At 43.1% G+C, this 68,434-nt stretch overlaps 2 protein-coding genes and 2 long non-coding RNA genes across 4 annotated transcripts; 2 read left to right on the top strand and 2 right to left on the bottom strand.

The window, feature by feature from the left end:
• Nucleotides 1–7,525: 7,525 nt before the first annotated feature.
• Nucleotides 7,526–11,449, bottom strand: LOC118972331 (uncharacterized). The gene is made up of 3 exons (XR_005061238.2): nucleotides 11,259–11,449; nucleotides 10,521–10,637; nucleotides 7,526–7,796 (listed from the first exon to the last, which is right to left on the bottom strand). It is a non-coding gene; the product is annotated as an uncharacterized lncRNA (long non-coding RNA).
• Nucleotides 11,450–27,451: 16,002 nt separating this feature from the next.
• CNR2 (cannabinoid receptor 2) lies at nucleotides 27,452–49,227 on the top strand. The gene is made up of 2 exons (XM_037017970.2): nucleotides 27,452–27,648; nucleotides 45,062–49,227. The coding sequence occupies exon 2, from the start codon at nucleotides 45,109–45,111 to the stop codon at nucleotides 46,150–46,152; it is 1,044 nt and encodes a 347-aa protein (XP_036873865.1). The 5' UTR covers nucleotides 27,452–27,648; nucleotides 45,062–45,108; the 3' UTR covers nucleotides 46,153–49,227.
• Nucleotides 49,228–50,493: 1,266 nt separating this feature from the next.
• LOC118972353 (uncharacterized) lies at nucleotides 50,494–52,822 on the bottom strand. The gene is made up of 2 exons (XR_005061272.2): nucleotides 52,588–52,822; nucleotides 50,494–51,275 (listed from the first exon to the last, which is right to left on the bottom strand). It is a non-coding gene; the product is annotated as an uncharacterized lncRNA (long non-coding RNA).
• A 42-nt stretch (nucleotides 52,823–52,864) lies between these two features.
• FUCA1 (alpha-L-fucosidase 1) lies at nucleotides 52,865–65,551 on the top strand. Its single transcript, XM_017672322.3, has 8 exons — nucleotides 52,865–53,276; nucleotides 55,801–55,935; nucleotides 57,654–57,791; nucleotides 59,583–59,688; nucleotides 61,851–62,051; nucleotides 63,124–63,314; nucleotides 64,426–64,525; nucleotides 64,743–65,551. The coding sequence occupies exons 1-8, from the start codon at nucleotides 52,909–52,911 to the stop codon at nucleotides 64,881–64,883; spliced, it is 1,380 nt and encodes a 459-aa protein (XP_017527811.1). The 5' UTR covers nucleotides 52,865–52,908; the 3' UTR covers nucleotides 64,884–65,551.
• Nucleotides 65,552–68,434: the final 2,883 nt, after the last annotated feature.

The following is a 68,434-nucleotide window of genomic DNA, read 5'->3' as shown; positions in this document are numbered from 1 at the left end:
CAATAGTAAGGGACTGAAAAATTTTCCTCCAAGATCAGGAACAAAGCAAGGATGCCCACTTTTGCCAGTTTATTTATTCAACATAATACCAGGAGTCCTAGTCAGAGCAATTGGGCAAGAAAAAGAAGTAAAAGACATCCAAATTGGAAAGGAAAAAGTAAAATCATCTCTGTTCTCATATTATATGATCTCATATGTAGAAAATCCTAAAGATTCCATTTAAAACTTATTTGAACTAATAAATGAATAAGGCAAAGTAGCCAGATACACAGTCAACACCAAAAATCAGTTGCATTTCTGTACACTCACCACAACAATCTGAAATGGAAATTAAGGAAGCAATTCCATTTGCAATCACATCAAAAGAATAAAATACTTAGCAATTAACTTAATCAAGGATGTGAAAGACTTGCACAATGAAAATTTTAAAACATTGCTAGATGAAATTAAAGGAGATATAAGTAAGTGAAAGACATCAATGTTCACTGATTGGAAGACTTAATATGGATAAGGGATTCAAAGTGATCTACAGATTCAATGAAATCCCTATTAAATTTGCAATGACATTTTTTTGCAGAAATAGAAAAATCCCCCATGAAATTTATATGGACTCTCAGGGGACCCTGAATAGCCAAAAACAATCTTCAGAACAGAACAAGTTAGAGGTCTCACATTTCCTGATTTCAAAACTTACTACACAGATACAGTAACTAAAACAATGTGTTGCTGGAATAAAGATAGACATACAGATACATCACAGAGAATAGAGAGCCCAGAAATAAACCCGTACATACATAGTCAAATGATATTCAGCAAAAGTGCCAAGAGGGAAAAAACAGTTTTTTCAACAGCTAACTCTGGGGAAACTGCACATATCCACATGCAAAAGAATGAAGTTGGACCCTTGCTTAACACCATTTACAAAAATTAACTCAGAATAGATCAGAAACAAGCATAAGAGCTAAAGCTACAAAACTCTTAGAAGAAAAGCCTCACTATGTTAGAGTTAGCAGTGATTTATTGGATTATGACACCAAAGGCACAAACAAAAGAGAAAATAGACTTTAACAAAATTGTATTTCATGAAACTGAAAACTCTTGTGCATCAAAGGACACTATTAACAGACTGAAAAGGCAACCTATGGGATTGGAGAAAAATTTGCAAATCGTGTATCTGATAAGTGATTAAAGTCCATAATAAAGCACTCCTAAAACTCAATAACAGCAATGAAAACGATCCAATTCAAAAATGGGCAAAGGGCTGAAGAAGACATTTCTCCAAGATGATCTACAAATGGCCAATGAGCGCACGTGAAGATGCCCGACATCAATAATTATTAGGAACATGCAACTCAAACCACAATGAGACACCTACTGCCACATACCAAGTAGAATGGCTACTATAAAAAAATATAGAAAATAACTATTGTTGGCAATAGATGGATACATTGGAACCATGCACTGTTGGTGGGAATATAAATTGGTATAGCCACTCTGGAAAACAGTAGGGTGATTCCTGAAAATTAAAAATAGAATTGCTGTATGACTCAGCAATTCCACTGCTGGATATGTAACAAAAGAATCAAAAGTGAAGTCTTGACCAGACGTTTGTTACACCCACATTCACAGCAGCGTTATTCATAATAGCTAACACAGGGAAGCAACCCAAGTGTCCATCAGTGAATGAAGGGATAAGCAAATGTAGTATATATGTACAATGGAATATTATTCAGCCTTAGAAAAGATGGAATTTTTGACACATGCTACAACATGATGAACCTTGAGGACATTATGCTAAGTAAAATAAGCCAATCACTAAAAGAATAATACTGTGTGATTCCACTTATAGGAAGTTCCTTGAGTGGTCAAAATAGAATGGTGGTTACCAGGGGCCAGGGAAGAGGGGACCATTATTAAACAACCATATTGTTTAATGGGTATAGAGTTTCAGTTTTGCAAGGTGAAGAGAGATCTGGAGATGGAGAGAGTGGTGATGGTTGCACAGTGGTATAAATGAACTTAGTCACTGAACTGTACAGTTAAAAATGGTTAAGTTGGGCACTAAACTATGTTTTCTACCTTTATCTTGCATCTACCTACCACTTCAGCATTTTATTAAAAATAATAATAATAATAATAATAAGGGAGAAATGTGGGATTCACATATGTATCAAGTATAAAAATCAAACAAATAATCATATTTGACCTGATTGTTTATAGTTCATGATGCGTGATCAAAACCAAAAGTTTCTGTGATGAATGCCCTTGCACTGTTCACCATGTAAAAACTTATTCACTATGTAAGAACTTGTTCACCATGTAAGAACTTGTTCTTTATGCTTCAGAAGATTGGAGACTGTTGAGAATTAGGCTTGGGGTTGATTAATGATCGTGCATTGAGTCCCCTATACAGAATTTTATTGTTGTTAACAACCATATGATCAATAAATATGAGAGATACCCTCTCAAAAAAAATAAATGGTTAAGTTGGTAAATTTTATGTTATACATATTTTACCACAATTAAAAACATTGAAAAAAAAAGTAAAGATACCATGGATCTTCTTTATCAACACACCATCACACTGGCTCAGGCCTGTGCCTGACATTGGTGGAATCTGAGTCAAGGGTACAAATGGAGACCCACATATCATTTGTCTAAATATTCAAATGGTACAGACTAACAAATATTTAAATAAAAGATGTTTTATCTTCCTACCTTAACAAATTTACATTTACAATGACAAAATTAACCACAAACCTCCATATCATTTGGATGCAGGCCTTTCATTTCAGGGTCATCAGGCAAGAGATGTGGAGAAGCATTTTCCAGGCACCTGGACAGTGGGAGTCATAGAGTAGATGTTGAGGGTTGTGTTGTGCCAGCACTGAAGGCAAGAAGTGTGTTCTTGTCATACAGAGCAACGCATGTGGCCACAGCCACAGTCATTCAACTCCCGGCTGGCAGAATTAGGTTTATTCAGACATTCTGGTTTCCATTCCTGTGTTCATTCATTTCAAGATAGGATGATAATCACCTGGTTGTGTATTTCATTCTTAATAATTTATCATGTAATTTGATTTGGTATTTCATTTTTATTTCTCTTTTAGTAAATTTATTTTATGTGTGGTTGTGATAAGGAGTCCTCTAAATTGTGAGCCGCAGGGCAAGGGCCTTTCTTGCCTGATCTAGGAGGTCATATATGGGCTCATATGTCCCTAGAATCTAGTAGAAATGAAGTAGAGATCAACTGGGGTATCTAATAGTCCTGTGGCAACTCTCTCCATTAAAAGGACTGTGGAGCAGGCACTGGGTACATGAGGAGACCACAAGTGCCATCAAACATTGTGGTTCGTGGTCTTCTCTTTGGCAGCCCTTTTCTAGAAAGATCCTGGAAAAACTAATACCTCAGCCCTCCCTCTCTTCCTTCCTTTTTAAGAATCAGACACACATGAGTTATACAAAGGACTTTCCTTCCTGGGATCCCAGTGGAAAATCCTGTTATGGCTGCCCATATACCTTTGACTGAATTATGCAGCTTATTCAAACATCTTTATAAGTTTGTTGAATAAATGCATGTATAGAAGAGAGGTGTCCCCACATAACTAAATTAGACACCTAACTTAAAAAAATCAAACTGTAGAGAAGTATGTTGTGTAACAGGTAAGTGTCAAAATATACTGGCAAGTGAAACAAATAGATTATAAGATAGTATAAATAATATGAAGTCATTTTTATAAAAATAGCAAAAGCTATATTAGTTATTTTTGCTGCATAACAAATTACCCCAAAACTTAGCAGCTTAAAGCAACAAGTATTTATTTATTTCACAGTTTTTGTAGGTCAAGAATCTGGGTGCCGCTTAACTGAATTCTCTGGCTCATGGTCCCTCACAAAATTGGAATGAGGTGTCAGCTAGTCGTTTGAAAGCTCTGCTTGGGGAGAATCCACTTCCAAACTCATTCACACAGTCTCAGGCTCACAGGCCTCAGGCTCTCACTGGCCATTGGCTAGAGAAATCATCACCTCCTTGCCACGTGGGCCTCCTCAGGGAAGCTCACAATATGACAGCTGTTTTTCCTCAGGATAAAAGCAAGAAAGACAGCAGTCTTTTTTTTGACCTAATCTCAGAAGTAATATCCCACCACTGTTTCTCTATTGTGGTTAAATATGCAAAACACAACACTTAAACAACCTCACCATTTTTAGGCATGCAGTTCAGTGGCATTAAGTACATTCACACTGTCGTACAAACATCACCACCAGTCATGTCCAGAACATTCCATCTTTCCAAACTGAAACTCTCTACTCACTGAATAAAGCTTCATTTCCCCTTCCTCCCAGCCCCTGGCCATGGCCACTCTATTTTCTGTCTCTCTGATTTTAGACTTCTCTAGGTACCTCATGTAAGTGGAGTCCTACAATATTTTTCCTTTGTGTCCAGCTTATTTCACTTAGCATAACATTGTCAAGGCTCAGCTGTGTTGTAACATACGTCAGAATCTCCTTCCTTTTTAAGGCTGAGTAATATTCCACTCTATGGATAGATGACATTTTGTTTATCCATTCATTCGTTGATGGACATTTCAATTGTTTCCACCTTTTGGCTATTCTGAATAATGCTGATATGAAGGTGGGTGTAGCAAACATCTGTTCAAGTCCCACCTTTCAATCTATTCGTTGGTAAGCAGAAGTGGAATTGCTGGACCATATGGTAATGCTATATTGAATTTTTTCAGGGATTTCATACTGTTCTTCACAATAGCTGAACCATTTCATATTTCCACCAGCAATATACAAGGCTCCAATTTTCCACACCCTTGCCAACATTTGTTATTTTATGGTTTTCTGTTTTTGTTTTCATAATAGCCATCCTAATGGTTGTGAAGTGGTATTTCATTATATTTTTTATTTGTATTTCCTTAATGGTCAGTAATGTTGAGCATCTTTTCATGTATTTACTGGCCAACTGTATATTTTCTTTGGAGAAACATCTATTTAAGTCCTTTGCCCATTTGTGAATTGGGTCATTTTATTGTTGATTTTCTTTATATAGTCTGGACATTAATCTTTCATTAGATATACAATTTGCAAATATTTTCTATCTTTCCATAGGTTGCCTTTTCACGCTGTTAATAGTGGCCTTTGGTGCATAAAAGTTTTCTTTAGTTTTCATGAAGTCCAATTTGTTCAATTTTTCTTCTGTGTTCTGTGTTTTTGGTGTCAAATCCAACCAATCACTGCCAAGTCTAATGTGGTGCAGCTTTTGTTCCAGGTTAGGTCTTTGATCTATTTGGCGTTATTTTTTGTATATAGAATAAGATGAGTCCAGCTTCATTCTTTTGTTCATGAATATCCAATTTTCCCAGGCCCATTTGTTGAAAAGACTATCCTTTCCCCATTGAAAAGTCTTGGCACCCTTGTTGAAAATCATTTGACCATATATGTGAGAGTTTATTTCTGGGTTTTCTGTTCTCTTCCATGGATCTGTATGTCTATCTTTATTCCAGCAACACATTGCTTTGAGTACTAACTGCAGCTTTGTAGTAAGTTTCGAAATCAGGAAGTATGAGACCTCCAACTTTGTTCTGTTTTCAAGATTGTTTTGGCTATTCAGGGTCCCTAACAGGCCATCACTTTTGCTATGTTCATGTTGTCAGAAGCTAGTTGCTGAGTCCAGCCCATAATCAAGAGGGAATTACTCAAACAGTGTGACTAACAAGAGGCAGGGATGGCTGGGAACCATTTGAGGGGCTACCTACCACAATAGCTAATGTTTATTAAGGACTTAATATACTAAGCCATATACTGACTTAATCCTGAAAAATAACCTTGGGAATCTGGAACTATTATTATATGTAGTTTTTGCTAAAGGGAATTGAATTTTAGAGAGATTAAACTATTACCTGTGGCCGCACAGCTACAAAATGATGGACTCAGGATTTAAACCCAGCCTGTCCAATTCTAAAGCTGTATTTTTAAGCATTGTACTATCCATGCATGCTTGACTGCTTCAATATTTCAGATGCATGTGGAATTTAGTTGGTTATAATTTAGATTGGTTTATGACTGGCAAATTCTCAGACTTCTGCTTATGAGTAGAAGAATAAGCTCTTTCAGCTGTATTTAGCACTAGTCAAATGAATTTGAGAAATCCTATTTTGGTTCAATGTCAAGTTGTTATGGAAGTTAGCTATCCACTGTGGGAAAAGGACAAAGCTATTAACACAAACACGTTGAAGAATCTCCCTTCTTGCTGTACTAGAAATTATTTATGTTCTCCAGGGTTCTGTAAGAAGAACCTCAGAATGAAGGAAGCTTCTGGATGTAACTTCATAGGTAGCTACCTCATACCATCAACTCTCTCGCAAACTTCCCCAGAGTTTCTGGGTCAGATCACACTCAAGAGAACTTTGTGAAAACAAGTTTCCACAGAACGAACCTCTTGGCCTGAGAGCGCGTTTGGCTTCAAGCAGCCCCACCCCCATTTCTTCCCCAGCCAGATTCTGCCACTGTGATGAGGCCTCCTTCCCACCCCAGGGAATGTGTCAGGGGGTGTCTGAAGACTCTGCTTCTCTTTTTCCCTTCATTTTGTCGATCACATATGCAAACTCTCTGGAAGAAAATGTTAGGCTGTGTTTTCAAGCCCAGGATAAAAAGCTTGGGTTAGAAGTGTTTCAGGAATGTTGAGAGTGCTTTTAAATGTGTTTTTTAAAGGTGCTCTTGTTTGCATTATGTTTTTATGAGCAGATATAATTGCCTTAGTGCTTCAGCTGAACAAGGAAATCCACTCAATCTCCCTTTTCCTTCTCAGAGCCCAGGGCAGTCCCTGGAGCTGGGCTGGGAACTGTGAAAGTGCCGAGAGGAATTAAGACACGGGTCTTGACTTTTAGGAGCTTTGATGGAAGGATCCAGAGATAGGAGCAACTGTGTATACTATAATGCAGAGCACGTCAAGTGCAAATAACTATAAAAAGGTTTCCTCACCTTTGCATATGGCACTGCTTTCATTTACACGCTTACTTTCACAAGTTCTCCTTGAGTTTCCCCCATCCCGGCTGGGTCAGCCTCACGCTGAGAGCACCCACTCTGAAGCTAGACAGCCTGGTTTGGGAGCCCAGACCTCCCACCCAGACGATGCATAATCCTGGGCAAATTACTCGACGCCCCTGGCTCATTTTCCTCATCGGTAAAGCAGAGATAATAATATTCTCTACCTCACTGGGTGGTAATAAGGATTAATTGAGGGGGTCCATTTACAGCGCTTAGCGCCCAGGACGTACAGAGCATTCTGTGTTAGCAGTTGTGATGTTTCTGCTTTATAAATGAGGAGGCTTAGGTTTACCTAGTTAAAATGACTTGCCCAGAATCACTCAGCTCTTAAGTGGTTGGGTAGAACTTGAATCCAAGACTTCTAACTCTAGCTTCTAGTGTTACAGAAAATGCTGGAAAACCTGTACCGGATCGCTGACGGAAGAACCAAGCAGCACTCGGAGGCCCGAGTGTTGAGGTTTTATTTTACACGGGCGGGCCCAGAGGGGAGTCATCTTCCAAGGTCAGAGCCCTGCACACAAGCAGGGGGAGCAATTTATATTATTTTGATATGTGGCTTTTTGACATGCGCAGAGCAAAAGAGGAGCCCGGAGGAGGGGAGGTGGGAGCTGGGAGGGCTTTGCCAACCGGAGGGAAAAAGTGGTTTGCTGACCTTGACGGCTGTGCTGAATATTTTCCTGATCTAGCTCTTTCTGTTGCTCAGCAGTCTGAAGGATATGGGAGTCCAGAACCTGCCCTAGGGTCTGGGGAAAAGGGGTGGCAGGAAGTGGGGGGTAAGGAAAATGCAGGGAGGTTTCCTAAGACAACATGACCTAGAGAGTTTTCTTGAGCTCCAGAATCTGAAAGCCTTTATCTGAAGATGACTCCCAACAGCAAGTCAATTTGGTGGTGTATCCTTAGATATGTTAGTGTAATTTCTTTCTTCCTGTAGAATATTCAACTACTTTTACTGGCTCCCCACTCTGTGTTCTCAAACTCTAGTGTAGCAGTCCTCTACGGCATTTGAGTTACCTGCTGTCCCAGTTACTGTCCTGCAGAATAAACCACCCAAAGCTTAATGGTTCAAAGCAACAGCAGTCATTTTATCATGTCCCAAGGTTTCTGAGTGTGAGGAACCCGGGAAGAGATGGGCAGGTCTCTCAGGGTCTGCCACAGGGCTGCTGATGGTGGGTGGTGGGCAGAGCTGGAACAGCTGGGAGCTCGCTGGGCATCTGTCTTCACGGACTCTCCATGTAGGCAAGCCCGGGCTTCCTCACAGCATGGCAACCCCAGGGCCATCAGATTGCTTACATGGTAACAGAAGGCTTCAAGAGCCAGTATTCCCAGGCTTAAAGTCACTTAGTGTCACCTCTGGTGTGCCCTGTTGGCTGAAATAGTATGAAAGTCTTCCTAATTTCAAGGGGAGGGAACATAGACCTCGCCTCTCAAAGGGAGAGTAATATGGACCGGTGACTTAGTTGAGGTCATCATTTGAAAATACAGTCTGGCAGGGTAGCTTCTGTGTCGGCTTCCCTGCTAGAACACTCATCTGTTCAATCATCTGTGTATTAATTTGTTCACCTATCAAAAGCTTGTTGAGTGCCTACCATGTGCCTAGCCCTAAGCTAGGCCCTTTATATAGAATATTTCACCTAATCTTCTTGTCAACTCTAAAGTGAATGCATTATCCCAATTTAACAAGTGAGAAAACTAAGGCTTATAATGATGTGGTGATTTGCCCAAGTCACACAATTGAATAGAAAAGTCATGGTTTGAACCCAGAACTGCCCATTCCAGAGCCTATGCTCATTCCTTACACCAGACTGCACTTCCAGTGCCAGCATTAGCCTGCTTGCCTCTTGGGCCTTTTGGTCTGTACTTTGGCAAATCTCCTTGTCCCCCATCCTCCTAGGGTAGGTCAGTAGCTGAAGAAAGGAATGAGGGAGACGCTGCTTATGGCCAGTGGGAAGGAACCCTAAGTCCTGTGCCAGCCATGGGACTACCATTTGCATGCGGTCTCAGAGGTTCTGGCCGGACAGTGCAGGGTTGGGATTCGATTTGCCTATTCACACCTAGCAATTAGAGTTTATTTTGATGCCAACCCCAGCGGACAGTAGCAGCCTGAGAGCTGCACGGAGGAAGATCATGAGCAGCGTCTGAGCTTAACAGCGATGAGGGCCGTGATTGACTAGTCATGCCTGTCATGGGCATATATGTAGGAGGGTCAGCACTTGGCCTTTGCATCCACCTTCCCAGTCTTGTAATGTTCTGCCTCCTTTTATATGTAAGGACACTAGGATGGAAGCACCATGACAGTGAGGATTTTGTCCGTTTTGTTCACTGCTGTATCCCCAGCACCTAGAATAGGATCTCAACAACATTTGTTAAATGAACGAGACCGTTATGGCATAGAGGTTAAATGGATTGACTCCAAGGGTGTCACAGTCCTGTATTGAATTTCAGCTCCTCCCCATGCTGGCTGGATAACATTGGGTAAGTTATTGTATTGAACCTCTCTGGAACTCAGCTACTTCATTCATTCATTTATTCATTCAACAAATATTAGTTGAACACCTATTACGTACCAAACACTATTCTAGGCACTGAGGATGTAGAAGTGACCAAAACAGACATAGATCCCCGCCCTCACGGAGTTTTTATTTTAGGGAAGAGAAACAAACGAACATGTAAATGAAATATATAGTGTATGTTGGCTGATGATAAGTACTTTGGAGAAACATAAAGTGAGGCCAGGGGACAGGGCACTCGGGGGTGAGGTGCGAGGAATTTGCCTCCTGGCCTGTAGAACCGTGTGAAGATTAGAGTCCCGGGCACAAAGGCTGGTGGGCCTGGTCTTACCCAAAGCACCCCCTACTTCCTTCCTGGGGAATTGTTTCCATATGTAATATGTATGGATAAAAAGTCCTTACTGCCAAGTGTTGTGAGAATTAAATGAGGTAATTTTTGTAAGAAGTTGAGTTCTATGCCTGGCACACAGTGAGGGCTCGATACGTAGGGGCTGTTACTACTTTCATTCATTTAGTTGGTACTCACTAGGCACCAACAGAAAGTCAGAGCTGGTGGTCCATCCCATCCCCTCATTTTACAGAAGAATCTCAGGCTCCAGCTTGCTTAAGATCCCACGGCCAGAGGGAGGCGGAGCCAGAAGCAGAACCTGGGCCTTCATCCAGTCCTCCCTCCGCCGCTGCTGCCTCCCCCGTCCACGTATTCCCCACAACTCCTCGTTTGTTGTCTGTTTCCTAGGCCCTCTCAGGGGTCCTGCCAGCTCTTGTTCAAGAAAAAATTATTCATGACACTTGTTAAACATGTCTAAGGAAGCCTATTGAAGGAGGGTCGCTAAGATAGGACATGGTTTGTCATGGGGTTTCACAGTGGGGGAGAGATTAGGCTCAGCAGGAAATACAGCACGAGGGGCAAGAGGGGATTCACAGCCAAGGAGCAGGGGCGGGTGGTGAGTGGACACTTACTCGAAAGGCACATCAGGAGGAAGGAGGGATCCTGGGTAAAGTGAACTAACAGGATTCCTGCTGAAGTCAGGCCAGAGCGATCAGGCATCTCCTGGGGGGTGATGGAGGGTGAGGAACCTGTTGAAATATAGAGGGAGATCAGATGTGGAGGATGGGGGATTCTAGTTAAACCAACTTCATAACATCCTTGCTAAAATTGGACAATGCAGATGAACACAGACATCCAAACACTGAGGCCTAATTGGAAAGTTCAGGGAAGCCTGAATAGAGTTTGGTCAAGTAGAGAATCTTTGTCTCTATTCAGTCAGTGATTTAAAACCATGGAATAATTCAGCCAGCTTTCCTCCCCTGGGAGGTTCAAGATAAATCTATCCACAGCTTCTCCAGCCAGCTCTGGGGTCAGGAGTATCCAGCCAGTTGGACATTTTGGCATCAGTCCAGAGTGGAAACTACAGCCGCTGACCTCAGGGTGGCTTAATCACCAGGGACCCAGCCAGTCAGGTGGCAGGAAGCACCTCTCTCTGACCCAGTTCCCTTGACCCCTGCACGGGGGCCTTGGACTGGGGCTTCTCTTGCATTGGGGCTCACTTTGTCCCCAGTACAAACTCTCTTTGCACCCCCCACCCACCCACTGCTTCGAAATCTTTCCAGCAGGGGTGGGGTTGGGGAGTGAAAAAAGGGTTCTCCTTCCCTCCTCCTCCAGAGCTGCCACCCCTCAGAGGCACCTTCTCCTGTTACCTTTCTCCACAACTTGCTGATCTCTCCAACTCAGCCCCTGCATCTGGAAGGGTCTTAAGGCTTTTTGACTCCTCCATAGTCCCAAGCATAGGTCCAGGCACATAAGTAGACAAAAAACACTATTTGATAGATAGGCCATTTAAGAAAAATCAAAACAGATTGAGAAGCGGGACTTGTGATTAGGAGGAAAGACTTCCTGCAGGAGAAGGGATTTGGGTGTGGCCTGGACGAAGGAGTCAGGGTCACCTAGAGAAGCAGGAAGGAGAGGGCTGCTGGGGGAACAGCGTGGAGGCAGAAATACGCAGGCAGATTCGAATTCCAGACCAGAGGGGAGGCCCTACAGCAAGTGTTTTTTCAGACTTCAGTTTGTGACCCATTGGTGGGTGATGAAAATGATTTCTTTGGCTACAAAGAGTGTTTCTTAAATGAAAGAGAGTAGCTTAGATGAGAATAAAACAGGAAGGAAAATATCAGAGTGTGTCCCACATAGTAGGATTATTACTGTTTCATGAAGTGGATGTGGCAATTTTATGTACAGTATGCATTATAAGTGTACTGGGTCATAATGTAAAATGAATTTGTCATGGTTACAGTTTCAAACAATTTTTTTGACTCTCTTAACAAACCCAGCCTGTTGTTTCACAGATGAGGGAAGTGGAGCTCAGAGAGAGGGCCAGGGCAGAGCTGGGGCCTCTAACTCCAGGACCCCTCTGCACACCACCCCACCATCTTGAGCTCGGGGAACAGGGGGAACTCTGCTCTGCACACCATGGCTCCTGGTATTTTTATCCTCCCAAGGACACCCCACGTTTACTCATTCAACAAATACTTGTTTGTTGAGGGCTTCCTCCGGGTTGGCCGTTTATGCCAGGTGCTGGGGATAGAATGGAGTTCACGATGTGAGTGTAGGGTTGCTGCCTGATACTGGTTTCCTGTTGCATTAACTTCTTAAATTTTTTGTTCAGATTGGGGATGTTAAAGAAAAAGTATTGTGACACCTGTTAAAACACTAAGGAAGACTTTATTAAGAATATTACAATAGATGCATTGCAATAAGGGAGGGGGGACCCACCCCAGCTCCAGCGCAGGCAGCTGGGGATTTATAGCCAGGGAGCAGGGTGAGGGGGTCAGGTGATGGAAAGTTACTAAAAAGAGACATAAGGGTACAGGGATTCTCGCTAAACTGACCTAACAGGATTCTTGTAAAGTCAGGCCAAGGGCTCAGACATTAAGGTGGGGAATGAGGAATTTGATCAGATATCGAAGGATGAATGCAGGGTTCTTTGCTAAGACTGGGCTGGACAGCCTAAGACAGGACAGGGGCCAGCGTCAAGGCTTAGTTGAAAAAAGGACTCACAGGAGCAAACTAGAGTTTGCCCAGGGAGGGAGTCCTTGTCAGTGACAGCATGTCAACCTGCCATATTTATCTTGTGTTTACACTTGTCCCTGATATTTATATGATGCCTTCCAATTTTTGCATTTAATCGCTAGATATTATTAGTAGATAGGAAAACTGGGGCTCAAGGAAATCAAGTAACTTGCCCAAGGTCACACAGCTGTTCAGTGGCAGAACTGAGAATAGGGACCCAGGTCCATCTGCCTTTAGAGCCCAGATGCTTAACCACTGTGCTGTGTTGCTTCTCATGGCGAGAACCCAGCTTAAAAATCCAAATCCCATCTTGTGTTACTGGAGGTGCCTGCCACAGTCCTGTTTTGGAGACGGGATGTCACCTGCCTGAACTTGCACTGCTGTCTGAACCCAATGGTGAGTGAGAGTCAAGGCTATTATTAAACACTCTCAGCCACCAACAGAACAAAAAGGCAGCCTACGGTATGGGAGCATATATTAGTAAATGATTTATCTGATATAGGGTTAACATCCAAAATATATAAAGAACTCATACGTCTCAACACCAAAAAAGCAAATAACCTGATTAAAAAATGGGCTGAGGACCTGAACAGACATTTTTCCAAAGAAGAAATACATGCACATGAAAAGCATGCTCCACATGGCTAATCATCAGGGAAATGCAAATCAAAACCATAATGATATATCACCTCACACCAGTCAGAATGCCTAATATCAACAAAACAAGAAATAACAAGTACTGGTCAGAATGGAGGAAGGGGAACCTCATACACCTTTGGTGAGGATGTAAATTGGTGCAGCCACTGTGGAAAGCAATATGGAGGTTCCTCAAAAAAATAAAATAGAAATACCATATGACACAACAATTCTACTTCTAGGAATTTACCTGAAGAAAACAAAATCCTTGATTTGAGAAGATATATGCTCCCCTATGTTTATTGCTGCATTATTTACATTAACCAAGGTATATGAAGTAGCCAAAGTATCCATCAATAGATGAATGGATGAAGAAAATGTGGTATATATACACAAGGGAATATTATTCAGCTATAAAAAAGAAAGAGATCCTGCCATTTGCGCCAACAGGGACAGACCTAGACGGTATTATGCTAAATTAAATAAGCCAGGAAGAGACAGACAAATACCATATGATTTCACCTATTTGTGGAATCTAAAAACAGAATAAAACAAAATGAATAAAATCGCAGTAGACTCTTAGACACTGAGAAATGACTGGTGGTTGCCATGGGGGAGGGGTTGGAAGGGGCAGGAGGATAAAGGGGCACAAAAATTCTCAGTCATAATGTAAGTTGATCATTGGGATAGTAGTACAGCTGGAGAATACAACCAATGACTCTGTAACATTTTTCTATGTTAATAGATAGTAACTGCACTAGTTGGGGTGAGGAATCAATAATGTGGGTAACTGGTGAACCAATGTGTTATATACTTGAAACTAATATAAGATTGTATATATCAACTATACATCAAGTAAAAAAAAAATGTTTTTGGTACCCTAAGCCTGGCAGGCTCAGATCTGCCCTTGGCCCCTGTCCACACCTATTTATAGAGTTGGTTGTTTACCACTGGGGCCGGGCCATGACACAAGGGCAAAGAACAGGTCAAAGTACCCATGTGCTTGGCCTAGAAACACATCTACAAGTTAGCAGCGGTCACCTCTCTCCCTGTGGTGGGATCAAGGGGCATTCTTGTCTTCTTCCTTAAATTTCCAAAATGTCTGCAATTAGAATTATTACTAATTTAGAGGGACCCTAGGGTGGGTTTACTGTCTCAAGTCTATGGCTCACCATCACTGAAGTCTGTGCAAGGTCCTCTTGTGCAACCAATTCATTGATTCATTGATGTATTAAGTTTCTTTTATCCCCTGCCCTTCCCCACTCCACACCACAGGTAACTTCTCTGGGGTACCTCTTTGGTCGCTAAGTAGCCTTGACTTTAAACGTGTCCTTGTAAAATATACTGTACTGTTTATATGTGTAGGTGTTTCCCAATCTACTAAAGCAATAGCGTGCCACATGTCTTATTCTGCTTTTTTTTACTTGGGACCTGTGTCAACATTGTTACTTCTACTTACTTTCATGATCAGAAAAAAAGGCCATACAAAAAGCAAAGGTTGATTCTGATGGATTTTGGAGGTAGCAGGAATGGTATGTTCCCTTCTTTTAAAATACAAAGGCAATGCCTCCAAAAGGGAAAGAACAGGTACCCATGGAGAGGGGATGTGTGTGTGTTCATCTAGGAAATGTTCCCAGCTGTCCTCACTGGGAGGGAGAGGCCAGGGCAACAGGGCGTGCCAGAGCCACAGCCGGAAGGGTCCTTAGGCAGGTTGCAAGCTGGAGTCCCACAGCCTGCAGATGTGTGTGGCTTGTTCTTCACAGCGTTTGATTTTTTAAAAATCAAAGAATTTCACATGCAAATCCAGATTTTTGGCTTCTGTTAAAAAATCACAAGGAATGGCCCCTTGAGCCTGTTCCCACAGGAGCAATCAGCAGAGCTGCAAGGCACTGCCTCCCTTGGACAGGGCCAGGGCTCTCTCTCGGCCACAGGCCTCCGCTCTCTAATGCTGCTCCCAGCTCTCTCCCTGCCCCTACACAGTCGCATTGTAATACTTGCCTGACATTTCATCAGATTCTTTAAAAACAAGTTGGGGGCCATGACTTAAAAACCTTAAGCAGGGCAGAGCCAGGATGGCGGCATGAGTAGAGCAGAGGAACTCTCCTCCCAAAACCACATAGAATTATGAAAATATAACAACGACAACTTCCTAAAATAGAGATCAGAGGACACAGGACAACATCCAGACCACATCCACACCTGCGAGAACCCAGCGCCTCGCGAAGGGGGTAAGATACAAGCCCCAGCCCGGCGGGACCCGAGCGCCCCTCCCCCTGGCTCCCGGCGGGTGGAAAGAAACTGGAGCGGTTTTTTTCTTTTTTTTGGTGAGTGCTTTTTGAAAGCCTTAAAGGGACAGGGACCCCAATACTAGGGCAGCAAGACCGGTGAGCGGGTGCCTGAGACCGGCGCCTGAGGACAAAGAAAATCGCGCATTTCTTCCTTTTTTTCCCCTCTTTCATTGTTGCTGTTGTTGTTTTGGTTTGGAGAGTGCTTTTTGGAAGTCTTAAAGGGGCAGGATAGTACACTTAGCCCAGAGGCAGGGAATCTGGGGATCTCTGGGCACTCTAACCCCCTGGCCAACAGGGAGCACAGAGGCCCATTACGGAGATAAATAGCCTCCCGGCCGCTCCCCCTCCAATGGGGCTCCACCATTTTGGAGGAGCAGCCCCTGCCAGGCCACGCCCACAGCAACAGCAGAGATAAACTTCATAGCAACCGGGCAGGTAGCAGTAGCCCTGTCTGCACACAGCTGCCAAGCATAAGCCACTAGAGGTCGCTATTCTCCCAGGAGAGGAAGGCCACAAACCAACAAGAAGGAAAGCTCTCCCAGCTGTCACTCGTACCAGATCTGCAAACTATCTCTATCACCATGAAAAGGCAAAAATACAGGCAGACAAAGATCACAGAAACAACACCTGAGAAGGAGACAGACCTAACCAGTCCTCCTGAAAAAGAATTCAAAATAAAAATCATGAACATGCTGACAGAGATGCAGAGAAAAATGCAAGAGCAATGGATGAAGTCCGGAGGGAGATCACAGATGTCAGGAAGGAGATCACAGAAGTGAAACAATCCCTGGAAGGATTTATAAGCAGAATGGATAAGATGCAAGAGGCCATTGAAGGAATAGAAACCAGAGAACAGGAACGTATAGAAGCTGACATAGAGAGAGATAAAACGATCTCCAGGAACGAAACAACACTAAGAGAACTATGTGACCAATCCAAAAGGAATAATATTCGTATTATAGGGGTACCAGAAGAAGAAGAAAGAGGAAAAGGGATAAAAAGTCTCTTTGAAGAAATAATTGCTGAAAACTTCCCCAAACTGGGGGAGGAAATAATCGAACAGACCATGGAAATACACAGAACCCCCAACAGAAAGGATCCAAGGAGGACAACACCAAGACACATAGTAATTAAAATGGCAAGGATCAAGGACAAGGAAAGAGTTTTAAAGGCAGCTAGAGAGAAAAAGGTCACCTATAAAGGAAAACCCATCAGGCTAACGTCAGACTTCTCAACAGAAACCCTACAGGCCAGAAGAGAATGGCATGATATATTTAATGCAATGAAACAGAAGGGCCTTGAACCAAGGATACTGTATCCAGCACGACTGTCATTTAAATCTAATGGTGGGATTAAACAATTCCCAGACACGCAAAAGCTGAGGGAATTTGCTTCCCACAAACCACCTCTACAGGGCATCCTACAGGGACTGCTCTAGATGGGAGCACTCCTAAAAAGAGCACAGAACAAAACACACAACATATGAAGAATGGAGGAGGAGAAATAAGAAGGGAGAGAAGAAAAGAATCTCCAGACAGTGTATATAACAGCTCAATAAGCGAGCTAAGTTAGGCAGTAAGATACTAAAGAAGCTAACCTTGAACCTTTGGTAACCACGAATCTAAAGCCTGCAATGGCAATAAGTACATATCTCTCAATAGTCACCCTAAATGTAAATGGACTTAATACACCAATCAAAAGACACAGAGTAATAGAATGGATAAAAAAGCAAGACCCATCTATATGCTGCCTACAAGAAACTCACCTCAAACCCAAAGACAAGCACAGACTAAAAGTCAAAGGATGGAAAAACATATTTCAGGCAAACAACAGTGAGAAGAAAGCAGAGGTTGCAGTACTAATATCAGACAAAATAGACTTCAAAACAATGAAAGTAAAAAGAGATAAAGAAGGACACCACATAATGATAAAGGGCTCAGTACAACAAGAGGATATAACCATTCTAAATATATATGCACCCAACACAGGAGCACCAGCATATGTGAAACAAATACTAACAGAACTAAAGAGGGAAATAGACTGCAATGCATTCATCTTAGGAGACTTCAACACACCACTCACCCCAAAGGATAGATCCACTGGGCAGAAAATAAGTAAGGACACACAGGCATTGAACAACACACTAGAACAGATGGACCTAAGAGACATCTATAGAACTCTACATCCAAAAGCAACAGGATATACATTCTTCTCAAGTGCACATGGAACATTCTCCAGAATAGACCACATTCTAGCTCACAAAAAGAGCCTCAGTAAATTCCAAAATATTGAAATTCTACCAACCAATTTTTCAGACCACAAATGTGTAAAACTAGAAATAAATTCTACAAAGAAAACAAAAAGGCTCACAAACACATAGAGGCTTAACAACATACTTCTAAATAATCAATGGATCAATGAACAATCAAAATAGAGATCAAGGAATATATAGAAACAAATGACAACAACAACACTAAGCCCCAACTTCTGTGGGATGCAGCGAAAGCAGTCTTAAGAGGAAAGTATATAGAGATCCAGGCACACCTGAAGAAGGAAGAACAATCCCAAATGAATAGTCTAACATCACAACTATCGAAACTGGAAAAAGAAGAACAAATGAGGCCTAAAGTCAGCAGAAGGAGGGACATAATAAAGATCAGAGAAGAAATAAACAAAATTGAGAAGAATAAAACAATAGCAAAAATCAACGAAACCAAGAGCTGGTTCTTTGAGAAAATAAACAAAATAGATAAGCCTCTAGCCAAACTTATTAAGAGAAAAAGAGAATCAACACAAATCAACATAATCAGAAATGAGAATGGAAAAATCACGACAGACCCCACAGAAATACAAAGAATTATTAAAGACTACTATGAAAACCCATATGCCAACAAGCTGGAAAACCTAGAAGAAATGGACAACTTCCTAGAAAAATACAACCTCCCAAGACTGACCAAGGAAGAAACAGAAAAGTTAAACAAACCAATTATGAGCAAAGAAATTGAAATGGTAATCAAAAAACTACCCAAGAACAAAACCCCGGGGCTGGACGGATTTACCTCGGAATTTTATCAGACACACAGAGAAGACATAATACCCATTCTCCTTAAAGTGTTCCAAAAAATAGAAGAGGAGGGAATACTCCCAAACTCATTCTATGAAGCCAACATCACCCTAATACCAAAACCAGGCAAAGACCTCACCAAAAAAGAAAATTACAGACCAATATCCCTGATGAATGTAGATGCAAAAATACTCAATAAAAATATTAGCAAACAGAATTCAACAGTATATCAAAAGGATCATACACCATGACCAAGTGGGATTCATCCCAGGGATGCAAGGATGGTACAACATTCGAAAATCCATCAACATCATCCACCACATCAACAAAAAGAAAGACAAAAACCACATGATCATCTCCATAGATGCTGAAAAAGCATTTGACAAAATTCAACATCCATTCATGACAAAAACCCTCAGCAAAATGGGAATAGAGGGCAAGTACCTCAACATAATAAAGGCCATATATGATAAACCCACAGCCAACATTATACTGAACAGCGAGAAGCTGAAAGCATTTCCTCTGAGATCGGGAACCAGACAGGGATCCCCACTCTCCCCACTGTTATTTAACATAGTACTGGAGGTCCTAGCCACGGCAATCAGACAAAACAAAGAAATACAAGGAATCCAGATTGGTAAAGAAGAAGTTAAACTGTCACTATTTGCAGATGATATGATACTGTACATAAAAAACCCTAAAGACTCCACTCCAAAACTACTGGAACTGATATTGGAATACAGCAGAGTTGCAGGATACAAAATTAACACACAGAAGTCTGTAGCTTTCCTATACACTAACAATGAACCAATAGAAAGAGAAATCAGGAAAACAATTCCATTCACAATTGCATCAAAAAGAATAAAATACCTAGGAATAAACCTAACCTAGGAATAAAGACTTATACTCTGAAAACTACAAGTCACTCTTAAGAGAAATTAAAGGGGACACTAACAAATGGAAACTCATCCCATGCTCATGGCTAGGAAGAATTAATATCGTCAAAATGGCCATCTTGCCTAAAGCAATATACAGATTTGATGCAATCCCTATCAAATTACCAGCAACATTCTTCAATGAATTGGAACAAATAATTCAAAAATTCATATGGAAACACCAAATGGAAACACCGAATAGCCAAAGCAATCCTGAGAAAGAAGAATAAAGTAGGGGGGATCTCACTCCCCAACTTCAAGCTCTACTACAAAGCCATAGTAATCAAGACAATTTGGTACTGGCACAAGAACAGAGCCACAGACCAGTGGAACAGATTAGAGACTCCAGAAATTAACCCAAACATATATGGTCAATTAATATTTGATAAAGGAGCCATGGACATACAATGGCAAAATGACAGTCTCTTCAACAGATGGTGCTGGCAAAACTGGACAGCTACATGTAGGAGAATGAAACTGGACCTTTGTCTAACCCCATATACAAAGGTAAACTCAAAATGGATCAAAGACCTGAATGTAAGTCATGAAACCATTAAACTCTTGGAAAAAAACATAGGCAAAAACCTCTTAGACATAAACATGAGTGACCTCTTCTTGAACATATCTCCCCGGGCAAGGAAAACAACAGCAAAAATGAGCAAGTGGGACTACATTAAGCTGAAAAGTTTCTGTACAGTGAAAGACACCATCAATAGAACAAAAAGGAACCCTACAGTATGGAAGAATATATTTGAAAATGACAGATCAGATAAAGGCTTGACTCCAGAATATATAAAGAGCTCACACACCTCAACAAACTAAAAACATATAACCCAATTAAAAAATGGGCAGAGGAACTGAACAGACAGTTCTCTAAAAAAGAAATACAGATGGCCAACAGACACATGAAAAGATGCTCCACATCACTAATTATCAGAGAAATGCAAATTAAAACTACAATGAGGTATCACCTCATACCAGTAAGGATGGCTGCCATCCAAAAGACAAACAACAACAAATGTTGGCGAGGCTGTGGAGAAAGGGGAACCCTCCTACACTGCTGGTGGGAATGTAAATTAGTTCAACCATTGTGGAAAGCAGTATGGAGGTTCATCAAAATGCTCAAAACAGACCTACCTTTTGACCCAGGAATTCCACTCCTAGGAATTTACCCTAAGAACGCAGCAATCAAGTTTGAGAAAGACAGATGCACCCCTATGTTTATCGCAGCACTATTTACAATAGCCAAGAATTGGAAGCAACCTAAATGTCCATCGGTAGATGAATGGATAAAGAAGATGTGGTACATATACACAATGGAATACTACTCAGCCATAAGAAGTGGAAAAATCCAACCACTTGCAGCAACATGGATGGAGCTGGAGAGTATTATGCTCAGTGAAATAAGCCAAGCGGAGAAAGAGAAATACCAAATGATTTCACTCATCTGAGGAGTATAGGAACAAAGGAAAAACTGAAGGAACAAAACAGCAGCGGAATTACAGAACCCAAAAATGGACTAACAGGTACCAAAGGGAAAGGAACTGGGGAGGATGGGTGGGCAGGGGGGGATAAGGGGAGGAAGAAGAAGGGGGGTATTGAGATTAGCATGCATGGGGGGGAGGGAGTAAGGGGAGGGAGGGCTGCACAACACAGAGAGGACAAGTAGTGATTGTGAATTTTGCTATGCTGATGGACAGTGACCGTAATGTGGTTTTTAGGGGGGACCTGATATAGGGGAGAGCATAGTAAACATAGTAATCTTCATGTAAGTGTAGATTAAAGATTAAAAAAAAAAAAGAAAGTAAGAAAAGGGGGATTACTCCTTGATAGGATAAAACAATTGGTAAATCAAAGATTAACGCATGCTTTAAATATCCTTAATGTTGATCACTTAAAGGGTGTCAGATGATCGGCTATGGAGGTACTCTTTTCTGATAATATTCCTTTCTCTTAATATAAAAAAAAAAATCAGTTTCTGTGTGCTGACCTCCAATGAGTTCTGCACAGTGGTATAGAGGGCATGTCAAAGTGTGGGCAAAGGGTCTGTTTGTTTCTATGCAGAAGATCAAGGCCTAGCTTGGCTACCCAGAAAATGAACTAAGATATGATATGAGGAGGAGCTTCCGGCATCAGCACTCTCTGGAGGACTCGTGCCGGGGGATGATCATCAAAAAGCCTAGACAGGGATCCGGGCAATGCTGCGGTTGTGGCTGGGTCCATCCCACCGTTTCCTGGACTTGCCATTGGAATGAGGAGGGAGATGTCTAGGCTGGCATGTGCATACAGTGAGACAACGAATTTGACCGGATCTGTACTGTTGGAACTCAGTCAGGAGTTGGGAGGGGTGCAAGTTGTAGCGCTTCAAAATCTTATGACTATAGACTATCTACGGTTAAAAGAACATATGGGATGTGAACAGATCCCAGAAATGGGTTGCTTTAATTTGTCTGACTTCTCTCAGACTGTTCAAGTACAGTTGGACAATATCCATCATATCATAGACTAATTTTCACAAATGCCTAGGGTGCCTAAATGGTTTTCTTGGCTTCACTGGAGATGTCTGGTAATTATAGATTTGCTTTGTTTATGTCACCTTATTCCTATTATGTTAATATGTGTGCGCAAGTTAGTTAGTAGTTTAAAACCTATACATGCTTAAGGTACTCTACAAGAAGATATGTCAAAGAAATAATCAATCCTCCCATGTTTTCTTCCATATGCTACCTCTATAGCTTTTCTTCTTCCTTCCTAATTACAACCCTTAAATAGAATTCATGCCTCATATCGAATTTACCGAGTATCATAATTCCTCCAGGTGGTAAAGATACCTCGAGACAAGTGCTGGGCATAGAGGCCACAGGGCATAAATCTGCAAAGAAGTAAAAAGCTAACCTTTTCAAACAATATGGCTTCTCTCTCACTTACCAACTTTACATTTCCCTGTATGGCCCCGGAAGATGACTGGTTAGCCAGAGACGGGTAAGATTCCTCAAGGGAGGAACAACCTAAGACAGGCACAGTCACAGGGGGAACATCAGGTGAGAAATTGGGGAACAACAGTGGTGAAGCTTAGAACCTCACCGCCCACCCCCCTGTGTTGAGAGAAAGCTTCAGCATCCATGGATGTTTTATTGCTCTTGTCTAGTTCAGATTAGCACATAGTCTACAGGCACACACCTGATCATCTACAATTGCTCTCTTACAACACTGAACTATGTTTTCTACCTTTATCTTGCATCTACCTACCACTTCAGCAGTTTATTAAAAATAAAAATAATAATAATAATAAAGGGAGAAATGTGGGATCCACATATAAATCAAGTATAAAAATGAAACGAATATTCATATTTGACCTGATTGTTTATAGTTCATAATGCGTGATCAAAACCAAAAGTTTCTGTGATGAATGCCCTTGTACTGTTCACCATGTAAGACATTATTCACTATGTAAGAATTCGTTCACCATGTAAGAACTTGTTCGTTATACTTCAGAAGATTGGAGACTGAAGAGAACTAGGCTTGAGATGGACTAATGACTGTGCATTGAGCATTGACCCTCCTATACAGAATTTTATTGTTGTTAACAACCATTTGATCAATAAATATGAGAGATGCTCTCTCAAAAAAAAAAAAAACCTTAAGCACTATATTTCAAGGGTGCCAAAAGCTGGCATGCAAACTACCACTTAGACCCCCTGCTCTTAGACCCTCTTAGACTCAGTTTCAGCGTCCTCCTAGGCACTGTGCTCTCACAACAATCGCCTAAAACCAGCCTTGGCACTCAAGACAAAAGTCTCTCCACCATTCTTGGAAAACCAATCATACTCATTTTCCAGAGGAGGAGATTAAGGTCCAGAAAACGGAAGTGGTTTACCCAAGGTCTGCACAGCTTAAGGACAGCAACCCCTAAGGATTAACATGCTCATCAAATTTTCTCCTGATTTCAATTTGTCTCCCAAATAAAACTTGAGTGATCTCATCAAAATCTACTCATGCATAGTTATTAATCGAGCATTTACTATGTGCCAGATGCTGTGGCCAGTTGCAGAGGGTACGTCAGTGAACATGATAGGTGGACCTGTGCTGTTGCAGGGTTTACAGTCATCCAAAGGGAAGGGTAAGAATTATAAATGTGAGACATGCTTACACAGGTGGCGCTTAACCTTGCCTGAGTAGTCAGGGAGGGCTTCCTAGAGGAGGCAATGCCATTGTAGCTGACTTCTAAAGGATGAATTCAGAGGGAAGAGCATTCTAGTGAGGGGGAACAGCATTGAAGGCCCTGAGGTTGGAGAAAGTGTGGTATCTTTGAGAAATGGAAATAAGGCCCCAGGGCCCAGTGGCTCTACAATAAGGCCCAAGGGGACCATACCCTCCTACCGAGATCCCCACCTCCCACCCCTATGCCCACCTTTTCATATGTTTAACATTGAATATGTAATGATGTCCACGTTTTTTGCTCATTTAAAAACAGTCTTTCAATTTGCTCTGTTCTCTTAATATGTACCATAATTTATTAATAATTCCTCGTGGCTGTTTAGAATGTCTCCTGATCCTCACTATCATAAATACTACTACTGTTACATCTTTGATCACATGATTCATTTCTTAAAATAGATTTCTACAAGCTAATTACTGATTCAAATGCAATGAACATGTTTAAGACTCATGAGAGCAGCAATAGCTTATACACAATATCTCACATAATAGCTACAATTAGACTTGAAGATTCCCAGGTAAAGAAGCTAAGGCTCCAAGGGGTGTGTGGCCAAGGTCACCTGTTTGTGCAGGCGACCAGGGAGTTAGTTAGACATATGGGCCCTCCGGCTCATCTCTGAATTAGCATCTCTGTCCTTCCACAAGCTCTCCTAGTGAGTCTGATGAGGTTAAAAGTTTAAGAAACATTGACCGGCTCTGGGTTCCTCATTTCTGGTCAAAGGAATTGAGACCACAGAAAGAAAGTGCTTTGACCGAGGCAACATAGATTCACCCCAAGCAGAATTTAAACCTAGGTTTCAGCCCAGTTCCAGACATTGTCCTCAAACCACTATCCCACTCTGGAAAACAGTGTCAGCTCACTTCCAGGTTACACTCCCACTAACTGTACAAGGGTGTCAGTCTCATCTCACACTCGCCAATGATGCTATTGGTTTCTTTTTTTTTTTCTTTTTTTTTGCCTAATTGAATAGATGAATCACCGCATCTTAAACATGCCTTATGGAACCACCTGCAGGAGTGCCTATAGTAAAAATTTGTAAAGATACACAAATCCTTTCCATATAAGTATCGCCACCTACATTTAATAAATTTAATGAAGTAAGCAATTGACCAAATTAAGATAGTAAATAATATAAATTTAGTAAATTAATATAACTGTATGTCAGGCTTTTAAAGCAGAAAATAGCAATGTTTGGTGGAAATGGGTTATTCCCCGTAGGCTTGCAGGAACATTTTCTTTTTGTTTTCCCAGGTTAATTCAGGCACTACTATCCATACTGGAACCTGACTCATCCATCTAAAGGGATCAGAGCGCCCGGATCTTACTAAGGCTGCTTCCCTGGGGCCCCTATAGGAAGGACAGGACCCTGAATGTTCCTCCTGCAACCAGGCCTAAAGAGGCGACGCTCTGGACCCAGCACGGAGCACGGTAGATGCATCCAGTAGGTGGCAGCGTCTCCCAGAGCAAAGGCCGGTGAGGAGGGCTGGCAGCCAGGAACTGAGAAAGCTAGCTTCCGGCAGGTGCGCCCAGCCCGCCCTTGGGGGAAAGAGGGTGCACTTCCTGTGTGAGCCCCATCAGCCCTGCCTCGGGCTCCCAGGGGACTTGGAGCAAGAAAGAGCTCTTATCCTTCGTCTTGCCCAGTGCTACCCAAGGTGTGTCCGAGCACCAGCACCTGGGAACTTGTTAGGAATGCAGATTCTCAGGCCCCAGAATACTTTAGTTGGAAATTGGGGGTGGGAGGGCAGCAACCTGTGTTTTAACGAGCCCTCTGGGGCGATTTGGATGCATGAGGAACCTATAGAAGGATCTATTACCTCCAACTTCCTTATTTGGGGAATGGGGAAATTGAGGCCAACTGAAGAAGTAACTGGTCCTACGACCAGGCAGTAGCATAGACCACACTAGACCCCAGATCCTCAGTGTTCTCTCCCTTTTAGCCTGTGAGTAGCTTCCTTCTTTGCAGTCATTCATTCACCCATTCATCTGTCATGCATTCCGCCTGCCATTATACACGTTGGGCTGAGATAGAGAGGCAGGTTCGGGGGGGTGACCTCACTCCTCTTCATGGTGGGGCTTCAAGGCCAGGGGCCCAGGATTCAGGATCGTGGAAGCATCTGCTGGATCTCTGCCAGTTCACCCCACAGGGTTCTCCCAGTCTGGTCCAGACAGAGGTCTGACAGGAGCTGCGGGTGGCTCCCACTCCCCGGATACCTCCTTTTCCTCCCTCTTGTCTCCTTTGCTTGTGCCCTTTCTCCTCTTCCTTGATGCCCTGGGCTCCCTGCCCCATTCTTTGCTGTCAATTACTTACTAATGGGAGAGGCAGGAGGGCTGGGCTGTCACTGTGTCCTCTCCCCAAGGGATTAATTACCAGACTGAAGGCCTCCCTGAGTGTGAAGTTTGCTCTGAAGGGACTTGGGCGGGGTCTAGAGCCCTTGTCTAACCCTGCCCTGTTAACATCGTGAGCTGCGTTATTCCTCATGTCCTCTGCCCTGTGGGATGTTGTGCAGCCCTGTTGACCTCTACACACCAGATGTCCATAGCATCTCCTCCCAGTTGTAACATTGCCTGACATCTCCTCTGGGTAGGATAAGATATAGAATGCTCAAATTTCAACTCCAATGACTGCAATGGGGCATGGGGGGACTTGATAATATGGGTGAATGTAGTAACCACAGTGTTTTTCATGTGAAACCTTCATAAGAGTGTATATCAGTGATACTTAAATAAAAAAAAATTTCAACTTCAGATAAACTACAAATAATTTTTTAGTGTGTGTGTCTCAAATATTACCATCCTTTTTTTTCATTGAACCTGGCAGTTCTCCTTGGGGGCAAAAGCTCCCTCCTTGAGAACTCCAGATCTGAGTCTTGGGATCCAGGATGTGGAGGGCAATAAGGAAAAAGATCTGAGGAAATAATCAAAGGCCATTAGCCTAGAAGGGCAGGAATTTTATCATATCTACCTTGTATACCTGGGAAAAAGTAGATTTTCAATAAATAATCTAAATATTCAGAAAACACTGAACTGTATCAGGTACATACTTGCAGATTTCCTGAGCCCAGGACTGTGCATTAGGGACATACAACCTGCATTCAGGGAGCCTGTGGCCTAGCAAACATAAACTGAAAATGGTGTTTCATTTGACCCACACAACATTTTTAAGATATGACTTTGTGACGAGCATTCTAAAATTGGGAGCCATTATATAAAAGTCAGGATTTATATTCTCTCTTGGAAAATGTGGCAACTGGTTCTGGACTTCCAAGTGGCAAGGCTGGGCTAGATGCCCACCATGCTCAGATGCCCATCCCCTTGGCTGGTCATGTGTTCCCCATTCTCCACAGTCTCCACCACTCCCTATTACCCCATACTAGCAACCTTCTTCCATTCATGCTATCTGCCTGACACCTGTAGGCATTTGGATTTCAAAGCCACAGTCTGGTGAGCAAAAGGCATTGGAATGGAATGTCCTTTTAGGTGATCCATGTAAGGCTGATGCATTATAACCATTTCACAGATAAAGAAGCTAACATGAATTGCTTGAGGTCATGACAGTGAGGGCCAATCAGAACCCACGTCCCTTGACTCCAGGGCCTGTGCTTGTGCCCCACCCTGGCTAGAGTTCCCCAGGAGGAACAGCTCAGCTGCAGGGGCAAGAAATGTTGTGGCACTGGAGACCCAGAGGGGAAGTGGTGACAGGGACGGAAGGCCAGGCCTCCCCACACTCACTCATCTGTGAGAAAGAGCAAAAGTAAGAGAAAAAGGGTTAGAGGCAGCAGCTCAGCAGGGCATCTGGCTGGGACCCAGGGCCAGGTCTTAGTCACACAGCCGCTGAGGCTCCTACCACCCAGCAGGTCAGATTACTTGCCGCAGGAAAATGTGAGTAGATTTTTTTGCTGTTTTATGTCAGGTGTCTTCCTCATTCCAGGAAAGCCAAGTCTTACCATAGCTCTCCCCTCCAGGGATGGAAGAAGCTGGGTGGGCCTGCCTGGGGCCAGGGGCTGATGTCACATGAGGACTCCTGTGGTGGGGGCTCGGGGCTGGTGCGGCCCTTGCCCCCAGACAGGGCCGAGAATCACCCCTCCGCTGTCATGCCCACTGAGGTCAGGACAGAAGGCAATAATCATCAACATGTGGATGGCCTTACTGGGTGCCAGGCATTGCTCTAAGGGCCTTTCATGGTTTAATTCATGTAATCCTCCCAACAACTATCTACAGCAAATACCATTATTCCCCACTTTACAGATGGGGGCTGACTTACCTAAAGTGACCCAGGCATAAATAAGAACTCTGGGCTTGAATTTAGGCACATGAGCACCACAGCCACCTATCACCCCTAGACTATTCTGCCTTACAAGATGCAGACTTAACTAGGAAACAGTGGGCCAGGAAAGTCCCCGAAAGACTAGGGCTCGGGAGAGGCCTTGGAGATCATTCGGTGAGTACAGTGCTCTCGTTTTACAACCGGGGAGGCGGAAGCACAGAGCAGCACAGTGAGCCCCGCTGGACAGCTGGGGAGTTAGAGCCACGCTCGGTGCAGGAGACCGGGGGTCCACCTCCGGGAACATTCCACTCAGCAGGGCATCAGTGTTTGTGAGTGTTTGTGACCCCAGTGCTGCTTCTGGTAACTCTATGGCCTCAGGCAAAGCACTCCACATCTTGCCCACTCATCTCTCTCTTCGGAAAAATTTGGGCCTGAGACCATCCTTTGTGGGAGGGTATACTGGATAGCCTGGCACCAGAGTGGGGACCTGCTAGAGGCTCAGCGAACGGCTGCCGTGGAGATTCTGAGTGTCATCCCACCTGCCCTTGCTGTGGATTAGAGATGAGGATAATGAGGCCATGGGCTGTTTTCACTCAAAGGGGTGGTGCCTTGAGGGCACAAACACCAGGGCTGAAGCAGAGGAGGGCTGGGAGGAACCTGGGGAGGCCCTGGATGGCAGTGCCCAGTGACCTTGTGCCTCACCGTGGAGGTGGCCCTGTAAAATGCCCTGGGCCCCCGCGTCAATTTCCACCAATGAAGCATGTCTTTTACCTTTTGTCTGGTTAAGGCCAGGTTAAAAGATCAGGTCAAAGCCAGGTTAAGGTGGGCAGAATGGCAGCCCAACTCAACTTAGCAGAGCCTTCCAGCACCACTCTCTTCCCTCCTCATCCTGTCTTAACTATCAGTCTTACCCCAGGCTTTCAGATGTGCAAAGAATGTTCTTTTATTCATTCTTCCTGAAGTACATTCAGTAGGACTCCGAGCCCTCATCCTACTGGGCTGGTCAGAAATTGAATCTCGGTGTGTAGTGAGCGTCCCACACCCCCAACCCTTACCCCACCCCAAAGCTCGCACATCTGCTCCTAGGGTCACACGCACGACAGAGAGTGAGGAAGGCATCTCATTCCATCCCGGCTCCTCCTATGATGGATGCCCGTTGTCCAAGGGGGCTTGAGCTCCTGAAGTCAAGCCTGGATTCTTTGCCAGGATTGGAAACCACTGTACCTTGGGTTCAACTTCCAGGGTGCGAGAACCAGCAACTCCCCCTAGAGGTCCCATCATCTCCCCAGAGCACCTCCAGGAAGCGGAGCCCAGGACGTCAACACTCAAGGAACCCATGCCCAGTGGCTCCCTCCTAGTGTGGGGCCATCTCTCCTTTCCCTTTGGCTTTGGGTCGCATATGCAGGCCCCCCTCTCTCACCCACCAGGACCCCAGCTTCACCTTCTCACTGACCTCAACTTCTCACAAATGACAGGAAGAAGGACTATCTTTAAATAGCTTCTACTTTCTACCCCCAACCCGTACAAAAAGTCCCTGAGCCAGGAGACACCAAGGGTGCTCTGTGAAGGGGGACAGGCAGTCCTGTCTTACAGAGAAGGGAACCAAGGCTCAAAGGCAATGGTGACTCAGTCTAGGTCACGTGGCCAAAGAAACGTGGAGCCAGGGCCACGTCCAGCTCTGTGGGCTCCAGAGCCTATGCTATCAGCCACTGAATCCCGTGGAAGATCCACATTTCCCTCACCAGTCAGTCAGGTGAATTGCAGTACCTTTATAAACCCCAGTTTCTCCAACTCTAAAAGTGAAGCAAAACAACATCACCAACCTGCCTTAAAAGGGAACTCCTTTGTTTTCTTAAATTAACATTTATTGAGCATTCACTACAAACCAGAATTCTGCTGGCACTGTGAATTTACCTGGTTCAGTCCTCACAGTAGCCTGCCAGGGAGATGCTGTTGCTACCCACACTCGAGAGGTGAGAAACGGAAGCTCACACCAGCTGAAGACCTCACGGAGCTGTGGCGCCCAGCAAAGCCAAGACTCAGACTCAGGCCCAACATAATCCAGAGCCATATTATATTACGGTGAGCATCAAATAGGAGAACAGGTGTGAAAAGTGCCTCATACCTGCAAAGGTACAATGCAGGCTCGAGGAATGGCCACCATCTTCCAGCAGAGCTCGGGACAGGATAAGACCATTATTCTCTCGTCCCCCCCTGTCTCCTGGGAAGTGATAGGGTCCATAGAGCATGGAGTGTATCCTTCCCCAAGCCAATCAGCAAAGACTCCAAAAGCCAAGGAAAGGCAGATGGATGGATAGATAGATCAGATGGGGAAGGAACCCCAGTGTCACTGGAGCCAGCCATGGGCAGGAAGGCTACTGGCAGCCCACCCAAACGGACAGGACACTGGTGAGACCCCAGGGCAGATGTGGGTTGAGTTGGGCATCCCGTGGGTTTTGCTGCTTCTCTTCTCCTCCCCCTCCCGCATCCACCCCTGCAGGGGAGGTGGGTGATTCGCTCACACAGTGAGTCAGAGGCTGCCCCTCGCACCAATCCCCCACCAAACCCTCCACTCCCTGGGGGTTGGGGCCACCCTGATGTTCTCCTTTGAGAACCACAGCTGTGCTCACGGTGTTGCCTCTGCCGGAAGTCATTGAGTCTGTCTGCTGTGTGTCTCCATTGATCTGTCTGGGTCCTGGGGAATCTGATCTGGCCAAAAGCAGAGGAGGGGAGCCTGCTGAGAACCAGGGGGGTCGAGGTGCTTCACGGACCTTCACTAATTTCACATGAGGCTCATCTTAATAATACTCACTTAACAGATGAGGCCACTGAGGCTCAGCAGGTAACTGGCAGAGACTAGAGTCAAGCCCAGATCTGACTGTCTTTCTACTACTTCTCACCTGCTTTTCCCAGCAGGGAGGGTGGTGTTCCAGAAGTTTCACATCATTAGAAGGTCATGGCACCTGTCTCCATTTTTTTTAAATTAACAAATAACTATTTTGCTCTTTAAAATATATTTTTCTCGTGTGAGAGCTTCTTAGGATAAACAGAAGAGCTTCTTAGGAGAACTACTAACAGGATAAACAGCAGGTAGTGATGATCCTGGCTCTCAACCAAGCTGCTTATCTTGACCACTGGAGTGGCTTTGGCTAATATATGGTTTTACATTGGTCCTATTCTTAATCATATTATTTAACTTATAACCTGAATGAACCAATGATTAAAGACAGAAAGCAAAAGGAACTCTAATGTCAAAATTACAAGGAGATAAGGAGAAGGAAAATGATAGATAGCTCCTTTGCAACTTTGCCCCAAGATCCCTAACTTGCATTTATTGGCTCAAATTCCTCATAGCTGATCAGAGAAATTCTTGTACTTCACAAAATTTCAAAGGTTGTTTAAAAGAGAAAATAATATGTACACTTTCTTTTCTTGTGTTGGGTGTAAAGGTGATCTGTGCTTATAAAGCATAGGCAGAGAGGTGCTTGCAAATAAGGGCCTGCGATCAATTTGATCTTGCCGTATAATAAACAGAAAATTCTTTTTAAAATCTACAAATTTGCTTTCCAGCATCAAATGCAAGAATTCAAACCTTCAGGTCATGAAAGTGATTTCTGTCCTCTCATTACCTTTCAGTCCATTTTAATGTCCGTTTGGTCCCCCAATAAAACATCACTTTAAAATTTATTCACCAACCACATATTTTCTTCTGTCGTGACTTTAAAGTAAAGCAAGTACATATGCCACTTCAAAGTGGAGAGACTTCAAAATTTATCACGTCATGCATGTAATTTAAATGGTTTAGAATCAATGTTAGTGAAATTTTTTAAGTGATTGAAAATAACGTTATGATAATAACACATAATTGAAATTAATAATGATTTAATAATTTCAATTATTCAATAATTTCATTATTGAAATAAATGAAAATAATACATTTGACTTAAAATCACTTCCTTTTTCATGCACCATAGAAAATTATAAAATGGCTTAAGTAATTCCCATTGGGTTTATAACATTATATATTACTGTGAAAGAGTTCCTGGATAGGAAAAGATTGGACACATTCCAAGCCCTTCATTCTATTTCATTTTAGTCTTTAAGTTTTGGCTATGCTCCTTAAGTAACCTGGCTATGAGCCTTAAGACAATAAACAGAAGAGCTGATGTTTATCAAGGATTTATTGAGTGCCAGCCAGGCACTATGCTATACATTTTCTCCAAGCCACTCACCCCATTTCCTCCTTGCAGCAGCCCTGAGTGAAGATATGTTCATTATCCCCATTTTGCAGATGAGAACATTGAGGCTCAGGAGGTGAAGTAATTTGCCCAGAGACGACAGGCTTAATAAGGGGTAGAATCAGAACTCAGAACTGTGACTCAGGGCTGCCTCTGAAACTCCAGTCTGCATGTTCCCTTCTTATTCTTGGCTGTCCCTTACCTGTTAACCACTTCTTTCACAGAAGCAGGAGATAGGAATCCAGGTCACCTTGCAACTTGGTGTTCTGAGAGAGTCAGTACTACTGGGTATGATCCCATGTCCCAGGGCAGAAATGTTCACGTGCTTTCTTCTTCCCAGCCCCAGGGACCAAAAGTCAACAGATCCACAAATATACCTTAATCCATTCTAGCAGAAAGGGGTAGATGGGGCGTGCATGTGGGTCAACTCCCCAGATGCCTCTCCTCATCTCCCCATGGCCAGAGTGCCCACACCAGGTTTAATTTATCCATCAGCTTCTGTCCAGCTGTCTCTGTGACCCTCCAGCCACTTTGTCACCACTCACAGACCTTCATGGCCTGAAGCCCTGTGAGTCAGTCCTTTTGCTGGTGCCAGTTTCCTCCTTGTAAAATGGGAGTGATCGCAGTCCTTTGTTGGCTTGTATAGAATATATGAGCTACTGTGCAAAGTGCATGCAGTGGTGTCTGGCACACAGCACTCTGGAGGCGCTCATTCTGTGTTACTTGCACTTATTGTCATGATCACCAGTGTGTTTCAAGAGCTGAGCCTCCACCGCTGGACTCAGGGATCCCTCACCCCAACTGCTGCAATCGTAGAAACAAGCTGAGTCAAGGCTGGGGCAGGACCACTACCCTTGGGGATCTGGCCAAGCCCAGGAAGAGGCTGAGCAACCTGGAGGGAAACCGCAGGCGATTCAGAATACCCATCCCGCAGTTTACCTTTCCTGCCCTGCTATATGGAGAAGCCACCATGAAAAGTCCTTGTTACCATTCAAAGGCCTCTCTATCCTCCTGGTTATAATGCATTGCTGGTCCCACAGAGAACTCTTTATGGGCAGAAGAGGTGACCAGCCACTTGTAGGTGTAATTTTAACAATTTTAACAATGCTCCCCAAATGTGCCCACAGCCCCAGCACATGCACTTCCCAGTGACTGCGGACCAGGCTTGCAGCATTAGCAAGCTGCCCCAGGAGACAGAGAGCCATTTATTATTATCAGTCTTTACACCTTAACATGACTGAGTTTCCAAAATTTTCTGTAGCAGGTCTTCTCTGAAAGAGAGGTATAGTCCTTTTAGTTCCTGTTATAAAGATGAAGATAAAGGGCTGAGAATCCTAGTGATGTGTCCTGAATCACAGGGGAGCTCTCTGGAGGGGCAGAACTAAGATGTGTCTTCAGACAGTGGGTCAAGGTGCCCATCTTGAGACCCTGAACTCTGGGATCTGGTGAAGCCAGAAACAGAGAACCTTATGCTACTTACAGTATTTCAAGAGCCGCCCGCCCCTCCCCACCCGACAGCAAGGGAGTCACTAGGAGGAAGGTGCTGGGGCTGGCTGAAGTGCGAGGATCATGGATTCACCTGGGCTCTGCCCTTTTGTATGACCTTGGGCAAGTCACTTCATCTCTGTGTGCTTCTGTCTCCTTGTCTGGCCTGCCACAAAGGAAGCACTAGGGACCGTAATAAATTCATTTGCTTGGTAAACTTTAACCACAGTGACCCATCACAACAGGGTGAATGCTAAAGCAGAGATGAGAATCCAGCTGCCAGACAGTTAAGAGATTTGCTTAAAAAAAAAATTATTTTCATTAAACATGTTATTTCTACTAACATGTAATAGGCTTATTAAATATATTTTTAACTTGTCAGTGTTTGTGTCTAAGACAATATTTTATAATTTCAATATTGTCTAATAAATATTGGAAGATGTAACCTGCATCAAGGAAAGCCCTTAGGGCCTGAGTAACTTTCGAGATGGTACAGGGGCAGAGCAGGCAGGAGGCCTGGGGCCGGCTGCCCTGGCCCTCCGGAGCAGGCTCTCTCCGCTGCGCTTTTGCAGCTTGAGGACATCCCCTGCCCCCGCCCCTTCCCCGTGTGGTTAATTGCACAACTTCCAAGTTGGAAGGACCCTTTTGCCATTTCATCACAAACCCGCTCCTGGTGCAGATGGACAACCTGATAAGGAGACTGTTTCACCCAAGGTTCCCCGGCCGTCAGCTCCACCGCGGTCTGGATCTGGCAGCCGGAGTGCTGTCTCCTTGGCCCCGGGCTCTCGCCCTGATTCCAGGCTGACAGGTGCTTCTCCTTTACCCAGGCCTGCAGAATAACCAGTCAGGGTCCTCAGCCCCTTCTCAGCTTCTGGTTCAAATCTGGAAAAATCCAAAATCCCGAAAGGAAACAACTTTCTCTCTCTTTTCCTAATACTGTCCCTCCTTGACACTCCCTACCAGGCCAAGGGCACCACAGAAATGACATTGTCACTGTCATTATTCATTGCCAACTAGCCAAACACTTGGGAAAGTGAAGAGAAACTATAATATGTATGCCTATTTTGTGTGTGTGTGTGTGTGTGTGTGTGTGTGTGTGTATACTCTTAAAAAGATATATTAAAACACATACATAATGAACTATATATATATGCATTATATATATATATATATATGATCTGCAATCAGCAGAGGGCTTACTCTGTGCCAGACACTGTATTAAGCATGATGCCATCTCAATACTCATGCCTCACTACCATCAATGAAATAAGTACTATTTGTTATTCACGTTTTATGGATCAGGAAATTGAGGAAAAGAAGTGAATGAATGAAGTGACTTTATTCAAAGGCACAAAGCTAACACCTGGCTGAGCCAGAATTGGAACTCAGGTCTGTCTAACTCCAGGGCCCAGCAGCCTAACTGGCAAATCCTTGGGGGTGAAGAGGTCAGCACTTCTGCCAGGCTGGTGGGGACAGGACTAAAATCTCAGCCAGCTAATGGTAGCAGTGGAGGCAATACTGAGTGAAAATGGCCAGAAGAGGAAAAAGCCAAAAAGATAAAAGATGTTATTTGGCCCTGGGACTAAAGATGGAAGATTTCCTGTGCCCACGGCCAGGGCCCCTCACCCTGGGCAGGGCCATGCATTAGACCCTGTCCCTTCATCCTGACTTCGTCATAATACCTGGTGCAAGTCCTAGCTTCGCTTGCCACTTCCTGTGAATTTTGGGCAAGTGACTTGCCCTCTGTGAAACCATTTGCCCACAGAATGCTACCTGCCTCCAATAACAGCTGTGAGCCTTCCCTCTCTGTGCAAACTGTCAAATATGACATGAATGTGAGCATTATTAGCCCATTCTCTAAGTGGGAAGTTGCTGGAGTATAAGGTAGTTGAAAAGAGGAAGAAGGTGTTTGAAAAGACTCCACAAAACTGTCCAGTGGGCAGATTCCAGGTCAGTCGACTCAGTAAAGTATTTGGAGGACATAAAGAATGTAAAGCAATAGGAAGAGACCCTAGGTCTTCAGAGGCACCAACAAGAGCACCTTGTTCCCAGTGCCCCCAGCAGGTCTCTTCCCATCTCTGGACCCCAATTTCCTCCTCTATAAAATATGGAAAATAATACCAGCCTTGCAGAGCCATTGTGAGGTGTCAGTGAGAGAGCATTAGTACAAGGCCCAGTACTCGCCATCATTGTCCTCTGATCTTTGCAGATGGCAATCCTAGGGCGAGACAGTAAGTGCCTTCTCTGTAGAACCACAGGTGCCAGAGCCAGGCTGAAAACTCTGATTCCCAGCTTGGGGCCTGGGTTTCTCTGACAGCCAATAGACATTTGAGAAAGGAATTACAGAGGAGACCTTGACGGTGAGCCTTTGTCCCAATTCTGTAATTATGAATTCTTTCCCAAAATACCACTGGAGGTAGTCTGTATTATGAATTAGGGCATTTGAAATAAAAGCAAAGACACTAAAAGGAGCAATAAATGAATCAGGAGCCAACATTGAATAACTCAGGACTGTAGGCCTGTGGGGCGTTCCCCTCTGAGCTTCCAGGCAGCTGAGGGAAAAGGAAACACCACTGAAGAAGCCTCCTTTTTCCCTAATAGACAGTGGTTCATTCATTCATTCAATAAGTCAATTTAAAAATATCTCAGTGCCTGCTTTGTGCCAGACCCTGTGTTCAAGAGCTGGAAATCCCAGAGGACTCTGTTAGAGAAATTGGTTTGGAAAACAGCCCCTCCGGCAGCCCTCTGCATCTGTCCTCAGGTCAGTTTCCACATTTTGCCTCACATCCATAAACTTTTCCTGTGAGGTGTATCACGGAGATATTTCAAGTTCCTTCCCCCACGTGCTGTCCCACTTCCCCCATCAAATTCATATTAGGATCACAGGATCGTGGCGGTCTGTTTACAAGGTCAATAACCCTGGACAATTGCCCACGTTCAAGTTCACTTTCTGCTTTAACCCTGCTGTTTGTGGTTCCTGCCTCTTTCCACAAGTCTGGTTCCCTAAGCCTGCAGCACTATGGTGAGAAGCTCAAGGGGATGCTTAGGGAGAATGAGGACGGGGACCAATGGGCAATGTCTGCCGTGGCTTGGGAGTGGGAAGTGGTGGCTTGGAGGCCATCTCACTGACTCACTTCTCTGGCTGTTCCATCTCTCTAAGGCCTGCTTAGCTTAGCTTGGGCCCCCCCATGAAAAAACCTCCACCAAGAATCTACTGTGGGCTCTTTTGTGGTGCGAGCAGTAGTATAATACAGAGATGCCCCCACTCCCTGAGCCAGATTCTCCTCTCACACACAGTCCAGGAAGCAAGAGGAGGAATGGACACAAATAATAGAAGGTAGACAGTGATCCATGCGGCAGGACTCAATGAATTTCATCCACCTGGAAGGGTAAGGGAAAACTAAAGAATGCTTCCTGGAGAAGGTGGCTTTTGCTAGAGGGCCTGAAGATTTTGAGTAAAGGAACATAGCCCAAAACCCCAGAAAACTTCCTTGCAACTGCAACCAAGCACTACCAAGCACAGAGGGGGATTGGGAGAAGAAATGTGGGAGGAAGGCCCTATGGCACCCTTCCTGTGGCTAGACAGAGTGCCAAGAGCCCCAGCCTGCTGGGAAGCAGGTCAAGGAGGTCTCCTGGTTCTATGACTCAGGGATCATTCATGCACATCTAGCAGGTTTTTTGAAATGTGATGGTTTGGCCTTCGTGGTATAAAGTGTCAGCTGAGAGGTGTAGAGATATTTCTGCCTCAGCTCTCAGACAAAGGTCAGATAAGACCTGAGCTCAAACTCCTGTAAACTAACACACTGAGGCACAGCCTGCCTTTCTTTAGACTCTGAAAGTGAGGCATGGCACCATGGATTCAGTAACTTCTCTCACTTAATCTGCACAACAATGTGATGGGGGTAGTATTTGTCCCAGCTCATAGGTGAATGAAACAGAGGCTCAGAGACGTGAAGTAGCTTGCCCAGCATCACAAGGCCCAAAAGATACAGAGCTGAGTTTGAATCTAGGGACATCTGGCTACCAAGCCTGTGACATAGGAATCCGGCATGGTGAGTTTCCCAGGGGAACCTTAAGAAATCACCCAGCCACCCACCTGCTTTAAAGATGAGAGAAGAAAGGCCCAGAAAGGCCTACCCAAAGTCACTCAGTAGCAGAACAGGGCCTGGCACCCAGGGCTCCCCACTCCCAGTCAGAGATAAAAGTAATGGCTCTTGGCCTCCGGTCTCTGCTTGTCCCTGTGCGTGGAGCACCCACAGCCTAGGGGTCCTGCTCAACACACATGCTGTCCCCAGCGCCTTCAGGCTTTAAGCCCAACAGCAACATGGGGCCCGCTGCTCTGTGGCATTCTTTCACTTCGCATTTTCACTTCTGGCCAGGAAAACCCCCAGTACACCGTTTCCTGAGCAGTTCCCAGGCTCTTCTCGGCTTCCTAGGTAGCCTTTCCCAGACACTCAGCCCGAGTCAGGGCTCCTGGCAGCAGGCCCTGGGCACCCACCGTAGCGTGGACGTGCTGTCTGGGGAAAGTTTATCAGGTAGCTGTGGGCCTTTGGCATTCTTCTCAGGTGGGGAAAGCACTTGGTTGGTGGTTCTCTTGTCATCTTACACGTGTGCTGGTCAGGTCACAGAATGCTTTTTGCATGCCTCAGTGGTTCTTAACATTTAACTCCACTGACAGGCTGATAAAAATATGTGAACACTCCCAGTGACAAATGCACAGGCCTAAAGTCTTACATCAGCCTTGAAAGGACTGACATCTCCCCCACAGCTGACCAATGGGCCCAGTGAAAAAGCTGTGGGGGAGATCAGGCCGGTGAGCTTTTCCCAAGGATTTGGGGACAGGAGTTGTCACTGTCATTTCAGAAATGAGAAAAGGGGCTCAGAAAGTTGAAGGGACTTGCCCGCAGTCACTTGTAAGCCACGGCAGAGGTGGAACTGGAACAACCCCACAGCACCCAAACAGTGGTGTCTCCCTCTGCTTCGAGGAGGAAGGCCCCGTCTAGATGCTCTGACTCCAACAGGGATTTCTCTCTGTCCAGAGGCGAGGCAGACAGGGAGCTCAATTTCCTGTTGCTCTGTGCATCTTGGTGTTGTGGGATGCTGTCTTGTTAGGACTTCCATCCAAATGCCTACATTTCCTGCCCTTACCTAATTTGGACAATAACCACAGGTTGGTGGCCATGCTAGGCCCAGGTGAGACACAAATGCAGGCATCCTTCTTCTGGGCTGGACTTTGCACAGAGTAAGCTGTGCTCTGACAGGAGGGAGCTGTTTTCTAAGAGAACTATGGGAAGGGGTGAGGGCTGGGGCAGCAGAGGTGCAGGGAGGAAGCTCCCAAAAGTGGCAGGGTTAGGATGTGGGAACTGAGAAAGGCTTGCCCTGCCTGTCACTCATTTGTGAACAGGGCTGAGAACTTGTCTGGCACCACTTCCTGTCTCAGCTCAGGTGTGACCTTGGCAACACTCAGCAAAGGGCATCTGTCTTAGAGAAACACCTCTTCTCAGCTTCCTTAGGCAGCGGCACCTCTATGCTTACAGCACGAAAGAGTTGTGTCTTGTGATTTAGGGGATGTGAAATTTAGTTCCAGCTCTGCTGCTGATCTGTTGGGTGACCTTAGGAAAGCATATGCCCACCCCTGGCCTGTTTTCTTGGTGAGAAAATGATGGAGTTGGGTTATATGAGAGAGCTTTGATCTGTTCCTTGAAGAGAGGACAATAGTGACATGAACTCAGATTTTACCTAATTTATGAGTAGGGTTACAGAGATCATAAAAAAGTGTTCTGCTCTCTTAAAAATTTACAAAACACTGGATTATGATAAAGCTGCCATTTATTGAGCCCTTGTGATATGCTAGCTGTATTATTCTTAACAACCTCACAGAGTAGGTGCATTATCTGCATTTGAAGATGCTCATAGTAATAATAATAGTAATAATAAGTACTTCAGTATATTATATTAATTTACTTAAATCCTCACAAAAACCCATTTTACAAATGAGAAATGGGAAAAACAAGACATTAGGTAGCTTGAACAACGCCACCCAGCTGGGATTTGAACCTACACAGTGGTCTCCCCACCCCTCATGCTCTTACTTGGGAACTACTCTTTCTGAGGCAGCCCGTTTCCATCCCCATGGGTTTCACTCATTAAGTAGTTTTTGAGCACCTACTCTGCGGCAGACATTGTGCTAAGCGCTGAGGACCCAGAAATGATGACGGCTCAGTCCCTGACCTTGACAAGCTGTGTGGCCTCTGCCAAGTGGTTTAACACCTCTGAGCCTCCATTTTCTATGGAAGAGCAATAACCATAACCCTTATATCCCAGAGTAGTATGGATTGCATTTGATTGTGACTGTGAAAATGTTTTGTAAAACTTAAATGCCATATAAATGTTGGTTAGTTGGAGAAAAGTTGGTTGGAGAGGAGACTCATGCAGAATCAGCCACAATTCATGCAGAATAGGGCCAGACGCTCCATGTGTGACTGGGGCATCAGGGAAGGCTTCCCTGGACAAGAGATGACTCCAGAAGGAAAGTGAGCCAGAAAAGGAACCCCGGGGCAAAAGTGTAGGCAAAGGAACAAGAGAAGAAGTATTTGGGGAATGGGGAGGCATCCAGTTGCGCCAGACTGCGGCTGCCTGCAATGACCATTGATGAATCAGTCCTGACCTGGCTGTCAACAAGCAGTTCAGCACCCGGGGAGGCCCAGCACTGAACCATAAAAATATGACATGAGCCACGTGTCATTTAAATTTTTCTAGTAGCCACTTTGAAAAAATAAATAAAAGGAATCTGGCAAAATAAATGTTTTTTTTAGCCCAATATATCCGAAATATTATCATTTCAACTACCCAGACACACCAGGAAGCCTCTGCTCAGGAAGCCACAGATCAATCTTGTCCCAACTTCTCCTCCCTAAGAGCCTCTAGCAGGACCACAGGTGGGGTGAGAGGGAGGCACTTACCATGGGCTCAAAATTTAAATGAGTGCCAAAAAATTATAAAACATGCTGTTTTTGGATGTAAATACAATATTTCAACTTGTAATCAATAGAAAAAAATTATCAGTGAGATACGTTATGTTCTTTCCTTCATGTTGTCTGAAATCTGGTGTGTATTTTACACTTAAGACACATCTCAATTCAGACTAGTTACACTTACAGCACAGGGATGGACAGAACTGAAATTGAATCCCGGTTCCAACATTTAAGTAACTGGGTCCTCCTGGGCAAGTTCGCAATTAAGAGTAGCTACCCTCAATATCAAGCTCTCTTCTAAATGTATTTTGCATATTAATTCACTGAATCTTCAAAACATGAATTATGTATAAAGCTGAGTTGCCTTCATTATCCTCATTTTACAGATGAGGAAACAGGAGTACAGGGAGCCACAAGAGCTTATCATTCCTAAGCCTGCTTCCTCTATAAAGCACATCCACCTTGAAGTGCATTGTGAGGGGAAATTTGGAAATACCCAGGTCTTCCTACCCAGACACACCAGGAAGCCGCTGCTCAGGAAGCCACAGACCAATCTTGTCCCAACTTCTCCTCCCTAAGAGCCTCTAGCAGGACCACAGGTGGGGTGAGAGGGAGGCACTTAACATGGGCTCAAAATTTAAATGAGTGCCAAAAAATTATAAAACATCCTGTTTGGGATGTAAATACAATATTTAAACTTTGTACAAATACTGATACACCTACTTACAAATTTTTCAATAGCAACTAGTGTTTTAATGTATAATGTTTTTTAAAAAAATCTAAAGGATACATTGGAAATGTCCATATAGAAGTGCACATCTTTCCTCTCATCTCAGACAATTTATCTCAGTCAATTTCACTAGATTTTGCCAAACTCCTCTCCAAAGTCGTTGCGCCAACTCACATCCCATCACAGCGCTGAATGGTACCGTCGCTCCACACCATCTCCAACACTGGATGTTGTCAGATTGAATTTTATGCCAACCTATTGGGAGTGAAACTTTCACTTCTGTGATACCTTTGAGGTTAAACATCTTCTGAAAGGATTATTGACCATCTCTCTTTCATTCTTGCTAGTCTACTTATTAGTGGATTCCCCACTTGTTTTCTTAAATAATCTCGCCTGAGGCTTATCTATTTTATTATCTTTTCAAAGAACTAGCCTCTGTCTCTGTCATTTCTTTATCTTCTCTATTGCTTTCCCATGTCATTAATGTCTGCTCTTATTATTTCTGTCTTCTGCTTTATTTATTTATTCTGTTTATGTTTATTCTGCCTTCTTTTACTTATGCTGTTGTTTTTTTTTCTACTTCATAAGTTGGATGTTTAGGGCATTAGTCTTTTTTCTTTTCTAAAGTGATCATGTAGGGCTTTGAATCTCCTTTTCAGTACCACCCACATGCATCCCATGAATTTTACTATGCTACAAATCTTAATGTTTTTCTCATTTCCTTTATTATTTCTTGACCCAAGAATTATTCAGAAGTGTGTTTTTAAATACTCATATCTATGAAGTTTGTTAGCCATGTATTTTTAGGTTCTTGGTTTCTAAACAAATTGCACTGTGGTCAGAGTATATGGTTTGTATGTTACAGATTATTTGAAATTTGTAGAATTTACTTTTTGCCTAAGACTTAGCCAGTTTTCGTAAATGTCCACATTTGCATGAAAATTATGTATATTTTCCAATTACTGGATGTTGAATTCCATATATGACATAAATCAAGCTTGTTAATTTCATGTTCAAATCTTATACATTCTATTGACTAGAATGTCTGCTTAATCTATCAACTTCTGAGAAAAGAATTCTAAAATCGCTCACTCTTTAATTTCATTTCAATTCGATTCCCCAAATATTTGTTGAGGATCTATTATGCACCAGATACTGTTCTAAGCCCTTATGTCAACAAAGAAAATAGTTTCTTGACCTCATGGAACTTAAATTCTAGTGGAACAAACAGATAATCAACAATAAAACATAATAAATAGGTAAGCTATATAGAGTAAATTATATGTTAGGAGGTGATATTTGGAAAAAATTTTTAAATAGGTAAGAGTAAGGGAGACTAGCAGGGCAGGAAGGTGGGATGAGTTACAGTATTAAATAGGATGGTGGGTCAGATGTCAATGAAGAGGTAAAATTTGAGCCAAGACTTGAAGGTTAAGAGCCTGAGCCAAGCATTTATCTGTGGAAAGAGTGTTCAGGTAGAAGAAACAGCCAGGGCACAGGCCCTGCAGCAGGAGGTTGGACCCATCAGGAGGCCAGCAGGGCTAATGCTGCTTCACCAAGGAAAGCACAGTCTTAGGGAGGTCAGAGAAGTAATGGGGCCAGAACACAGAACTTTCTAGGCTGCTGTAAATACTCAGGCTTTTACACCGAATGGAATGCAGGGTTTGGGACAGAGAGTCGCAGGATCTGACATAGTTTTAAAGGATCTCTCTGGCTGTTGTGTTGACATTAGACTAAAGATGGGCCTGATTAGAAGCATGGAACCCAGTTAGGAAGCTCTTGAGGTAAACCAGGTAAGATATGATGATGCCTGATTTTAAGTCTAAATTGGACCAATGCCTTTACTCACTTCCTAAGCAGTTTCAACTCTGTTCATCTCTCTCTTAACTTATGTTACTGTCATTCACAGTTTTACTTCCACTTTGTTTTTCTACCTTCCAAGTCAGCTATTATTATTGTTGGTATTATTGCTTTATACAGCCATATGTTTTTCTTTATTCATAACGTTAATCAATGTATTTGTTCACAATTCCTACTTGCCTTTCTATTCCTCCCTCTATGAAGAATTTCCTTTTTCTGAAGGCATATCCTTTAGCTGTTCCTTCAGTAAAGGTCTGTTAGTGGGCAATTCTCAAAAATATTCTTATTTCGAGTGATGATTTAGCTTTTTTCCTCTCTATCTTCTGGCTACTCTTGTTGCTATTGGGAAATCTTCTTTTAAATTTAGTTAGGATTCCTTTGCTGGTATTGTATCTTTTCTTTCTGATTACTTTTATTTTTTTTCTGTTTGTCTTTGGTGTTTTAGAGTTTCATTATGATATATGTGAATGTGGAATTAGTTTGTCTTTAAAATTCTGCTTGTGGTTCACTGTGATTTCTGAATCTGAGGTATAAATTCTGTAAAATTCTCCACTCTTATCTCTGAATATTGTCTCCCCAATGCCCACCATAAATTCTGTTCTTACCTTCTGAAACTCCAATTTGATATACCTTTAACCTTTTCATTTAGTCCTCCATGTCTCTTAACCTCTCTTTTATACTCCCCATCTCTATCTCCTTGCATTGCATTTATGAAATTTCTTCAGATCTGCCTTCTAGACTGATGCTTTCCAACTATTCTGTTCGCTTCTTTAGCCTACTTATAAGGGTTTCTTTTTTCAATGACTTTTTCATTCCCAGAAATTCTACTTGATTCTTTTTCAAATCTGGCTAGGCGGTCTCTAATTATGTACTCACATTTTTTATTCTTTATTGTTTAATCATATTAAACATATTTTTATATGTATACCCAAGAATTACATTAAGTTCTTGGAAATCTAATTCTACCATCTGACATTTCTGCTAATTCTTGTTCACATTTCATTATGCATTTTGTAATTTTGCATTGTGAGCTCAAATTCTATGGGCCTTTATATGTGGGAATCTTGTGCAACCTGGATAGAAAAGCATATCCCTCTAAAGAAATTTGGAGTTTGCTTTCTAAAAGTATCTAATAATGTCCCATACAATATTTAAGTGTTCTGGTTTGGGTTTGTTTTTTTGTTTATTGTTCTTGATATTTAGGACACAGTTATACTTAAAAAAATGATTCATTATCTGTCAACTCAAATTTATTAGGACCCCTATATTTTATCTGGCAACTCTACTGGTGTGAGGCGAAAGCCTTGTCTCCCATCCCTAAAATGTTGTTGAAACTTCAGCATCTTACTTACCAAAACTGGCAAATAAAGTATCAATGCAGAAAAAATCCCTTCACCTTATCACTCTGGATTCCTTTTTTTTTCTTGGTTTGAATTTTCTCTGTTTTTGACCTTTGGAGATTTCCCTTACTTTCAAAGGGAAGCCTCAGGATTAGCCTTTTTGAAAACAAAAGGCCAAAAGCTTTGCAGGTTACTTCTGCCTCTTGAATTCCCACATATCTCCCCTAAAGCAACCAGCACAGACTGAGCGCCAGAGGGCAAAATATAAAAAAAACAGACGTGAATTGCTATTTCAACATATGATCCATCCACACAGGTAAAGGGGTTGTCTAAAGTCGGCAAAATTGTGGCAGTCATTGCACTAATTGAGAAAGATCCCTTTCTTCTTCTCATTGTACTAGAGCAAAGGCTTCTGGGCAAGCCCAGCAGAAGCAAAGGAACCCACCCCATGGAGAGATGCCTGATGGAGGCAGCCAATGGCTCCAAGGATGGCTTGGATTCCAACCGCATGAAGCACTACATGATCCTGAGCAGTTCGCAAAAGATAGCTGTCGCAGTGCTGTGCACACCTTTGGGCCTGCTAAGTGCCCTGGAGAACCTGGCTGTGCTCTACCTGATCCTGTCCTCCCACCGGCTCCGCAGGAGGCCCTCATACCTGTTCATTGGCAGTTTGGCTGTGGCTGACTTCCTGGCCAGTGTGGTCTTTGCCTGCAGCTTTGTAAATTTTCATGTCTTCCAAGGTGTGGATTCTGACGCTGTCTTCCTGCTGAAGATCTGCAGCGTGACCATGACCTTCACAGCCTCTGTAGGCAGCCTGCTGCTGACCGCCATTGACCGCTACCTCTGTCTGCGCTACCCACCTAAATACAAAGCCCTACTCACCCGTGGGAGGGCACTGGTGACCCTGGGCATCATGTGGGTCCTCTCAGCATTGGTCTCCTACCTGCCCCTCATGGGATGGACTTGTTGTCCCAGTCCCTGCTCTGAGCTTTTCCCCCTGATCCCCAATGACTATCTGCTGAGCTGGCTCCTGTTCATTGCCTTCCTCTTCTCTGGTATCATCTACACCTATGGGCATGTCCTCTGGAAGGCTTATCAGCATGTAGCCAGCTTGGCCGAGCACCAGGACAGGCAGGTGCCAGGAATGGCCCGGATGAGGCTGGATGTGAAGTTGGCTAAGACCCTGGGCATGCTGCTGGCTGTGCTCTGCATATGCTGGTTTCCAGTACTGGCCCTCATGGTCTACAGCCTGGTCACCACTCTAAGCGACCAGGTCAGGAAGGTCTTTGCCTTCTTCTCCATGCTCTGCCTTGTTAATTCCATGGCCAACCCTGTCATCTATGCCCTTCGGAGTGGGGAGATCCGCTCCTCTGCCTACCACTGCCTGGCCCGCTGGAGGAGGCACCTGAGGGGCCCTGGGCCCGAGGGAAAAGAAGAGGTCCCGAAGTCCTCAGTCACTGAGACAGAGGCTGATGTGAAAATCACCCAGTGACCAGATTCCAGAGGTCTATACTGCTCTGATTGCTGATGAGGCCTCTTTCACAGTTTTAAACAAGCAAAGTCAGAAGTCATTTCACTCCCTAGAGAAAAGAGAGTGGTCTTGACCGTCCAATCTTACCTGAACCAGCCTCAGGGGGCCTGGACACTTACCCCATTTTGTTGATGAGTGTTGGCACTGAACCCTGGAGCATAGCCTGGCCATGCCTCCCTGCACAGTTTGCGGGATAGCTTGGAGTGGCCAGGTAGGCAGGAAGAAAGAGGCTGGGACAGGCTCATAGCCTGTCAGGTTAGGACAACCTTCCCCACAAGATGGCTTAGTGCCTGCATCCTCCAGGGACCACAGGAGCCAGATGGAGCCTTCAGCATCAGCACTGAGGGACTCAACATCTGAGAAGGAGAATGGATTATTCTCCTGGAATCCAAGGGTATCGGATGGGATAGCTGGCCAGCCCTTGTTCCTGCTTAATTGCTGGGACCTCCCTGCTTCCGGAGCTATGAGAGGCCCCACCTTCAGGTCACCCTTTCCCATGGAGGACCAAGAACTATGATGAGATGAGGCTCAAGGGTTTTGGTCTGCCTTTTTCTGAGGTAATTGATAACCAGCCCCCCTACCCCGCCAGCTCAGGATACCTTGTTATTAGGGCAGTGGCTCTCCCTGACACCCTGATCATCCCCACTCACTGCCACTGTGACCTCCTAGGTCCCTGGGGAATATAGAAGAGGCTGGGATCACTTGAGACACAGAACCTTCAGAGAATTTTACTGATCCCATGACATCCTATTTGGTGGCACCACAGGAAGCAAGCGAAGTGCCAGCCTAAGCCAACTCCAGAAAGGGGGGGATATACTTTACAAATCTCCAAATTCCTCCCAGGTGCCCCTCAATTCAGCCCCACTGTCTTCTTCACACCCCTATAATGAATAATAAGCAGAGCGAGTGGGGAGAGGGAAACTCCCTTACCATGTGCTAGGCACAAGGCTGACAGCCCATAGCCCACAGTCCGCAGCCCACTATCTCCAGCAAGAATACAGCCCCATGCTTTTCCAGATTCCAGGAAACATCCACATTTTACACATCAGGGAGGCTGGATTCCTACCAGAGGGACTTAAAACAGTAGACAAGAGAAATTGGTGGTGGGGGGGAGGATTGCAGAGGAATTCTAATGTAATTATTCAGGACACAGGCAGAAGAAAAAGAAAAATATTTATTAGACATGCCTTCATTTAATGACAAGGTATCCACTGTTCATTCACTCATCCACCCATCTCACAAATATGTGTCAGGTTCTGTGATGCGTCCCTGATACCCAGCCATAAACAAAACTACTGCTGTCTAATGGGACATACATTCTACATTACGGTGGGAAGAAAGCCAATAAGTAAATAAAGAAGATAATTACTGGTGGTACAAGTCAGGAGATCGTCAGGGTCATGGGGTAGGGACTGAGTGAGGCAGAGAGAAAACCCACTATGTCCTCTGGCCATAATGCCTGCTGGCTTTTACGGAGTCTTCACTATGTGCCAGGCACTGGGCTAAGTGCTTTTCAATGAGGTGATTCACTTAGTCTTCACAAAAACCTGCTGAAGAGAGTCTTGGTATCCTCATTTTACAGATAAGGAAACTTCTAAGAGGCAAAACCACTTGCCTGGGGCCATACTGCTAATACAACCAAAGCTGGGTTGCCAGTCCAGTTTTGTTGACTTCAAAGCCTGCCCTCTTCACCGCTAACCTGTTGGCCTTCTTCAGTCAAATCAGGCTTGATTAGGAGTGATATTAGGCTTCTGAAACATTTGATTCCTGCAACTTTTAACTCATTATTATTTCTTGATGTACTTCATTTTATGCTTTGTATTAATTTCCTGTAACAATTTTCCACAAACTGAGAGGCTAAAAAAAAGCATAAGTTTATTCTTTCACAGTTTCAGAGGCTAGAAGTACAAAATCAAGGCGCTGACAGGGCCATGCTCCCTCCAAAGTTTCAAGGGGGGAAGATCCTTTTTTGCCTCTTCCAGCTTCTGGTAGCTTGTGTTTGGCTTGTGGTAACAAAACTCCAATCTCTGCCTCCATCTTCACATGGCCTTCCCCACCTTTGTTTATTGGTGTCTTCTTTTAAGGACACCAGTCATTGGATTAAAGCACACCCTAATCCAGTATGACCTCACCTTACTGTAATAAATTACATCTACAATGACTATTTCCTAGTAACTAAGGTAGCATTCACAGGTTCTGAGCGGACATGAAGTTTTGGAGGACACTATTCAACCCAGCAGAGCCCCCAAGGACAAAGTCCCCGCCCCTATTACAGCCCATATCATGAACTGTGTTAGTGGCCGTCACTGGCCTGTCTTCCCCCATGGAGTGAGCTCCATGTTCACCTCCGGATGCCAGGGTCCCATGAGGACGCAGCATACAGTCGTCTGGGGACCAGTCAATATCTGTGGACCTGAACTGCTTCTGAAAAGCTTTGAACTGCGTTTTGGAAAACTGAATTTTACTTTAACCCAGACACCTATCTTTTTTGTCAGGAAAGAAATGGCATGATTTTTTAAAGGTGAATTTGGGGTTCTGTTGCCAGGCAGCTGCGTCTGGGGAGGTCTCTCCCTGCTCCCTAGGTGAAGCACTAGGAGAAACCTCACCTGGACGGGGTTCTTGACTCTGGACTAGAAAGAATTTTCAAACAGGTCAGACAAATACAGGTGAGGAAGGAATTCATTAAAGCAAGAGTAGGTAGTAGGGAGTGGCAGCTGCCCTCTAGGTGGCTGAGAACAGGGAGATACAGAGGGATGGAGGGCAAGTTTGTTGAATTCCTTCTCGGCCTAGGGCAGATTTCCTTGCCAAGTCCTAAAGCCAGGGTGACCCTGTGTCCTGTATCCACTTGGATCTGCACAGCATGATGACTGAGCCCCTACCACCCCAGGGTTTGGGGGAGCCGCGGGGCACAGGATGGAGTGAGATTATGTTCTTTCTGAGAACTTCCCAAAGAAAGGAGATTTTCAGGCAGGCTGCTAAAGGCAGATCGTACAGCTGCAGTTCTGTCTGCGTCACCCAGGCCACGGGAACTTACAGGCCCAAATCAGAGCTCTCAGCAGCTCCTCCATATTTATCAGGAGTAAAACACAGACACAGTGAAGACTTGGAAATAAAATAAAATGGCAAAGAGACAACAAAGGCACGCGCCACTGTGAGAGCAAAGAGACAACGCAGTAAGTTGAGCAGTGTGAAGGCTTTATTTAGGAGTACACACTTCAAGGGGAGTGCGGGCAACCTTAGAGATGAAGTGCACTGAAAGGCTGGGGATTCTGTCTTTTAAGGCTTTCAAGAATGGGGCAAAGGGCAGAGGGGGGTTTGTTGGGCTTCGGCTTGGCTTATGGTCTCATGATATCTCTCTCCAGTGAAGGATACTGTGTCTTCATTCACAGTCAGTTCTCTAGATAATTCTGTAGGATAAACTTAACCCAAGGAATTTATTGATCTTAGTCCTCACCAAGATAGTGGTTACCCTCAAGCAGGGGACATATCATTTAGGCTTGTGCTGCTGTAAGGTAACTATTAGCTGATTACTAAAGAATATGTTAGGAATCTTACTTCTCAACACTCTGCTTTTTAAAATGGGATCTTGGCTTTAAGATGGAGTCTCTCCTGTTCTTACTATGCCATTTATATCTCGGCTTTTTTGGGAAATTAATCATGATGCTTATCCCATGTCTCTGCCCTACCTCAGTTCCTTAGGTTGGGACATGATTTTCTTTATTCATTGGTGGGTTTTTTTTTTTTTCTCATTTTAGCAAAGAAAATGCCCAAGTGCCTGAGATAAATTGACACTCAGTAAATAGAATAAACTTAGAGCATAAAATCATTGAATTAAATGCATTTCCACACTTTCTGCCTCTTTCCTTCCACAAGCACACTCTAGTTCTGCTTTAAGTAAAGACCTGGAGTTTATGGAGAGGGAGAGAAACTGGGGGAAAGGGTCCCTGGATATGATGGAGAACTTCCCTCATTGTTTAGATGAGGAAATGGATCCAGACAGTGGACAAGACTTGCTGAGGAGACCCAAAGGTGGTGTCCAGTGCAAGAAACCCAGATTTCCCAACTTCTAGTTTTGCCCACTCTGTTGTAATGCCTCTTACTTGTCCATGCAGACATACATTTTGTTATGAAGCTAAGGAGAATCAAAGGTCTCAGTGTCCCATTTTGTCTTCCCTAAGATGAGTTCTGTAACATCAAAGACAGTTACTCACTCTGGTCATTAGATGTGAATGGGTTTTTTTAAGATGCTTACTGCTTTGGACAATATTTCAACTTAATCTTGCAGAGGAAGAACACAGACAATAAGGAAAATGGCTGTTCATTCAAAATTATCATTGTTTCTTTATCACTCCAGAATGAGGAACTGCTCGACTCTGTCAACACAGGCTGTGACCCTCCCAGGTTGCAAGAGAGAAGCAGCCTGTTAAGAAGCATAGGTTCTACACCTGAAGACCTGGGCTCCTCCTCTGACCCAAACTAGTTGCATGGTCTTGTGCAACTCCAATCTCCTCTCTGGGCCTCAGTTTCCTCCTCTGTAAAATGGGAAGAGTAGGGAAGGGGAGAATGTCAAGGAACTCCAAAGTCTCTCCAAATCTGACATACTGCAGTTCTCTCACTAAGGTATGGGAATCGGCTGTGCTTCGTGGGGTCTTTAGACTTCCTACATCTGATGGCCTCACCTCCTGCTTGAGCAGGCACAGCATGTACAAACTGTAGAGGAGCTGGTGACCTCCCTGCCAGACAAGGCTCACACAGGCCCCCCTTGGGCTTGGGGCTCTCAATGTTCTCACCCTGCTACTCCAAAGATGTTCCTTCATGGGGACCTGTACCTGGGTCTTCTTTTTTCCCATTAGACGTTAAGCTCTTTAAATTGCCTCAGAATTCCCAAAGCACGTACAGTAAATATCAGACAGGTGGCATGGCCACACCTGCTCTTCCTCTTGCAGCACCATCTGCTCCCCACACAATGCTTCCTCCCATCGTCGCTCTACCCCACCAGTTCTGCCAGGGCTGTGACGGTGCCTTTCCGCCTGGTCTTCCTGCCTCCAGGCTCTTGCTCTTCTATATTACAGTTCAAAAGTTCCCTGGGGGAAAAAACAGCCTCTTCAATAAATGCTGTTGGGAAAACTGGACAACTACCTGCAGAATGAATTTGGATCACTGTCTTGTACCATACACAAAAATAAACTCAAAATGGATTAAAGACCTAAATATGGGACCTGAAACCACAAAACTCTTAGAAGAAAATAGAGGCAGGAACCTCTTGAATATCAGCACTAGTAATTTTTTTTGGATATGTCTCCCCAGGCAAGGGACACAAGAGCAAAATAAAGTACAGCAAAGGAAACCATCAACCAAACAAAATGGCAGTCTACTGAATGGGAAAAGATACTTGCAAATGATATATCCAATAAAGGGCTAATATCCCAAATTTTATGAAGAACTCATACAACTCAATACCCAAAAAAAAAGGCAAATAATCCACTTTAAAACATTTTTCAGAAGAAGACATACAGATAGCCAACAGACACATGTAAAGATGTTCAACATTACTAATCATCAGGGAAATGCAAATAAAATCACAATAAGACATCACCTCACACCAGTCAGAATGACTAATATCAAGAAAAAACAAGAAACAACAAGTGTTGGTGAGGTGGTGGAGAAAAGGGATGAAAACTGGTGCAGCCACTATGGAAAGCAGTATGGAGGTTTCACAAAAAACAAAATAGAAATACCATAAGACCCAGTAATCCTACTTCTGGAAATTTCCCAGAAGAAAACAATGTCACTAATTCAAAAAGATCTATGCACCCCTATGTTTATTGCCTCATTACTTACAATAGTCAAGATATGGAAGCAACCTAACCATCATCAACCATCAATGGATGAATGGATAAAGAAGATGTGGTATATATACATGATGGAATATTACTCAGCCATAAAAAAGAATGAAATCTTGGCATTTGTGACAACATGGATGGACCAAGAGGGTTTTATGCTAAGTGAAATTAGATAGAAAAAGACAAATACCACATGATTTCACTTACACGTGGAATCTAAAACAAACTAACAAAATAGAAATAGACTCAAACACAGAGAAGGGACTGGTGATTGCCACAGGAGAGAAGGTGGAGGGATGGGTAAAATATGAATAGTAAAGGAGTTAAAGAGGCACAAACTTCAAATTACAGAAAATTGAGTCACGGGGAAGAAAGGCAGCATAGAGAATATAGCCAATAATAATGTTATCTCTTGGTATGTTGACAGTAACTATACTCGTCACAGTGACCATTTCATAATGTATATAATTGTAGAATCACTACGATGTAAATATGAAACTAATATAATATTGTATGCCAACTGTATTTAAATTTAATAAAAGGAAAAAAGTACCCTGTGACCACAACGGCAAATGGACTACTCCCAGTTCTCTGCACAAAGCTGGCCTTCCACACCCGGATACGATTTAACCCAGCAGTGAAAGCCCTTCTCAAGTTTTCATTCCACGGTCAGCAGAGCGCAACGATCCTTGCATCTTTCTCCCTTTGAGCGCCAGAGGGACAGGGACTGCTGACCCGGAAAAGTTTCAGACTCAACCCAAGGGGGCCTGCGTTAGCACGCCCTTTTTCCTTACGAGCCAATCATTAGCCAGGATGGGCGTGGCCGCGCACCTCCCTGCGCGTAAGAGAGGGAGGTAGTGGCGCCGAGGCAGCGATGCCTGCCACCGAGAGGAGGCTGCGGGAGCTGGGCTCCCTGATCCCGCTGCTGGGGCTGCTGGGGCTCGGGGCGGTCGGGTGCCGGTACACCCCGGACTGGCCGAGTCTGGACTCCCGGCCGCTGCCTGAATGGTTCGACCAAGCCAAGTTTGGGATATTCATACACTGGGGCGTGTTCTCGGTGCCGGCCTGGGGCAGCGAGTGGTTCTGGTGGAACTGGAAGGGTATGCTGCAGCCGCAATACCAAAAATTCATGGAGGACAACTACGCCCCCAACTTTACCTACGCCGACTTCGGGCCGCAGTTCACGGCGCGCTTTTTCGAACCCGAGGCGTGGGCGGACCTCTTCCAGAGAGCCGGGGCCAAGTGAGTGTCGTCGCGAGGACGGGCACGGCTCCCCTTCGGCGGCTCTGCTGACCGAGCCCCGAGAGGGGGGTGGGCACGTGGGAAACAAGCGCGGAGTGGGGAGGGGATTGGAGGAGGCGACTTGCCCAGGCTCACACAGCCGGCCGTCAGACTTAATTAAGATAAAGCCCTGGGACCTGGGTATTGCCTGCTGAAGGAGGCAGAACTGAGTGTGGCACGTTTGATCATGAGAAGGTGCATCTGGTTGGGGATTCGAAGAAAATAAAGGTTTCAGGGAGGTGGTGGGCTGAAAAGCCTTCAGTGTCCAGAAATGCATATTGAGGGAACTGAGCGAGGTAATACCTAATGACCCTTCCCAGTCAGCAAGACCATCAGGATTCCAGGATTTTAAGCCAGTGGTATAGAGTCTGGTCTTATATCAACTGAACTTGAACAAGGCGTTTCACTGCCCTTCAGCCTCCTTCAATGGTTGTAGAAAGTAATTGTATTAGTTCCTTTCAGCTTTAATATTTCTAGGAGGGAAGGGAATTCTGGTGTGCAGTGTGTTTGGGCAACAGTACAGATTCGCATTCATCTGCTCTTGATGAACTGCACATAAGAAGTGCTCAAGAAATGTTTGAGTTGTTCTGAGAACTGTCGTAGCCTGTGTGTGAAGTATTCAGAGAACCTTAGGTGTAGAGCCTTGGGTTGGGGGAGAGCGAGGCAAGGCTCCATGAGGTTGCTGAAGGCTGCAGCCCATCCTGAAGGCACTAATCCTTGAGGGCAGTATGTTGCCAGGTGTTGAGTCAGCGAATGGTTACCCTCAGCTTCTAGAAAATCAGTTTGCCTGCTGGGAGGGAAGGGGGTTGGAAGAGAGTCGGAATGGCGGCAGGGAGGTTTCTCCACTACTGGCTTAGAGCAGTGTTCCACCCTCATGAGGTCTCCTCAGTTGTCTTTCCGGGTTTTAGTTTCTCTTGGACTTTTAAAGTTCTCCTGTACTAAAGAGAAATTACAACTGACATTCAGTGTTTGCCAATAAATGTAAGGGATTCTAAGGCTTGTCTAAAGAGAGGTGGTGTTCACTATCTTATAGGAGCCTTAGAAACCTGTAATTTACAAATGACAAAAATTAAAATCTGGGAGGTGCCCTTCATCCAGACCCATTACTGTATGGATGACTGGCCCAGATAGCGGAAGGGAACTAACATCCTAGACTGCAAACTCGTGACTCCAAAGAGAAGGTCCTTTACACCGCACCAGGGGTCTGCAAACCATGGCCTTAGGAATTTGTCCTATGCCTGTGTTTGTAAATTCCCTGAGCATGATTTTTACATTTTCAAAGGATTGTTTAAAAAAACAGAAATGTTTTAAGTAAGAGAAAAATATGCCACAGAGAAGAATGTGGCCCAAACACCTGAAATACTGTCTGGCCCTTAAAGTCTTGGAGCTCCACACCAGCTAGTGATTAAATGATCACGTGTAGGCATTGCCTATTTTTCTGCCATAAAAGCAAATGAAATGTTGAGTGATTTGACCGTTATTTCACCCATTTATATAAGTACATTTCCTGTAGTCAAGTTCTCCCAACCATTTTAAAAGCCTTAACGTATGCTGGGTAAGTTCATGCTTATAGCCCTGCGATTCCCACTCGTCCAACACCAAATGCAATGGTGTATTTTTTCCTACATATATGTATAACAGTAACAGTATTATACACAGCAGTAATAGTAATATAACTTCATTTGTGTACCCGGACCCAATTCCAGTGTGTGTAAATATGTGGGAGGGGGTCTTCCCACACATTCATACACCAAGCACTTCTCAAACACCAGCAAGATGTTGGAAAACTCAACTCAATTCTGATGCTGTCTGCCCGGAGACAGCACCAAACCTTATTAAGGGCTCCATCCTACAAGACTGCCCTCCACCCGCTACTCCAGACCCAGTCACAAGCCCAGGCAGTCCCTGTGCTACAGATTGGAGCTTCCCATGACCTCCCCCCTTAGGTTCTCTTAATTTGCTAGAGCGGCTCACAGAACTCAGGAAAATACATTTACCAGTTTAATAAAGAATTCTATAAAGAATACAAGTTAACAGCCAGATGAAGAGAGACACTGGTTCCAGATAAAGGAGCTTCTCTCCGTGTGGAGCGTGGGCCTGGTTCAGTGGCATGTGGAGGCGCTCTGGTTCCCCGAGCATAGCTCTCTCTGACAGAGAAGCAGGACAGCAACTGAGCAGAGAGGTAAGCTCTTGAGGGTGTTTGTGAGGGCTTCACTGCATAGTCATCATTGACTAATTATTGGCTATTGGCTGATCCAACCTCCAGCCGGTGGGGGTCCAAAAGTCTGTCGTTAACATGACAAAACACCCATTTCACTTTAAGACTCTGCAGTGTTTTCAGAAACTGTGGAAGAAGGCCAAATATACCTGGGAAATATGTATATTTGGTCATATAAATGACCAAATATATGTATTTCTTATGATTCATTATATCACAGCCCACCCACTACTACTTCCTTTGCTCATGTGACTTTGGTGTCCACAGGTATGTAGTCCTGACAGCAAAGCACCATGAAGGCTTCACAAACTGGCCCAGTCCTGTATCTTGGAATTGGAACTCTATGGATCTGGGGCCCCATCGTGATTTGGTTGGCGAGTTGGGAAAAGCTATCCGGAAGAGGTACGTGTCTACAGACAGTTACTCTACCATCTCTTCTGATTTATCATACCTTCTCTATTCCTGTGTTTTGTACGTCTGCATTTCTAAGTAACCTGAAGGAGTCTAGCCTTTAAATTAGCAGCATTTAATGCTTGGCAGTTTTCTTGTGACCCAGGGTGACACCATCAGAGAAGTTCATATCCCTCTCTGGTTGTGGTCAACAGAGACCACAGTGCCCCATTTGACCCTGTGAAGGATTATTTCTAGAAAGCCTTCCAATCCAGGGCCTTTTCCAGTGTCTGATGGAGGCCAGGGGCTGAGTCTCTTAACTTTTGTGCCCCATAGTTTTCAACACAGAGCTTTGCAATTGCTCAAGGAAAGTTTGGATGAAAGGTAGATCAAGAGGGAACCAAAAAGGGCAATTAAAGCAGCAAAAAGTGAGGTAAGGAGCCGCTCAGTTGATTCTAATTAATGTTCCCTAATATTTACCTCTTAGTAAGAAGTAACTTGCCAGGATCAAAGAGCTAGGAAGTGGTAGAGGTGGGATTTGAACCCAGGTATCCTGGTTTTAGACCATACAGTCCTGGATATGTTTACTATAAAAAAGAAAAGTGGTATTTATGCCATGCCTAATTTCAGCTCTGTTGTGATTTGTTAAAACTTGATGTCCTACTTAAGGGGTTGGCCAGTGGCCTCTCTATGCAAATAAAGTTTGATTGGAACACAGCTATGCCCATTCATTTATGTGTTGTCAATGGCTGCTTTCAGGCTACAATTTCAGAGTTAGGATAGAGAACACAAGGCCTGCAAAGCCTAAAATTCTATCCAGTCCATTAAGAAATCATTTGCTGACTCCTGTCACCTGTTGTTCAGTATTCAGTTTCCCAGTGATTTGCTTTGCTAAGTCCTGCTGTAAAATTCTAAGATGTTGATTAGATCTGGACTTCACCACCTGTGATTTTTACCTTCGTTTTATCTATTTAGTCCCTGAATCATATGATGAAATACTTCAATTCTTTCTACTTTATCTGTAGCATTGAAATGTTATCCTTACTTTTTATGTACATTACAGTGTTTCTGTAACACTCACCATTCATAATTCAAAACAAGCTTTATTGTCTATGAAAATAAACACTTTAGCCATTTTTCATTTCAAGTATGTTAAGAACTATTAGTAAATCTTAGATAAGTGAAACAAACCTATATTCATTAATTTAACAATGGAGAAAATGTTACTAATGATTATTTCTGAGTGATAAGATTTTGGATATTTTATTCTTTATACTTTTCCCTATTTTCCAATATCTCTACAGTGTGTATTCTTTTTTTTCCTGTTTTTTTTATATTAAGGTGGTATCATTCATGTACACTCTTATGAAGGTTTCACATGAGCATTCTACAATGTCTATTCTTACGATTGACAGAAAACTTTTTTTTAATAAGACAGTATGTCATTCCTGAGATAATTGACTTAAAAGATAAAAGATGGTTTAAATGACATTTGATGTCATGATATTCACGTATAAAAAGTAATTATGTATGTTACCAAAAACATAATAAACACAACCATTTTGCTTAAGTGAGTAATAAGAGGTATCTAAGGAAATGGTTTGGGGTCCCACCCCTTTGTACATACTTTCATGTAAGTTTCACTGAGTTGAAAAAATGCTGCCACTGATTTTTCTTAAATGATTTTTTCTTTGCTCGATGACAGTTGCTGTCCTGTTTTTCTGTTTAAGGAACATGCACTATGGACTCTATCACTCACTGTTAGAATGGTTCCATCCACTCTACCTACTTGACAAGAAAAATGGCTTCAAAACACAGTATTTTGTCAATGCAAAAACAATGCCAGAGCTGTACGACCTTGTTTACAGGTAAAAAAAAAAGTGTTTCTGGCACTATGACTTTTATCAATGAAACCAGAGTTCCCTATAATATGATACGATTAAAGTTGGGGGAAGAGGGAAAGGGAGGAATAGGGAAAAAAGACATCAAAATAATAAAAGTCGTGATTATATCAAGACAAACTATATTTTTCCCTCTTACTTTTCAAGACTTCTGTAATGTGGTCCTATTGCCTTTATAAATCGAAACAATCAAACAAAACCGAGGATGGTAATTAAGTGAAAACCTCAGTTCCCTCCTCACATACTGTTTTGTCAGGACCTTGGAGAGGGGCAACATGGTGCTGGACCCTGCATAGAATTTGGCATCAAAGCAGATGTGCATTTGAATCCTGGCTCTTGCAAAACTTAAACAGATTACCTGAGCCTCAGATTCTCATGCTACAAAATAGGGATAATAATGCCTTCCATACAGGGCTCAGAATAATATGTGAAAAGTATCTGTCACCTTGTCTGGTACAGAATAAGGGTTTTATTGTCATCATTATTCTTAAAATGACCACTTTCACTTTGGGATTTGTCCCTAGTTTTCACCATGTTTTATTCCTGGTTTGTCCTTTTTGAACCTGGGTGCTTAGAGGAACCTGGACAAGCTTAAGGGGCTGCCATCTCTGCCTGGACTCTCATGTTAGAACAAAAAATAAAAAATGTCCTTGCATCCAGATGACTTCTCTAAGGAAAGAGTACAGTTGTGAGAGACCAGCAGAGGCTTCGAGTGAGACAGAACTGGATCTGAAATCCATTTCTTTCTTACTGGCTGTGTGGCATTGAAGAAACTACTTGATCTCTCTAGGTTTCAGTTTCTTTATCTGTGAAATGGGAATAACATAGACCATGGAGTCATTCTGAGAACAAATGAGGTAATGGTATCAAGTGCCTAGAAGAGTTTCTCATGCACAGTAAAACACAGACCATCCATGTTGTTTCTTGCCTCTTAAACAGGCAGTCTTTTTACAGGTGTCTACTTGCTCCCTTAATGAGGGAATACAGCAGACGATTAGGCATCAGGCAGGACTCTGGTCCATATTGTTCATTTGAGTTCCAGCTCCTGTTGCTTAAAAGCTTTGTCACCTAAAACAAATCACCCTACTGGGCCTCAGATTCTTCCTCTCTAAAGAATAACATGCACCTTAGAGGTAGACACACTCTTTCTCACAAACACATGCACACACCTCATACGTCTCGGAGTAATAATGATGTGAAAAGTGCAGCTGTGGCTCAAGTGGATTCAATAGATCCCTGATAGTCAAATCTTTGGGCTGTCCAAAAAAAAAAATGCAGAACAGTTCATCTCTTAATACGTCTTAAAAGCAGAAGCCTTAATTCTCTAGTTGTAGAGTACCACTCTTTTAATTGGAAGTAGTTGCTGGAAGGAAACCAAATTGTATATAAATTGATTATATTAAATTGTATATAAATTATAGCTCTATTTTTTAAAAAGATACCTAAAAAATGGAATTGGATCCCTACCTTATACTATACACACACCCACACAAAAAAAGATATCTAAAAAAACAAGATTAGGGAGAAATATAACAAAATTCTGCATATTAACAGTGGTTATGTTAGCAAAGGGTTTGTGTGTGTGTGTGTATGTATGTTGTCTCTAGTTTTCCACATTCTCTGTACTATGATAATTTTAAGGTGATTTCAAAATGGTAGAGGATTAATCTATAAATATTTGTTGTCAAAATAGATCCATCAGATTTTCCTGTGAATGGATTGAGGTAATAAACTTGTTTCTAACTGAATGTCTTGCAGGTACAGACCTGACTTGATTTGGTCTGATGGACAGTGGGAAGCTCCTGAGTCTTACTGGAACTCTACAGCCTTTCTTGCTTGGCTCTACAATGATAGCCCAGTCAAAGTATGTGGTTATATGACTTACCTCTTATTTATCTGTTATGATAAAAGTGTAAGAAGCCAAGATCATCTAGAGTAATGACAATTACAGCGGCAGCAATGATATGTCATATCAACATAGGAGCGGTAGGGACCAGGGGACTTAATAAACATTAAAGGTTTCTCCTTTAATTCTTTTATTTCCCCCTTCCTTGGAGTATATACTTTCTTTTTCTCCTTTAATTCTTGATTTTGACAACATAGGTTTAAATCTTGTTAAATCTAAGTAGTAGAATAGAAATAGTATATGGAAATCCCAGATCACCATAGAGAAAATAAAATAAACTAGTAGGCAAACATTATAAATGAGAAAAACACCCAAAAAGTTAATATTCAAAACATGCCAAATTAAATGATGGGGACAAAATGTGAGTATCTGTGGCCTCACCTACTTTGTGCTGATTATGTAATTTAACTCTCAAGGGAGAAATTTCATTTCCCTTATATCCAAATTCTTGAGGGAACTTTGCTTATCTCCTCCTCTTCCCCATAATCAACACTATTTCACCGTATAATAGCCACCCATTTACAGGTTGTATTTCAGTATACTTGTGAAGTAGAAGAAGTCTTAAATTTCACTATAGAAAATTACAGAAATTTTATGTAATCTAGATTCATTGTGGATTTTAAAGAAAAATTCAAGACCAGTTTGAACTGAGCTATCTTCTTGGTAGATTCATAAACCTCTACAGATCTTACTGGGTAACTAGTACTAAATTCTGAAAATGGGAAGAAAGACAAAAGGAAAGATCCTATGTGCTAAAAAGAGACATTAAGAGCAATTTTCTGGGACTTGCTAACTGTGTGGGGACTTAGGCTGGGGCCGCGCAGACACGGATGCTGCCAACCCTGCTCTCCCCAGTCTTGTCCTGAAGGTTTTCTCATATGAGGAAAGAGTGTTATTTAGGAGCTATACTCACATTAGGGAAGTGCTTTTAGGAAAAAAATTCCCCTGTCCATATTGTTCATTCTGCCTGTAACTCCCGCGTAGCTCACTCCCATGCTTTCTGTAGGTCTAAAGAGGCCGTTGTCTATTTAGGGCAGGCAGACTTCCCTGTCACCCTGCCTACAATTGCAGCATGTCCTGTCACAACTGTATGCCTTCCCCCGCTCTTTTTCTCTTAGCGGTCACCTGGACAAACATACTTCAGATATCATTCACCTTACTTAGTAATTCTAGGCAGGGCAGCAGGGAAGTGTGCCCTAAATTGACAACTGCTAAACCCCCAATGCTGAGAGCAGTGCTTGGCTCAGTCAGGCAATAATATTGGTCCAGTGTCAACTAAATCTGGCTCCTGATAATTTATATACTTTCCTGAACAAGAAAGAAACTCTCCTCTAATAACATGGCCACTTATTCTAACCCCCAGGTAATTAATTCTGATGTGAAGTCTTATTTTAAGTACCACAGATCTTTCTCCTTAGGCGATCTCTGCTGGGTCTCGGAAGGCAAGAACTGTGTTTTATCACCTTCGATGCCCCAGTATGAGCCTCATGGTAGCATTAAACATTAACATTAAGGTATTCCACGTAATGATTTCTCAGAGTTCAACAAAACCTTGGAAGAAGGAAAAGAGTATTTGATTGCTGACTTTCTTTACCTGCAAAGACAGGTTATGTTGTGGAAAGCATCTGGGGCTGGTTTCATGATTCATAGTTCCAGCTTTCTGAAATTCGGCCTAGGGATATGACTTCAACCAAGTCTTCTCTTCCCCTTTTTTCCTCTAATAGAATCAGTGGTTTATTAGATGATCTTTAAAATAGACTCTTCCAACTCTGACATTACATAACATTAGACCAGGTTTCTCAGTCTCATTCTATTGACATTTAGGGCTGGGTATTTCTTTGTTGTAAGGGGGCTGCTGTTGTTATATGTTAAGATGTTTAACAGAATCCCTGGTCCCTACCCACTAGATGCAAGTAGCACCACTCCAGTGTGACAACTTGAAATGTCTCCAGACTTTGCCAAAAGACCCCTCCAGGACAAAATGGCCCTCAGATAAGAACTACTGCTCTAGACTAAGTCAGTTCCTGGTTTCCAAATAGACACTTAATTCATAAAACTGCATTATATAAGGAAGCTAAGTGGTTTTACCCCTGATGACACAGTATTCTTTCTTCCTTTAGAATGGAGTAGTGGTAAATGACCGATGGTGTAAGAGCTGCATCTGTCGGCATGGAGGATACTACAACTGTGAAGATAAATTCAAGCCACAGACTTTGCCAAATCATAAGTGGGAGATGTGCACCTCCATAGACAAGCTATCCTGGGGCTATCGCCGAAACATGAAGATGTCTGGCATTTCAAGTGAAGCTGAAATCATTTCAGTAAGAGCACCTGTGTGCTCATTGTTAACTATTATTTCTAACTAGCCTCCTAAGAGTGGTGGAAGCACTCTGGTTGGAAGTGCAGGCTGACAGAACCCTTTGGGGCTATTTCTAAACATACTCATAGAAGCAAGTCACTTTTTAATTATTAAAGAAATAATTATAATTGCAAAAGCAAGTTTTATGTACAGAGATGTTCTTCCCAGGATTATTTTGAGCTAGACATACGGGTTTCAATTTGTTACAACCATAAAAGGATACTTAAAATCGACTTGAGGATTTTACTTAGCCATTAAAATGTTCATGAACATAATATAGGTAAATGCTTAGGGGTGGAGTGAAAAAATAGTCATATATTATAGCAACTATATAAAATTAACTGCACAGAAAAAAAAACAGAAGGAAACGAAAGTTAGTGGTGGTGTGGTGTCTTTAGGATGCTGTAAATTCTCCTTTTAAAAATTTTCTGTATGTAACCTTAATTTTTCCAAGCTGCTTTGAAGTGCACCTATCTGAGGACACACAACCCCCACACTCCAGAAGCCTTAAAGAACGTATCTGTTCACAGCATGTTTTCCCAAAAGAGCAGCGTTTCTATTTACATAGTCCATTGAATACCAAGGTCCCAAAGATTTTCATATCTCTTCCATCTCCCCCAAAGGCTCAAAATGTCTCCCCTCTGATCCCTATATTCCGTCTCTGTGGCTCCTTCTGATTCCTTCACTGCCAAGTGCTCTGTTCCCAGCTTCCCTGCTCACACTTGGTGCTTCTGATACACGACCTTCCCCACTGTATACAGCACCATGAGAAGTGCGGTCCTACAGGGAAGTACCCATCGTCACTGCCTGGGATTCAATTTAATATATTTCTCCATCTTGTATCAGGGTGTTCCAATTTTCTGATACAAGCCTGTCCTGCTTTTATAATGACAAATAGTGACCATTTTCAAAAGGGACATTCACAAAGCAGAGAATGTGCCCTAGATTCTTTTTCTTCTCACGTCTGTGTGTTCTGAGTGTCGTGCCAGGCTTGGTCTTCATAGCTAAGATCTCATTGTTTGTGCCCTCTCCAGGAACTGATAGAGACAGTAAGCTTAGGAGGCAACTATCTTCTCAACATTGGACCAACTAAAGACGGACTGATTGTTCCCATATTCCAAGAAAGGCTACTTGCTGTTGGGAAGTGGCTACACATCAACGGGGAGGCCATCTATTCCTCTAAACCATGGAGGGTGCAATCTGAAAAGAACATGACATCTGTCTGGTGAGTCTTGTCGTCTGTTGTGCACAGAAACAGGATTGCAGCCCATCTTGAACTGGCATCTCCACAATATTACAAGCTAGGCTGAAAGTCATCGTGAGGAAACCTAAAATCTATCCTTTTGCTATTAAATTTGTATCCCAATTTATGTATTAGGCCACCAACATACCTGACTATTGAGGGAGATGGCAGGCTTGGTGGAAAAAGGAGCTACAGAGCACCAGTCAATGTATGTGACACTGTTGCCCCACCTCCTAAAAACAGCAGTAGTTAATACTTGTATAGCACCTGCAGGGTGCAAGGCTCCATTATAAAGCCTTTTCACTCATTGAATCTCCTCAACAGTTTCACCTAAGTAGATTGTTATTGTCCCCCTGTTACAAGTGAGAAACGGGACCCAGGGCAGTCATATCACAGAGCTGAAAAGTAGAGAAGTCTTGATTCATACTTGGAATTATGGATCTAGTTATTTGATTGTGGGACTCACTTTTTCAACTGCATAATGGGGTGATGATACTTAACTTCCTGGAGTTATTGTGAGGGTTAATGAGCCAATGTAAAGTGCCCAGTGGAGTGCCAGGCACGTGCCACGTGTTCAACAAAAGGTATCTGCTGGTGTTATTGTTGTAGAGCATAGGTCTTCAGGTCAGGGGAAAGACATTCATCCCTTTGTTTTGGGTGAGTTCTTTTTAGTGATTTTCGTGCTCTTTTCTAAGCACAGTGAGATCTCAAAACAACAGATTCATCTCCTTTGCACATCTTGCCCTTGTTATGTCCTCTGCTGTTTTCCCTTGGATTTGGAGTTGAAAAAAGATTTGAATAATAAGGCAAAGATAAGGCAGGTACTTCACAGTGTGAAATACCTAGTATAAGAATTAAAATGTTTTAAAGAAAACTTTAGCCCAATACAGAGGTGTCACCAAAAGAATCTTACAGGGCTGGCTGCCTCCTTCCCACAGAGTTTAACTGGTACCAAGTCATTAGTGCTTCCTAGTAGCAGTGACAGACTCAAAGTCTTGAAATTGGTGGATAATTGAGAGAGAGAGATGTATAAGATTATGTGCCAGGGTAACAAGGCAGGTATCTTTGAGAGTGTTGTGTCTTTTTTTCCCAGGTATACCTCAAAAGGATCAGATGTTTATGCCTTTTTCCTGTACTGGCCAGAAAATGGAGTCTTAAGACTTCAAGCCCCTGTAACTACCTCAGCTACCCAGGTGAGGAGCTTCAGCCAGTCCTTCCCGCCATATAACTTTCTCTGAAGAAATTGGTACATCTTCTCTATATCTTCCTTCCCCAGGTTTCCCCATATTTATTCCCCTTGTAGACTGTCTTCTCTGTCCTGCCCCAGCAGGATCGTTTCCCACCATGTTCAGGCCATATTCTGACCTCATTAATGCATTCATGATTTTCCATCCCTTTTACTTTCTGCAGATAAGGTTGCTGGGAGTCGAAAAAGATCTGAAGTGGACCAAAGATCCAAATGTAGGTTTTCTCATTTATCTGCCCCAGTTACCATTCTCAGTTCTCCCCGTTCAGTTTGGTTGGGCTCTAAAGCTGATAGGAGTTAAATGATCACGGGAGTTCAAGAGGAACACTACCTGCTGTCTGCTACTTTGATTTTCCCCTGGAGTATCATCATTGTAATAAACTACTCTTCTCTACCCAGAAATGCCTTTTCCAACACATTTCAATCAGTGGGACTGAATGTATTCCACTGATGTCTCAATGGGTCAGAGCTGAGATCCACTGTTAGCACATCTCTCTCTGATCAGCAGAAGGAGGAACTAAACAGTTAAGCTCTGACTTCGTCCATACCTAACTTTGGAAATTAGCTACACTGAAAATTGCCCTCCATTCTCTGTGTTTGATGACCTCTGTGGTTGAAGTTATTCATAGACTTCAGGTGAAGAATAAGCCAGGTCACCCTGTTGCCCATGGGAAGGGGCGAAAAGGGTTTGGTAAGCTTAGCCTCATGCTAATTATTTAGTATCAGTTGTCATAAAAAACCCGCTTATCCTCCGAGCCCCCATCGCCCAACAGAAGCAGGAGAGCCTGGATGGGCAGGAAAAGGCTTGCTAGGCTGCTGTGGTCAGCTTTTCAGAAATTTCCAAAGCAAACTAAGAGCTCTGAAAATGAGTCTGTTTAAAGCAATACTGTAAGAAAATGGATGTGATTCTGCCCTGCTTTTTAAAACATGATCAAATAAATAAATTTGTATGTCAGATTATTACTACCAAAAAGCATGTTGTAACTTTCTTCTGGGACTATGTGAGCTGCCTATAGCTTTATGTTCTTTAAAAAAAAAAAAAAATGCTGGGGCTGCGGGGCAGCCTGCCAAGTCTGCATGATGCAGAGCCCCGGTGGAAATCCTTTGGTTTTCTGCTCGCTTCTGGTACCATTCTTTTGAGTTGACTATCAGTTTAGCCTCTTTGTTTTAGATCTAGTCAAATTTTGTTTCTTTTTTATTTAATAGATGTATTAGAAATCTTTACCCAACATTTAAGGAATATTTGTCTTTCTCAAACACATACGGAACATTTACAAACGTAACAAAGAAGCGGTATCATACAGACTATATAGTATGTCTACAACATAATTAAAAGACCATAAAAACTTGGCAAAAACCCATGTTTGCAAACTTTAAAACATTCTTCTAATTAATTGAATCAAAGAAGGTACCATACAGAGATTTAGAAAATACTTCGAATGATAATTTAAAACACTATGTATGGAGCTAAAAAAAAAAAGCAGGGACATGGGACAAGCATTACTAATTTTTCCTATGATGAAAAATGCTGAGATATAAATAGTAAGAACAGGAGGGACTCCATCTTAAGGCTAAGATTCCATTTAACCAAGGAGTTAGGAGGTAAGATTCCTAATATATTTTATGGTGATTAGCCAAAAGCCTAGCTTATCTTAAGGCCAGACAAGCATTTATAAATGATATGTCTCCACTGCTTGAGGGTAACCGTGGTCTTGGAGAAGAACAGGACCAATAGCTTGTGTTAAGTTTTTCTTACAGAATATTATGTAAGGACTGATCATGTTACTGTCTCTATACCACTGGAGACAGACATTATGAGACCACACATCAGCCAACACTCCCTTGGCCCTTTTTTACCCCATTCTTGAAATCCTCAAACACCGGAATCCTAAGCCTTTAAGCGCACCTCTCCTCGGAGGCTGCCCCCATTCCCCTTTTCTCCAAGTGTGTACTTTGCTTTAAATAAAACCTTGGTCCTCAGTTTATTGGTTTGTCTCCGTGCTCTTCCAAGCCTGCAGGGAGGTTAATAAGAGACCCCTTTCCCAGTGGTAAGTGCCTTTGTTACTTCACTACTTCCTTCAATTTTCTAGACTTAGGCACAACTCTTCACTTTCTCTGTCCTACTTCAGACAAGTAGGGAAGGGCTCCTGAGATCTGATTTGGGCCTGCAAGTTCCCGTCACCTGCATGACCAGGCCTGGACTGCAGTTGTATGATCATGCCCTTTAGCAGCCTGCCCGAAAATCTTTCTTTGCTTTGCAAAGTTCTCAGAACATAATCTCACTCCATGCAGTGCTCTGTGGCTCCGCTAAATCCTGGGGTGGTAGACACTTGGTTCCCACGCTGTGCAGATCAAGCAAACACTGGACGCCAGGTGACCCTGGCTCCTGGAGTTGGCCAGAGACCTGCCCTATGCCAAACAGGAGTTCAGTGAGCTTTCCTTTCCTCCCTCTGTCCTTGCTCTCTACTGACTACTCAGCTGCTGCTATTCACTACTACGCTTGCTTTAATGAATTTCTTCCTTACCTACACTCATCCAACCTGTTCAATAATTCTTTCTCGATGAGAGTCAAGAAGCCTCCCCCGTGCAGGTTGAGGTTTCACCAGGTTGACCTCCCCGTATGCAGCTACCTGACAACAGAAATATCTTCTCTGACCACAGCTGGATGAAGTTAGAAATCAATAGCAGAAGGAAAGCTGAAAAATTCACAAAATTGTGGAAATCAAAAATTACACTCTTTAACAACCAATGAATCAAAGAAGAAACAAGGGAAATTACAAAACATTTAGAACAGAAACAAAATACGACATACCAAAACTTAACTGGATGCGGTGAAAGCAGTGCTAAGGGGGAAATCTATAAATACACTAAAAAATTGATCTCAAATCGACATACTTTAAAATTTAAGGAACTAGTTTAAGAACAAACTAAGTCCAAAGCTAGCAGAAGAAAGGAAAAGATTAGAGCAGATATTTTTTTAATAGAAAAGAATAAATGAAACCAAAAGTTGGTTATTCAAAAAGATCAACAAAGTGATGAACCTGGAACTAGATGGACTAAGAAAAAAGTAGACTCATATTACTAAAATTAGAAATGAAAGTGGGGACATTACTACCAATTCTGTTGAAATAAAAAAGGGTTATAACAGAACTATGAACAACTGAATGCCAACAAAAAGCATAGATGAAATGGAAAAATTCCTAAAAACACAAAACCTACCAAAACTAAATCAAGAAATTGAAAATCTGAATATACCTCTAACTAGTAAGGAGAGTGAATCTGTAATAAAATATCTTCTGACCAAAAAAGAAGAAGCCCAATGGCTTATTTAGTGAATTCCACCAAACATTAAAGAACTAACTTTCCAAAAAAAAGTTGGACACCATTTCGAAACTCATTCTATGAGGCCAGCATTAAGCCGATAACCAAACCCAGACAAAAACACAAGAAAACTACAGACCAATAATATCATCTATGAATATTGATGCAACAATTCTGAGCAAAATATCAGCAAAATTAATTCAGCAACACACCATGACCAAGTGGGATTTATTCCTGAAATGCAAGGATAGTTCAACATACAAAAATTGATCAGTGTAATACACCTCATTAACAGAATGAAGGGGGGGAAATTACATGACTGTCTCAGTTGATGTAGTAAAACCATTTGACAAAATGCAACATGTTTTGTGGTAAAAACACCAAATAGGAATAGAAGGAAATTACCTCACATAATAAAAGCCTAGAGCAAACATTAAATAGTGAAAGACTGAAAGCTTTTCCTCTAAGACCAAAAACAAGGCAAGGATTCCCACTTTTTCCACTTCTACTCAACATAGTACTGGAAGTCCTAGCC

The sequence above is a fragment of the Manis javanica genome, chromosome 4 (assembly GCF_040802235.1).
Source record: "Manis javanica isolate MJ-LG chromosome 4, MJ_LKY, whole genome shotgun sequence".
Lineage (NCBI taxonomy): Eukaryota > Metazoa > Chordata > Mammalia > Pholidota > Manidae > Manis > Manis javanica.
This window is presented reverse-complemented; position numbering and strand designations above follow the sequence as displayed.

What these genes read in the sequence shown, in the direction of transcription:
- CNR2 (XM_037017970.2), top strand. Translation starts at nt 45,109, where the DNA reads ATGGAGAGATGCCTGATGGAGGCAGCCAATGGCTCCAAGGATGGCTTG.
- FUCA1 (XM_017672322.3), top strand. Translation starts at nt 52,909, where the DNA reads ATGCCTGCCACCGAGAGGAGGCTGCGGGAGCTGGGCTCCCTGATCCCG. An exon ending in ACAATGATAGCCCAGTCAAA is followed by an intron (nt 59,689 to 61,850) that starts GTATGTGGTTAT and finishes TTCTTCCTTTAG; the next exon opens with AATGGAGTAGTGGTAAATGA. An exon ending in GTGAAGCTGAAATCATTTCA is followed by an intron (nt 62,052 to 63,123) that starts GTAAGAGCACCT and finishes TGCCCTCTCCAG; the next exon opens with GAACTGATAGAGACAGTAAG.